The 72,089-nt window shown below is 38.6% G+C and overlaps 2 protein-coding genes across 2 annotated transcripts in view; both read right to left on the reverse strand.

The window, feature by feature from the left end:
* Positions 1-646: 646 nt before the first annotated feature.
* On the reverse strand, positions 647-53,694 carry VAPB (VAMP associated protein B and C). The gene is made up of 6 exons (XM_026664926.2): positions 53,186-53,694; positions 19,331-19,483; positions 9,823-9,926; positions 7,722-7,802; positions 5,090-5,263; positions 647-3,107 (listed from the first exon to the last, which is right to left on the reverse strand). The coding sequence occupies exons 1-6, from the start codon at positions 53,241-53,243 to the stop codon at positions 2,949-2,951; spliced, it is 729 nt and encodes a 242-aa protein (XP_026520711.1). The 5' UTR covers positions 53,244-53,694; the 3' UTR covers positions 647-2,948.
* Positions 53,695-68,157: 14,463 nt separating this feature from the next.
* RAB22A (RAB22A, member RAS oncogene family) overlaps positions 68,158-72,089 on the reverse strand; it is a 26,749-nt gene continuing 22,817 nt past the window's right edge. Inside the window, exon 7 of the mRNA XM_026664931.2 lies at positions 68,158-72,089. This exon is cut by the window's right edge and continues 2,152 nt beyond it. The gene's annotated coding sequence lies outside the window, so the exon portion shown is untranslated.

Below are 72,089 nucleotides of genomic sequence, written 5' to 3' on the forward strand. Positions count from 1 at the left end.
CAGAGTATATTTTAAAAAAGAATTGGCTGCCAACTTCATTATGTTAGAAATTAAAAAAGGACGAAAGACATATCATTTGGCTTAATATCTGTAAATTTAAAGACCAATACAGGCATCAATATATTTTCAAGATATGTAAACATTTTTGGATTATATACCAAATATATGGAATTAACAAACAGCTGTTTATTAAATCTTTATGTGATAGGCTGATCAATATTATTCTATGTGGTTAAGGTTTAATGGCATGTTTAAAAATAAGCCAAATCACTTCATTTTTTTTTCTTTTCTCTTTATGCTTTTTTTTTCCCTATGCCCCTTTAAAAAAAAAATTAAAGAAATAAAAGAAGCTGACTAAAAGTCTTCTTTGATCCTGCAGCACAAGTATTTTAACAATTTAGTGGCAGAATTCCAATTCAGAAACTGAATGCTATTCAGTGAGCCAAATAGCTTCTTGTATTGCCTGGGAGAATTCCAGAAAGCTCCCTGAATTTCATATTCCATTAAAGTACACTAACTATTCATGATAAATATTAGAAAACAAAATAAAATGAAGGAAATTGGGATCAAAACCAGATAGTTAATTTCAGCCTCTCTTTTTTTTGCAAACTACAAACTGGAAGTAATCAGACAGGACCAAAATGTATTAATTTGGGGTAGATTTATTTGATTTTTTAAAGATACTACATAGTCAAACAGGATTGGTCTTTTTTTTTAACAGCATAGAACTAATTCCTACTATTTTTTCCCCCTACATAGACTTATTTTATATACAAAAACAGTTTTTTGACCGCTGTCTTCCCCAATGTTTAGATGATCAAAACTGAGAATTATGTGGCGCCCTAAGTGTTGGGAGGCAGAAGAATTCTTCACCACTACAGCAATAAAAAGGAAAAATTAGTCCCATTTATCAACTCTGAACAGGTGCCTTTTTTTTTCTTTCTTTTTGTAACCATTTATAGCAGTAGTCAAATTTCCATGACAATGAAGAAAAACATGAGATGAAATACATTAAATAAGTTAAATATGCATACACATCTGGATATAAGGGTTTTTAACTTGGCGGCATGAACCAACAGCAATGGTAGCTTGGTCCCCATTTTAGAAGAACAAGGCATTGTTCCTTATTCTGTGTATAACCTGACACGCAGTCAACTGCCCAGCGTTTCCAACCTCGCAGTGGTGGGATTGCATCGCTTCTTCTAAGCCTTTTCATTCCTTAAATTATCTTGGTAAATTCACCAGACAAGACTTACCAATGCTGTGTGTCCAAACATGTCCTTCTACAGACAGGACATTAGGAATCAGGAAGTCTACTGATACGTTTCCCCCAGGCAGTTGTCCCCAGATCCTTGGCTAATTCAGCACCTTCGCACCACTGCCTCCTTCTATGCCACACTAATAAAAATTCATCTACTGAATCAGCTGACAGGCACAAAAAGGATGCGCTATGGTTTCACTTTCTATCTGGGCTGTTGAGAAGAAAGCAGCAAAAGCTAAGTTTATGTTAGTGAAGGGCACACATTAAAACAAGCCTTGTTATCTCCAGAGGATCACCCATTGTTTTGGGGGTTCAGGATGGAGACAGATTTGAAACAGCTTCAAAACAGGGATCAATGAAAACGAATGCCAAATTACATAAAGGGACAGAAGGCTTTGAGTACACCTAACGTCGTGTATGGTTAAGGCCCATGAAAACTGGCTATGGCTGCAAACACTGAAGAGGCAAGGATCTCTGGAGGATGGGACAAACAGGATGAAAAAAAGCGGGAGAGAGAGAGGGAGAGGGAGGAGAGAGAGAGAGAGAGAGAGAGAGAGAGAGGAGGGAGAGAGGGAGGGAGAGAAAGGCAGAAGTATATGGTCCCCATTAACACTCACACCTGGATCAGAAAACAGAAGGTCAAAAGGAATTTTATCTGATCAGATTAACTGCAAAGGGGGGGGGGGGGGATTTCTAACTGCAATAGCAGCATATAATGCTCCCTCTTACTGCAAAGCCAGTCTGAATAAGTGCCACACCCTCAATTCAGCTTGGAGCACTTTAGTGCAATGTATTCTCTGAAGGCGACCAGGTTTTGGGCACCCCACATTTTCAAGCCCACAGTAAGCCATTTTATTTCCTTCACTATGACTCCAAAAGAACTGTAAGCGTGCAATTGAGCCTCTCTATTTCTATTTCTCTATTTCTCCCCATAGTTAAAACATTCCAGAAGCTTTGGTGATGCCCAAGCCATACACAGACTGGCAGGGACCAAGTGCAGCAGTGTTGTCAATTCAGAAGGTCCCGATTCCCCTTCCTGGCCCGTGAATCTGTCCCGAGTCCTCCTCTCTTCCTTTTCTTTGTTCTATTCCTCCACAACTGCACAAGATGACATGGGAGCTGGAGAAAGACGGCCATGCTTGTATAATTCATAATGGAATCAACACCGGATTAATGAGATACACTGCTGTGATTTGGAGACCAGATACACCCATTGGGCAGAACCGTTAGGTTTATGGAGGAGACAGGGTGGCTTAGGTATATTTTACAGAAAACCATCCACCTTGGCAACTTAAACCAACTTCTAAAGAACAAAACAAACTCCTCCAAAGGACGGACATTTATTTCTCCAAAGGGGAGAACTCTAGGAATAGATTTCAAAGTCCCAAGAAATGCTTAAGGTACTTTTTTTTTAAACAATGCACTTTTCATAGTGTTAAATACATGATTCCTTCCTCTCTCCTCACAATCAAGATAATTCCTTCTCTCTTCTGCTTACTCTGTATACAGTTTAAACGTTTTAGTAGATTATGTTATGCTAATGTTATATTTGTGCAGGGGTAAAAATTTTAAAAGGCAAGACCTGTGAGATGTCATACACTTTTTTTAAAACATTTGTTACGAATAAATTTAATCCAATGATATGGCAAATCCATCAATTTGATTTACAATTCTCTGCATGCTGCCTCTACAAGGCGATTTTCCCTATAATTACGCCAACAATAAAGAACAAAACCACCAGCGCGAGTAATCTTGTGCTGAGACCCTCCTCCTTCACAGCGGTGGCAGAAACATAGCTTGGATGGTTTGACTGGGGTGTCTTCCTCATCCTCAGTCCGTCTTCTTCCTGTTGCAAAGTTAATTTGAAAGGTTTTTTTAAAAAAATAATAATTATGCTTTGAAGTTCATTCTTATTTAGGTTAAGATACCAATCAATGCCTGCCCAACATCCTATGCAGCTCTCCCACGATCAAATCTTTTGTGCTTCAGTCTTTTAATACATTTTTAAAAAACCTTATAAAAAGAGTAAGAAAGCAACTTCCAGTTTGGGGTGTCTGAAATGTGGCCTCACTCATTTGGTCCTTGGATCTGTCCAATGATCTGTCCCACCCTCTGCTGGCTGGCCAACTGCCTCACTCACTCCAAAGGAGACTGAATCCCTGATGCACTGAAATATGTGCAAACCAGATTGAGAACAAGGGTTTCTTTTTCAAATAGAAAAAACTGGTGACTTATTTGAAAAAAAAAAAAAAGGAAATCTTGTGACTGGAATCATGAGGAAAGGAACTGAAACTGTCAATATAACAACCTTATGAAGATATATGGCTAGTATGATTGGGAGTGCTGTTTACGGTTCCAGTTGCTTTGTTGTAAGAATAATATCATACAAGTAGAAAAGATGCATAAAAAGGCTGGCCAAATGATTCAAGGGCTATAGTTGCATTCACACAAGGGTAACACTTTAGCTTTTGACATGGGGAGTTAAAGGGGAGACCCACAAACAGCATTTGCAGTCATGCAGTGAAGAGAAAACGTAGACAAGGTAAGGATCTTCTCCCTTTCTCGTAGAACTTGACACTAAAGCCAAGGAAGATTTAAGACCAATGGATGGAAAGGACATCAAGAGTGGAAACTGCTACCAGCAGTCCTAAGAATGCCATCCAATATGAATAATTTTATTCAATTTTATTTATGAGCTAGCTGTCAATACTTGATGTCCTTTCCATCAATTCAACGTGATGGCAGTTTCCTACCTTTTGAATTATTGGCAGTACCGGCTGCTAGGAAATTCCAATGGAAAGGAGCTCTTGCCCTATGGCTAGGTTTGTTAGTTTTCCCAATCATCTCCTTGGCCATCGGGCAATACAGAATGCTGGGCTATTTGGGCTTAGGGCTCGATCTCAGCAGGGTTGTTTTATGCCCATAATTTTGAGTGGTCATCAGGGGTTTAATAGGTATGGATTCTGAGCTTATACAGTACCTTTATTCAGTATGTTGTAGAGTACAACCATTTGGAAAGGATGGAGCCCTACACTCCCTGTGCACTGTCTGTTCCTTCATGAGGCTTCATCTGAGGCCTTTATTATTTAAGCCTGATACAGCAAACTCTTGAATTAGGGGATGACCTGCATGAATTTACAAATGGTTGGTCCCTCAAGTTTCTTGTTTTCTAAGCAAAACTTCAACCATACCAGACAATATCAAAGTTGCTAAATCTGCAAGAGAATATTAATAGGGAATAGTTTAATCCCTAGGGTTTGTTTTTTTTTGAAACATCGTCACAAATGTTTAAACTAAAAGATTATGTTGCTTTTATCTGCATAGCCATAAAAAGTGGAGGGAATACAGTTAAGTATCACTGATTTCATTTACTCAATTTCTCTTCTCTCAAGCAAACTCAAAATCCTACTCATTTGGTTGGCTCAGCACACTTATCCTTAATTAACTCAAGAAAAACAGTAGGTCATTTTCACACAGCATGCTGAACCATAAGCTAACCACGTGGCATCGTTCATTCACCAAAAAGATGACTGGGCAAGGTGTGGCTCAGCATCATGTGAACAAAACCAGTGTAGCTTCTTAATTTCTGAGTTAATATGAAGGTTGTGGTTTATATATATAAAAAGTGGGTGGGGGTTGTTTTTGGAGTTCTGTACAAATCAGGTCACTATGGATTGTTCTACAAACTCTGAGTAAAAACAGTGAATGAATTGTGAAGAATCAATAATGCCATGTATAGTCCAGCTGTGATTTGAAAAAAACCCCTCACATTGGGGTGTTCCTAAAGCTCTTGACTAGATAGTAAGTTTACCTTATAAGTAAGTTTACCTTAAATTGTTTATTCTCCTCTCGTAACCTCTGAACTTCTAACTGCAGTCTCTTACATTCTTCCATTACTTTCTTCAATTCACTTTCATCTGAAGAAGAACTTAATGATTTTGACATTACAGATTCTGTCTTTGATGCAACTGGGGATATAATTTTATTTATTTCTATATCATGCTGTTGAGAGAATGGGAGAAAAGAGTAGGAATAGTTATTTAATGACCATTAATAATTTATCTATTGCAGTTTTAGCATGCAGAGGGGGCCCACCATAAAATAATTAAAGAACGGGCCGTACAAAATTAATGCTACAACATTTAGTATTACAGTTCCAATTAAAGTTATAAAAACTCTTAGCAAAGCCCAAGATAGAAAGCAAGGTAAGGTGAATGGCCCTCTTGAATCAGCCAATGCCACAATTTTGGCATGCCTAATTAGAAAGTAGTTCTTTGCATCCTGGAAACTATCTAAATGCCAGTGGTCCGGTGTGAAGAGTTTCCCCCAATACTACATGCACACAGAGTGCTACAAGAATAGATGTTTTCTTATTTGCCTTTGGCCTAGCCCATTTAGGATTCTGAAAAAGTAGCCAGGAACATATCAGAAGCCAGTGAAACTATACATTATGTGGCCTGGTAGGCATGTTTGGAGTTATAGTTAAACAACATCAGAGAAAGCTTGAAGTTTTCCCAACCATACTTAGAAGTTACTGTGAATTTTAAGAATCAGATTTTGAAAACAGTGAAATGAATATAAATATAGTTTCAACTGTAGCTATGGATAACTCAGGATCCTTTGATCATTGAATGCATTTGTTCAGACCTAGACATCCATTAAAAATAAAGAATTGCACATGCTGTGATTGAATAAAGATATAATACAAAAAAGGAATTACACAAGCTATGGTAGCAACTGGAGGACACCCCTATCCCCCAAACTACCATAAATACTGGGATTATAATCCTTAATGCTAGGAGCAGTAGGCCAAATTCTAGAGTACCATTGTCTAGCAATGTTTTAGAGGACTAGCAGTTCTGAAAACATTTGCCTTAAAATGTTTGGTAAATTAAAATACCTTTTGCCATTTCTCATTGGTGCCTCAAACTAATAGCTGGGCTTAAGTTATTATCCTATAAACACAAGTCATTCCTTTCATCTTAGAGCTATGGAGAGTTGTTTTTGAATGGGTCATCACTCACAAAGTGCTGGGAATCACCTGATGGACCTCTAGAGGACCTCTACCTGATGGACCTCTAGGAGTGCTGTTTTTTGGAATAGCAATAGCACTTCTGTACCACTTTATTGTGTTTACAGCCCTCTCTACGTGGTTTACAGTGTCAGCCTATTGCCTCCAACAATCTGGTTCCTCATTTTACTGACCTCGGAAGGATGGAAGGCTGAGTCAACCTTGAGCCAGTGAGACTTGAAATGCCAAACTGCTGGCAACCGGCAGCCAGCACAAGTAACCCGCAGTACTGCATTCTAACCACTGTGCCACCAAATTCTAATGACAGAAGCCAATACAAATCACCGCTCTGGTGTTTCCCAAGGGCAGGGTAAGCACCAAAGGAAGGGCCACTATTCAGACCAATTAAAACAGCTCTGAGCTGATGTTCTTTAGCCACCCATTCACTCCTCCCTAAAATCTCTAATGTGACTTACAGTACTATTCCTCCTCACTGAAACTAAGTTACATTTTGACATACTGAAACCGATGATGGACAATGAAATATTGCTGTTGCTTGCTGTAAGCCATTAAGCTTATAAAAGTTTAAATTTATGTAAGTCATTGTTTTGTTGTTCAATGTTTAAGAGAGATCAGAAAAAAGAAAGCAATCAATGTCTCTCTCTTCTCAACTGTCATTCTGCAAATGTGCTGGAATTGTAGTTCCAAGCATTTTGAGCCATCTTGGGAATTTTCAGGCCTACTGGCTAGGAGTTTCTGGAGAATTATTCAGAAATCCAATTAGGAAAAGGCTACACAGTATATCTTAGCTTCCATTTCTGCATGATTTTGTACTTTTTATATTCCGGATAAAGGAAGCCTTCAACATGGTTTTCCAGGTATGCACTATTCTAAAAGTATAAGGCAGAGATTGAAATATATTAAAGCCCTCCCATTCAGTTTGGAAAGCTGTGAGTGCATAAATGCTGTGATTTCATCCAAATGGAGAGATTAGAACAGGGGTGTCAACCTCACGTCATCGTCCGAGTTTGGTGGTTTGCTTGCAGACGTTTCATTACCTGACTAGGTAACATCTGATGTTGTTACCTAGTCGGGTAATAAAACGTCTGCCAGCAAACCACCAAGTTCAGGAAGCGGGAGGAAACCGAAGCTGCTGAGCCAGAGAGTATGACAGGCTTCGGTTGCTTCCGCCCTCCCCTTCTTTCATTTGTGTCCTTGATCCCCGATCCCAGCAGCATTCACCAAAGGTGAAGAAAGCCGCCATTTTTTTTAATTTTTTTTTCTTTGCGGCCCGGTACAGAGTGCTCCACGGACTGGTACCGGTCCGCAGCCCGGTGGTTGAGGACCCCTGATGTAAATTGCAGCTAAATCCTAAATCAAGAACTTTTAGTTGCCTTACCGTCCCTTTCTTGCCTTTTTAAAAAAATCACACAAAAATTAGAGACTCACGGGTTTATCGTTTTCTGCTGGCAGCTCAAACACACATTTAAGTTTAGAATCCATGAGTTCTTCTGGTTTTGCTTCTTTCCACTACAGCACAAACAGAAGTAACAAAGTTATTATATAAAACAATGTTAGGATTTATATTAAACTATTTATACTGTGGACACTATTGTTGAGACTATAACCTACTGAATGGCTCTTTGACGGAATTGAGTAAATAAATAAATTTGGAAGATTGATTTTTTTTCCATACAGATGAATGTTTTTGTTAAAAGTGAGCTTCACCAATGTCCCTCAGTATTCTCCAAATTGAATACAATATTCTTTTTCAGAGATAGCTTGAATGTGTGTCATGGTCTACGTTTAATATCTTATTTTCCTTCAACCTCAGAAACGATACTTATTTGCCTGACTCTCTGAGAGAGGGGAAAGGGCCAAATTATACACAGGTAGTCCTCATTTATTCAACTACTCCTTCAGTGACTGTCTGAACTTATGATGGTGCTGAATGAGTGCCACTTGTGACCAATAAGTTCTACTTACTTTGGTCACAGTGTCCTGCAGTAGCCATTTGCATCTTTCTTTACGGGGCTCCTACTAATGTCAATGGGGAAGCTGGCAGAGGAACAAAATTACAACCCTGTAGCATCCCTAGTTAATGACCCATGCTGATTTGCTAAGCAGCAGAAAATGTAAATGGATTAAATTTCTACTGCTAAGCAGCACAGTCATGGGATGTCACATTTTAGAATTGCGACGCTTAACCAACAGAAATTCCAGACAAAATTATTAGTGAGGACTGCTTATATTGGAATCGCTGTCATCTCCTTTTTACGACCTCATAATCCCTTGCAGGGTGGAGTCTGGGCAACTGAATGGAGCTGAGAGTTCACTGGCCAGATGCCCTTCCTGTCACCAATGCGGAGTTATATTCAGCAGATATATTCTCAACGTGCTGAGAGAGAGAAATAGCTCCTCTACCTAGGATCGAACTCACAGCCTGCTGATTGTGAGGTGAGAGCTCCACGCCTAGGCCACCGCACCACTCTATTGCCTATCTTGGAATAAACAGGCATAAAGTCAGGCACCCTCTGAGAATGTGTAAGGTCAGCCAACAAACCTTCTGTCTGGGGCAGCAGATAGAAAACCATTCTGGCTCCCAACTTTAACGCTGTATAGATGGGAAGGGAGCATGTAAGCAACATCAGGGAATCCAACCATTTCATCAGCATTCAATTTGGAAGGAGACTGAAAATGGTTTGGCAGCTGAATGGCTATTGAAACTCGGCTGTCTAATTCAACTGGATCATTTGCTTGCTTGTAAACATGCGATGCACATGTTGCTTGACCCCTTGAGCAGACCCCTATGCATGTTTCCATGAAAGCCCTTTACATGGGAAAGCCCTGAAGAAGCAGAGGGAAGTTTTTCTGAAGAAGAAATGCAACTAAAAATAATAGTAATTGGCTAGAATTTGCAGAACTCAAAATGGGAATAGTCAAACAAGGGTATTCCAGCATATTAATGCAGGGGAGTCAGTCTTATCACCAGATGGATAAAGGCAAATTACAACAATCAGTTGTCTTTAATACTACTTTATTCCCTGTATGGTGAAGCATTAAAGAGCAGAAATGCAGAAGAATGATTAACAACTTGTTCCACCAATTACACTTAGCTGCGGGTTGATGCTCTGATAACAATTCAAAATGTAGAAAAAGTATGGCTGGTTAATTTAGACTTAGATATTAAATGTACAGTTAAAACATAGTTCAAATTTTCCACTCTGATCAGTATACTACATCAGGGGTAACCATGCTCTGAAATCAGGTGATCTCCTTTCCCAAATACTATTGATTTCCAAAGATATAAAATCTCTGTAGATATTAATTTATCATAAACAGTTCATTGAAGAGACATAATCACATCATTCTTATAATAAACCACACATGTGTTTTAGTGGGGAGGTACCATCATATCATCCATGAGGCCAAAGTCAGATCTCTTATCTCCCTCTAGACTCGCTTGCTTAACATGCTTCAGAAAACGGCCAATCACAAACCTATTAAGATAAAAGATGCTCATGAACATTGAAAAGCTTCTAATACTCACTACTGCCTCCATGTCTGAAGTATCAGGTGGTGCAAACATCGACTGGACCATGAACTTATGTTTACTTTTCTCATTAGGGTCATAATCAAAAGGTTGTAGCATCACTGAAAGAGAAATCATTGCTGCGTCAGGACACCTACAGGGTTGTCATATAGTTATTGTTGCTGGCCCAGCATTCTTATCGTCTTTCCTGGAAAGCTGAGAAAAACCTGGCCTTATGTATCGAAGAGATTTCCCAAATGGATTGCTATATCAATGCTTTGTTTTTCTCCCACTCTGTTAGCTTTGCTAGCATTGTAAGCCAGCCAGGGAATGACGGCAGTGTAACATGGTATACCTACTACTTGCCCACTAAAATAGATGATTCAGCAGAGGTGGCACCACTGAGTTATGCAAAACAATAATGCAGCACAGAACTAGATGTAATGCAATCGGATCTAAGATACTGCATGCCATACCAAACTCGTAGGCATTTCCAAAAAGTACACCCAAAAAGCATCTCAAACTGCTATGGACTTGATCTATTGTCTTATACACGATACTGTGGTAGATTCTTCAACACAAATACATCTAGTAAGTGAACAGCATGAAACTTCAGAAGATTTTATACTACATATGTCTAATGGTTTTCTAAATTTAATAAATTTCTAAATTTAATATTTGTTACATTTTCTAAAAAGATCTCAAGATAACCATTTCTTTGTCCAATCTCTCTGCACACCATCCCTGTGAGGTAGGCTGGGCTGAGAGAAGGAAAAAGAAGCTGACTGAGAGGCTGGCAAGATAGCCTGAGAGAAGTTAAGTGGCCCAAATTCACCTTATGCGTTTCTATAACTGATGGTGCACATAAGCCTGTGGCTCCCTAGTTTCCTAATCTTAACTAGTTTTAATAGTAAAGAACATTTATGACTAAGGGCTGATATGGTAGGTCCTCGATGTTCTCTGAACCTGGTTGTTTTTCTCCAGACATTTCATTACCAGGGTAAGTAACATCATCAATGTGATGAAATATCAGTAGGGAAACAACCAAACCCAGAGAACATCAAGAATTCAATACCCAAATTAGTAAGTATTGTTTTAGTGAGCTAATTTAGAGAACAATTAGTGGATAAACTTCCTTGAAAAATTCTACTCCAAAATATTTCATTCTTATAGAATAGATTGTGTACAACAGGGGTGTCAAACTTGCGCCGTCACTGCATTCATCACTTGACGTATCGTGACTTCCCCCCTTCACTAAAACGGGTGTGAGTGTGGCCAGCACGTGACACATCCAGTCCCGTGAGTTTGACAGCCCAGATATAGAACAAGAGTTTCTACCCATTGTAGACATGAGAAGAACTCCTTAGGTAAGGAGCTATATAAAACACAGGCAGATTTAGGTTGGCTTGTTCATTTATGCTAATCCAATTGTGCAGTATTTTGAGCAGTCAACATTTTCCAATTCATAACACAATTGAAACATAAAAAAAGACAATTATATCAAAGCACCTAGAAACAATCTCCAGTAACAAACATACACGGGCACATTCCTGAAGCAGGAGAAAATAAACTTGAATCAAAGATGACCAATACATGAGTGACGATGAAAAAGTTTCCCTCCTGATCAGGAATGGTTGTGACTGTGTAGATATAATTGTGCAAATGCACCCCCTCTAAACCCCCACCCCCAATCTGCTCTTCAAGCAGGAGCTATGAGTCTAGGAGCACCTAAAATTATGAACCAGTTCAGCATAGGGTAATCTGCTACTATCCACAATGCAGTTTGGCTTCTTAACCCATGGGTGCTCTGTCTTATTGAACTGAAATTTAGTTTGTTCTTCCTACCTTAACAGTATGCACGAAGCAGCATCTAATATTTGGATGAACATAGAAAGTGTTGAAATTAATCTAAATGGAAGATGCTGGTTATCATCTATAAAGACCAATGTGACGCAGGATATTTTCAGGGCCACCTCTTCCCATATGAGCCGGTCCCACAAGCACTAACAAAATACAGAGACTTTCACGTCCTTTCCTGAAGCAATGCCATTTGATGGGACTTAAAGACACATCTTTCCTGTTTTGGCACTTGCCCTTAAGATATGTCCCCACATTTTTGGACATTTAGAAAGGCATGAAAAAAATCTGGTGGGTTTTTGGGGTATTGGGTCACTGGATGGCTGGAATTTTTTCAGGAAGAGGACATCCCAATCGTGTACTGTTATTATTTCTTTTCAATATTTCTTTTTCAATATGCCTGACAGCTTGCTTTTCTCTTTTTAATATCTAACCTTAAAATATTTAAAGAGAATTCCAACTGTCCATACATTGATTTTTTAAAAATACCTGCATCATCCTGTACTGTAATCTCAGATTTTAAAATGACTAAACCTGAGAAAATCATGCACTGAATTGGAAAAAGAAAAAACTTCGAAGCTCAGAAAATTTATCAACAGAACCAGTTTTTACTAGAAGCTTATAATTTTGTTACAACAAAGGAACATGCAGTAACGCTGCCGCTATAAACAGCAAAGAGAATTCATCATAAAAGTTGTAAACAGCATCTGCTTGTTCTCCTTATTGAAAGTACAAATACAGACTCTGTGGTCACGAACTTTCGCACACATGAAAAATCAGCTGATTTTTCAGCTATGAGGCAGTTAAAATGTTTAAAAACACAGTGTGTCCACTCTTTACTTGATCACAGATATAAACATTCAAGTAACTTTTCTCTCTATCGAGGTTCTGTGAAAACTTGCCAATGGTTCCGTAATTGACCCCAAAATTTTAATTGCTGTGATCACTAAATGAATGGTTGTAAGTCGAAGACTACCTATAATTAAAACAAAAAACAAAAACTTTGTATACCTTGCAATGCTAGTTGTCTCAGGGAATTTTTACTTACCCTCAGAATTGGGACCAAAATTTCTATTTCTAAGAAAGGCTAAGTGAGTTCTACCTGATTTTATGACCTTTTTGCCATGGTTATTAAATGAATCACTGCACTTGTTAAGCGAATCTCATGGTCATTAAGCAAATCTGGCTTTCCCCATTTGTCTGTCAGAAGCCAGGTGGGAAGTTTGCAAACGGTGATCACATGATCCCGGGATGCTGCAGCCACTGGAAATACATGCCAGCTGCCACATTCTCGAATTTTGAACATGTGGCCATGGGAATGCGATGGTCAGAAATGCGAGAACTCGTCTTATAAGTTATTTTTTCAGTACTGTTGGCACTCCAAATGGTCACTAAATGAATAGATGTCGTTGAGGATTACATATGGATTGTGTATATGAGAAGTGAACTGTTTTGTGTTATTTTTATGACTTTTATGCAGGTGTTTGTATTGGGTTCCAACCCCTCATAATTACTTGTTAGCAGGAACAAAGGATTATAGAAGTTGAAGCACATATAACTGGACAGCAAAAATGCTGTCATTTTTAAAATCTTTCATGTTTCAAGATGGGTACATGCAGCAATTTTCTCCCGATGATATTTGCCAGCTCAAGTCTAGAAGAATATTAGATTACCACCTTAATTAGATATTTATTAATTAGAGCCTCTTCAGAGGTCACAGAAAAATATTTCACACTTGCCATCTGGAATACTATTTTGCTCGGATATTTGAACAGCCCTTTCTTTCCTAAGTTTCAGAAAGTTGGTGAAAGATTGGGCAGGGTTGTTGGGACTACTCCTCTGAGTTATGAATTGGTGTCCTGAAAATTGATTTATTGTTTTTATATGATTAAAATTTAAATGTAATGTTTTAGTTTTAAAATGGGATTATTCATCCAACTATTTAATTTTAAGTTATGGATTTGGGAAGTTGAATGCAATTCAGAGTCAAACTGACTGACGCAGTAAAAAAAACCTCTTTAAGAAAGCAAACAGCAGGCTTAAAACAAAAGTATAACAAAACAGTATAACAAAAACTTGAAATAGATACATTCATCGAATCTGGAGCCCTTCCTCAGGGTCTCTCTCTCCAAAATGTGTTCTGGAGAGAGAGAAATTCCTTGAGGGTGGTCAAGCATGAGCCCTAAAGCTTGGAAGAATAAACCAACTCTGATTGGATCCTGCAAAATTATCCGGGGACATATATATTTGTCTTCATTTGTTAACAGTTAACAGATAATCAGAGTTGGAAAGGACCTTGTAGGTCATCTAGTCCAACCCCCCACCCAGCGGGAGACCCTACCCCATTTCTGACAAATGGCAGTCCAATCTCTTCTTGAAAGTCTCAAGTGATGGCGCTTCCACAACTTCCAAGGGCAAGCTGTTCCATTGGTTGATTGTTCTTACTGTCAGAAAGTTTCTCCTTATTTCCAGGTTAAATCTCTCCTTCCTCAGTTTCCATCCATTATTCCTTGTCTGGCCTTCGGGTGCTTTAGAAAATAGCTTGACCCCTTCCTCTCTGTGGCAGCCTCTCAAATATTGGAAGACTGCTATCATGTCTCCCCTGGTCCTTCTCTTTACTAGACTAGCCAAGCCCAGTTCCTGCAACCTTTCGTTGTATGTTTTAGCCTCCAGTCCCCTAATCATCCTGGTTGCTCTTCTCTGTACTTTTTCTAGAGTCTCAACATCTTTTTTATAATGTGGTGACCAAAACTGGATGCAGTACTCTAGGTGTGGTCTTACTAAGGCTTTATAGAGTGGTATTAGAACTTCCCTTGATCTTGATTGTGTCCCTCTGTTAATACAACTTAGGATTGCATTAGCTTTTTTGGCTGCTGCTGCGCACTGCTGGCTCATATTTAGCTGGTTGTCCACTAAGACTCCAGGATCCCTCTCACAGTTACTGCTATTGAGCCTGGTTTCACCCAGTCTGTATGTGCACTTTGGGTTACATAAATTCAATTCACCATCAGCACCCATCAAGTGTAACCAGAATTCATACACAATCAGCCATAATAATAACTGATAACTTATAAGACATGTATGCCATCTGACTCTCAATGTCTTTAGGTAGCTCACAAAGATCAAAAACATATAAAAATAAAGATAAAAGATGGCAGGTGTGATGAATGAGAGGTCTCTATGCTCATCCTTGCTGAATGTCTGTGAAACACTCTTCTTTTTTTTACAATTCAGTGAATTTGGGGTGGGGGGCATCTGTCTGAGCTACTTCCAAATGTTATAGAAAATGTTTGTCCGTTTTGCCAAGATAATGTTTTTTGCATATTTCTGTCAAGATAATCTTAGACTGTGTTTAAGTGTTTATGCCTTCCGAAATACAGATAAGGTCATCCTTGGAGTATTTGACGGTGAAATTCCTCCCCACCCCACGCAATGAGGGGACAGAGACATAACAGTTTCTGCTCCTACCTTAGATTGCAAAATTAAATTACTGCTAAGAATGAAATAAAAGATTGCAAAGGTCTGACTGAGTGTGGGCAGAAAGGGGAGAAGAGAAGAGAGAGAAGAGAGAAGAACTAAACAAGAAATTTGCAAGGCAGAGAAAGTTTTGAAGAGTGCAGACATTTCTATAAACTCATAATCAACTTAATATGGAACTCAGCTTTTTCCCATTACAATCTGAGCCCGGATTTCTATTCTGAATGAACCTGAGACCTAACTATCCACTTTACAGGCTTGGAAAACACCAGTGGTGGCTCACATCTTCTGTGATTTAATAGCAATCCCTAGGGATGCCTTGAAGGCTGCAAGGCTCACTTACACAAATGCTCTGTAAGTTGCACTGTTGTAACTTTGTTGCAACGTTATTGCAGTCAAACCTGGAGGCCTAGACTGTAGCTTGAAAGCTAAGGCAGGAGGTGCTTCTGTCATAATGCTTGTGAATACTGTAATTTCCCTTGGCTAAAATTTCCTACCTTAAGAATAGAGGATGAATACTAGATTAAAGAACAGATTTTGAAAATATTTTTAGTGAGAGATCCGGCTATGGGGAGGCAGCAAGCCGCTGCAGAGCCTCCGCCGCTTCCTGGGCGCAATGGCGCTCCCTGGTTAATTCAAACTCTAAACTTGCACAGAGGCTAAAGAGAAGAAGGTCAAACCTGCTGAACACTCAATTTGAGTCTTTTGGATCGAAGTTCTGTTTCAGCCAAGGAGCAAAGGGAAAACACAGCCTGTCCCCAAGGCTGAGCAAAACTAAGTGAAGCTTGGGGAAATCCCACGGGGGAGGGGGGGCTTCCCCATTTCAAAGGTAAGTAAAGTCCATAGCCTCCACTACTATTGCTAATGAAGAATGTGTTCTCTGCCAAAGCACAAAACATTTTTTCTTATGTTCAATCATGTCTGATTCTCAAAGACTGTCCGGACAAATCCTTGCAATTTTCTTAGCAAGGTTGTTTTAAAAGTGCCATTGCCATTGCTTTCTTCCTAGGGCTGGCACAAAGTTACTGGCTCAAGGTCTAACACAAGGCTATTGAGTAGACACTGAAAGTTGAACAAAAATCAACGTCTACTCTCTAAGTGAGTCTGGCTGGTTGACACTGCGAACAAAACTCTTCCAAACCATAACATTTTCTTTCAATACCAGTTGTGCTCTGTTTCCTTTGGCACCTCAAACTTCTTATCAAACCCTCTCTTTTAAGTATTTGCGAATTGATCACACACTTCCTCTCAGGCTTGACTTCCGTTAACCTCTCTTCCTGTAATGGAAATCCTATTAAATACATCATAGCTCAAGCCAAACTGACCTTCCACTTAGTCTCTGTCATTCTTTGACAATGCTTCAGACTGCAGGACCCCACCCTTTTCCCTGCCAGTTCATTAAGGGAAAATGAGAAGAGACAGTTATAGAAACAACAGCAGAGTAAAATACTATGAAAAGAGAAAATGGCTGAGTTAAGCAGTTTTGTAATGAATCACATGAACAGGCAAGGAAATGCTGATGAGGTCTTACAGGACTACACTAGCCATTTCTTAAATAGTGAGGTCTGCTCTACACAAGGAAGCTCAGAAGACTGAAGACAAAATTCCTTCTTTAGCAAATTGCATTTTATTAAGGAAAACTTCACTACTTCATTGCACATTGAATAGACGTCCTTAACTATCATGTCCAAATATAAAGCTATGGTAGTTCCTGTCTGTGGTGACTGGGAATACTTGGAATGTTATCCCTATTACAGATAAACCTCAAGCTCTTTGTTGACAGAGAAGGTTATATAATCCTTAAAACCAGGGAACAGCAATAGCAATAGCACTTAGACTTATATATTGCTTCAGAGTGCTTTACAGCCTTCTCTAAGCAGTTTAGAGTCAGCATATTGCCCCAACAATCTGGGTCCTCGTTTTACTGACCTTGGAAGGATGGAAGCCTTAGTCAAGCTGGTGAGAATCGAACTGCTGGCAGAATTAGCTTGCAATACTGCATTCTAACCACTGAGCTACCATGGCTCTTTATAGGTTATCATAATCATACGCTCTTTTGTCCTAAATGCTCACCATGGTTTTTAGGACTATTATTTTCTCACTAAGCTTAAACCATATGTATTTATGTTTGTAATGATGCAAACTGTGGTTAGAAAACCAATGGAAGAGAATATTTATAGCTCAGGATCGAACTGTGGGATTCTTGGTGCTCACTGAGCTTGGTTGTTTTCTGGGCAGAGGTTTTATCACCAAACTAGGTTAACATCATCAGTGCAGGTTAGAAAAATTGATCAGAATTTCCACTTTAATCCTAATTCTGAAGTCATTGTCCCACATCATTCCCTCCCATTAAGCAACTAACAGAAGAACAGCTACAAAAAAGTTCATTTAAACTAAAACAATTTGCTGCGCAAGTGCTCTGGATATCTCTTTAAAAATGGCCTCTTTACAGAAAAAGCTGTTTAGCAGTTGGCCTTTTTAAATATCTATGAAATGGATACCATGCTCTGCATTATTGTGACAAACCCTTGAGACATTGATAACATAGTTTTCTGGGACATTTCTGTCCTAAATCTAGGGAAGATGGATTTAGTACCAAAGAGCAATAACAAAACATTCCCTGTAATTCTCAGCAGTTCTGAAATCTCATCCTCCTTGAATTCTGTCAAGGCCAAACATTAGCCACCCTTTCCTATCAGGCTGTTAAAACAAAGAAAGAAATGATCTTCTAGCCTGGCTTGTAATGAGTGTGATTCAGCAGAGACAACAGTTGGTGCTCTTAAATATTTGATATTCATTACTTTCAGTTAAATGCTTTGTCATTCCAAGTTTTAAGGTCTCATCTAATGAGCTCAAGGTAGATAGGCATACAAGATAAAAGGAAACATGCTAATGAAGACATGTTTTATAGAAAGTTGTCGAAGAAATTAAGATCACACACTGATGAAATAAGCAAAATTAAACTGGCAATACTGATGAAAATATCTGCCCAACTGTTCTTCCAGGTGCCATTTTCAGAATCTCTCTCAATAAAAAAGGACAGATCAAAAAAAAAAATTTTTTTTTTTTAAATAAAACTAGCACCCTGGCCAGTTTGATTTGGCAACACATGTGTTTCCTGGGCAAGAGGGACTTGTAATGACTGAAGTTACAATAGCACAGAAAAATGACTTATGACCAGTCCTTTCACTTATCACTGTTGCAGTCTCCCCATGGTCATGTGATCAAAATTTGGGCACTTGAAAAACGGCATGCATCACATAATCAGCATTTGCAACTTTCTCAGATGTATAGTACTTCAAAAATCTGGATACAAATATCCAACCTTTATAATCAGTTAAGAGTTTGAAGGCTCTACAAACTGTTCCATTTCATATTTTGTATAACTGTATTACTAATCATTAAGCATATCCATTTCCCTTCTATAAGTGTTCTTTTTCTCAACAAATCCCAGCAAAGATAATTGAACACTTGGAAAATTAATCACCAAATAACCAATGAATCAATGCAAATATCTGACCAAGACATTAAAAAAACTTATACTAATTTAGTGTATACACAATGGATAGAGTAGAAGTATACCATATGCCTTTTTCTTCTGTTACTTGAAAAATATGCTGAAAGTAACAGATTACTTCTCAGAAATATGAGACTGAAATTTTACTATAGAAGGCTGTGTAGTTATTAAATATCTGTCACCATATGAACCCAGTTTTGCAACATTTGGAAACCTTCCTAATCAATCCTTTTCAGCAAATTCTATCCTCCCCTAGCCTGATGCTTTCCAAGTTGCTGGGGAAAAAAAATATCTCCAGAATTCTAAGATAGTGGAGTACAAATCCAAAGATTCTGGAAACTGTACTTGTAACATAATTTAAAAGTACAAAGTTACAGAAAGTTGTCTTACATAAGATTAGAATGACAATTTTTCATCAGACTACGCTTTCCAAGTGAAACTGGCGAAGAAAGTACCAAAACCAGAGGTTGTGTTATGCCGTTTACTCCGTCATCTCCAATTATAATTCCATCTGAAAACAGGAGAGTTCTGTAATTTTTAAAGAAACTTTGCAGAATATATAGGGTTGTTCAAAATGTCAGCTTTACACAAGCCATTAACATCTGTTTATTCTCTTCCAGATATATTCAGAACCAAAATGATTATGAGTGGAGGAAACCAATTGGAAAAACTTACCAGAGACATTAATTGACGTTCCAGCATCTATAATTCCACTGTTGGGTCGTACACAATACCTGCGTGGAGCCGTAGTCTTCACCTTGAAACAGACATTTTTATCTGTTGAATTGCCAAGTTTCAGATTTGTGGTGACAACATCTGTGAAGGGACCTATGAGACATAATAAACACAATTTTGAAGGTTTTCCAAACTTCACATAAATGTATGTACAACATACAAAAATACTCAAACCAGATTAGAACAACCCACTTAAGCTACACGTTATCCAACCTGTGATACTCTAAGGGGTTGGAACTCTCAATTCCCAGAAAACTTACCCTACAAGGAATTGAAAAGACCATCTTGAGAGGCCTAGATTAAGGAAAGGTTCGTCTTGGCTTGGCCTTATTATCCATCTACTTTTCTACTAATGGCTTAAGATAGCGTTTGTGGTTTTATTCACATCTTCCATTTTATCTTTCCTGGAAGCTACATTTGGATTGTTGAGTAATCTGCCTACACTGTTTTTTATTATAGTAATATATTAAAGATTATAATAATTTCATTAAGATTACAATTGCAAAGATAAAAATTAATATAAACTGAAGAATTAAAAATAAAGACACAGAAAAGGGGAAAAACAGAAAAAGTAAGAACACAGTAATGAAAAAACTTCATCATAAGTAAAAACAATTTTCGTAACTTATCCCCTTCTCATAAAATATAACAAATGCCTTCCCATATTTCATCTCTTATCCATCAGCAAATTCTTAAAGTTTCCTCATTTCAGTTCTGATCAGCAAAAGATAATTAAGAATTATCAGGGATAATAACACATCCATTTTAACTCAGATGAAATAAACCAATTTTATATTCCTTCCTTTTACTTCTAACAACCTTAATTTTAGTCCCTTCAAATAATGTCTTAGAAGTTGATTTTTTTTCTTTATCCCTTCTCACAATGATCTTCAAAGCTTAAACAAGTTTCTGTTGTAAATCCAATATAGGAAAATTATCTTAGTCATTCTCTTGATTTGTTATTTGCCTATCTTTTTTCATTTAGATCAGCTGGTTTCTCTTGTATATCCAGTATAGCATCTTCCTCCCTATCGTTCTTGAAGTTTGACATTTTTAAAGCCACATTCAGATCAGCCTCAATCTTTTCAGGTAAAACTTGTTCCTTTTTCATAACATCTGTGAAACACAGTCTACCAATCTACAAAGGCAAATGCTCTTAAAATTAATTTCTGGGAGTCATTATTCAAAAATATCCTTCAATATGCCCAATATTAAAATATTTGGTTTCATTCTGTATTAGTAAGTCAAATTTAAGTGCTCTTCTCCTTTAACTATAATCTTTAGTTCTTTCTAGTTCCCTGTAGGGTCAAATCTTCAAAATCTCATCCTACCATTTTTTATAAAGAATTTAAAACATAAGCAGTTTTTCAGGGGAATGATTCTTATAATTCCAAAATTTTATTTCAAATCCATCTGGATTCTTAGTCCATTTGTAACTGTCTAAAATCAAAGTTCTAATGACCTTTTTGTAAACACATACTTAAAATTTCTTAAGGATTGAAGAAAAGTCACCCAGTGTTTTCTGATTTGTCAATCCAAAGGTTCCTAATAGCTTAAAAGCAGCTAAGTAGTAATTTCTGAAAACCATGAGGAGGTAGTATTATTTTCCAGTAGCAGAAAAGCAAATCTAGGTGACAACTGTGATTTGAGCAAGATGGCTGTTCCTTCACTTTCTAGAGCTCTAAACTTGCTAGAGGCCACTATCTTATGGTTTCCTTAAGAGGAACAACTGTCTAGAGCTGTGATGGAGAACCTATGGCACATGTGCCGGAAGTGGCTTGCTGAACCATCACCCCAGAGCAGGTTCATTGTGCAGGTACGTGCGCCGCCCACCAGCTGATCATCAGGTAGCTGCTGCGTATGTGCAGGGCACGGGCAGGAAACAAGTGTGGCGCACGTTTGGATGGTCATATGCACATGAACATGTGGCATCATGGGGGTTGCATGTGCATGTGCAGTGGGGGGCCCTGCGTGCATTGCCTTATGGGTGCTAGCATATGCGCGCACACACACTCTTGCCATGCGAGGATGGAAAGGTTAGCTAGCCATCACTGGTCTAGAGCACAGGAGATGATCTCAAGTCATCTTCTTGTCCAGAGAGGAATGATGAAAAGCTAGACTACTTATTGCGTCTTCATTCTGCTATAATCATACTCTTACAAAATCAGTTTACAGTTCAAGATGGTGTTTTAATTGCTATTGCATCTTACTTGCTGGTGCTGGTACTGCAAAATCTATGAACAGGCAAAAAAGATAATGCAGAGACTCAAGAATAAGATTGTGGCATGTTTAATGCCACATTTTAGCCCCATCTCTCAAACAGGAAGCTGCAATAAAGCAAATTTGCTACAGAACCTACAAACAAGAGATTTGTTAATTTATGTACTGATGCAAAGGTACACATACAATATTTAACACATACAAATCTTATTTTATCACCATGGCAAATTGGTATCTAAGGTGTCAGACAAATAAATAAAAGGTTACTGGCCAACATAGACTTCTATTATTCCTGAAAGTAAGGCAGGAATTCACATTGGTACACACTTCAATCGCAAATCCCTTTATATTAGCAATATTTTACAGAAATGATTACTATTTTGCAGCTGGTGGAAACATATGACCTTTTAACTGGATGATATCAAGTTGCATTTTACCTGTACAATTTTATTATATCAACTCTTACTACCTCCACCAGCCAGAAAGAGAAAAAAGTGTTCTCATTGCTAAGTTGTTTCCATCATTTAGGATTCTTCTTTACTTGTAATTCACTTCATAGAGTATTGTAGAATATTCTACAGTATTTGTTTTTGGTACGGTAACCAGAACTGCATGCAGTATCTTGAACCCAATGACAGCACTGATTTGTATGAATGGATTATAAAACTACCAGTTCTATTTTCAATTCCTTCTCCGAGGGGTTCCACCATGAGGCATCTGCACACTTGAAACATGTTTCTGTCAATCAGTCTGTTAAGCAACCTTTCCTTCTCCAGCAACGAATTTAGACTCCATTACCACACATGAAATTAACATATTTGTACCAGCTGTACACACTTTTTTACACTTCCTTTGAAGTGCACTTGACATTTCATTCCCCATTCCCCAACTTGAGTTTTTTTTTTTAACATTCTTTATGATCTCTTTTGTTTGAAGCACCATAAACAGTCTGAAGTTAATACTAAACTTGGTCATTTCATTGCCCATATCACTTTCTAAACTCTTTACAAACAAGTTAAAAGCACCAATTCTCAATTGTTTAAAAAAAAAACCTTGGAGAATCCTCTATTTACATCTCCCAAGTACTGCCCTTTCTTGCTAGACTAACACTATTATATTTGTCCAGTGCTCTAGTAAATGTTTTCTCGTACAGTGTTAGGCATATAAAGTTCCAGCTTTAAATAGGAGGTTATGAAAAGCCTTGTTAACACCACTTATAAATAGCCCCTTAGCAAACTGTATTATATACCAGCTTGCAAATTCTTAAGTTTCTGATGCTATTATGGGCAGAAATGAAAGGTCAAAGATTAATAGCTTCTCTGGTCAATAGCAGAAAAAAGTTATACGTGTAAGCTACGAGTTAAGATGTTTACCCATTATTTCTTCACATTTATACTGTACATTATTTATTTAAAAGTTGTTTGAACAAGAGAATACATATACAATATAAAAAGGCCAATTTTAAATAAGTGGGATATTAAATATTACATGAGATACCTAGAAGGCAGAAATGAAACTCAAAAACTTCCGGTTTGTCGGCTTCGCCAGCGGCAGGGATTCGCGATCCTGCGCGATCCCTGCGGCGCTAGCCGTCTTGGTGCCTCCGATCCTGACGGATCTGGAGGCTAAGGCTGCCCCGCAGAGGCAGCCGAAGATAAGGGGGATCCGGAGAAGGGTTTGGGGGTGTTGCAGACCCCCTCCCCAGCCGGCTAAACCCCCTTTTCTCAAGGCGGTCGAGCGGCGGTCTGTAATGGCCGCCACAAAGAAGCCGGCAGCTGGGTAAGACTGAGCAGGAGGAAGAGGGGAGAAAGATTCTAAGAGAAAGTTTTTTGGCTGACCCAGGACTTTAAGAGACGCCTAATCCTGAAAACTATGACTTCTTGAACGATACTTTGTTTCCAGAGGAGAATTTCAAGCGGCAAAACTGAGGTGCTGAAAGGGAAAGTTTACTCTCCTTCCCTATGGAATCAACAAATGGCCATTGAGAAACCTGTCTTTTTTTTATAAAAGGTAAAAACTTGGCTTCTTGTTATAAGTGGGAAGGGAGAGGACAAAAAAATATTAAGATCTTGCTGGAGGAGATGCCTTGAAGATTTTGAGACTGGAAATTAATTGCAACAAGGCTCTAAAATACAGATTGGGCTTTTTTTCTTTTCCTTTTTATTGATACCATCCCAGGAAGAGAAAGTGAGAACTTTGTGCTTTGTTTGGACTGATGTCTCTGGGACTTTGGGGAATTGTTCTAACTTTTGAAACATTTTGGTTGCTTTAAGAAAAAGAACAAAGAAAAGATTTACAATGGCTTTACCTGCTGATGAACTTAAGGAATATGGAAAAATAAAGAAAGAAAGCAAGGACGCTGTGAAGGAAGCCTTTCTTTTTTGGTCTATTTATCAGCAAACACAGAAATGAAGAAGAAGAAGAAGCTATTTATCAGCAAAGAAGAGAAGAAGAAGGAAGAAGAAGAAGAAGAAGAAGGAAGAGAAGAAAAGAAGAAAGAAAGAAAGAAGAGAAGAAGAAGAAGAAGAAGAAGAAGAAGAAGAAGAAGAAGAAGAAGACGCCATCTTCAATGAATCTAAAAATTTAATTAAGAGAGAAAGGAGAAAGAGAGGAAGGAAAATGAAGGACTTAAGACTTAAAAAAACACTCAAGAAAGAGAAAAATAAGATGCAAAATCAACACAATGTTACTAAGCAAAAGAAAAAAGGAATACAACAGAGAGGGGAAGCTAAAAAGGCGGAGGTTATTAGAGGGGGAGGTAAAAAGGCCAGGTGGGATAAGAAAGGAAGGGAAAAGGGGGGGGAAAGCCACAAAGGTATGAAACAAGATGGGAAAAAAGGAATTTTTTTCAGGGATAAAGGGTGATGTATAATTTCTTTAAAAAAGAAGATTCTGCAAGGTACATAAGATGGTATTGTAGTATTTGTATTAGAAATAGAAAATTAGAATGTTATAAGAATTAATAAAAGATTAAAATATTGAAATGTTTAGTAATGATAGACTTTAAAATTTAACAAAATATTAAAAGGAATGTTTAAAATATTAAGTCTAATTAAAGAGTTTAATTGACCATTGTGTTGATTTTACTATAAACTTATTATTCTAGCATTTGGTTTTTGAAATAGATAATTGGAATGTTATAAGATTTAACATTTAGATTTATTATCTAATTATATTAATTATTTTGGACTTATTATTTTTTTCTCTTTTTAAAAGTTAGCAGGTAGAATGTACTAAGCAGAATCAGATTGGGTACTAGGCGTTATTTTAAATATTAATTTAGGGGGAGGATAGAAAGGCATCATACTCTGATCAGTGATTTCAGGAGAAATCCTTTTTTTTTTATTGTAGGGAATGAGATAAATGGATAATTTGGAAAGAATGGACAAAAAATACAAATACAATGATTTAAATTAAAATGAATTAAATAAAATAGAATTAAGAAGAATGAAAAGCGGGGAGAAGTTATATAGAAGATATAGAATGGTAAATAAGATAGGTAATGGTATATAAGATGAGCACGAATTTAATTGAGTCCATACAAAGAGAGGTAATCTGGGGCCAAACTACTTTCTTAAAAGAAGTTTTATATTTTTGTGTTTTGTGTGTTCATGTTTGTTTGAGAATTAATAAAACCTCGGAGGAATGTTCGATGAGAATAATGGTAATCAAGTCAGAGAGAAATGTAGATGATTATAAATTGGATAAATATAGAAAATAACAATAATAATAATGAAATTGAATACAAAAAGAGAAATAATGAGAAATTTGCTAAGAGATATTTATATGTCCATATGGAAATGGTGTAAAACAGAATTATGTTGTATAAAATAATATTTTACTTGATTTGTAAAATTAATAATGGAAAGAGGTTTTATGTATTCAATGGCTAATGATGGTTTGTTTGTCTTTAAAATTAATAAAATTTGTTCCAAAAAAAAAAAAGAAAAAAAGAAATGAAACTCAAAATCACCCCAAGTGATTGGAAGAATGATAAAACAAACGAACAAAATATAATAGAGACAAAGAAAGTTCTTTACTTATAAAACAAAGATTAAATGCATACAGGGTGGATTTGATTTAAATCATGATTTTTAAAGAGCAACAGTCATCTCTGTCCTGCAGCAGCTCCTCCTCTGACCTGCTGTTGACTTGCCAACAGTCCCAATATTGCAGAATATACAGCCTCATGCTACATACCTAAGCTCCATTTCATGTCAAATAAACTAAATTAATATATCTTAAATAGAAAACTATCTTTAGATAGATTTTTACTCCAAAAGCATTTTATTAAAATAAATTTGATTAAAAAAAATCCAACTTAAATTTAAAAAAAAATCAATTAATTTTTTTTTAAATCTATTTTTATCCACCCTGAATGCATATATAGGAAATGGCTATCTTGTTTGGTAACAATGCTTGAGAAAAAGATTTTGGAATGACAGTTGGCTGCAAACTGAATATGAGCCAGCATGCAATACAGCTATGAATGCAATGTAACAAAAATGTATTTCTGTTGTGACCCTGCCTTGCTTGAGTACTATATCTCATTTTGAACAGTTTATGAATTCAGAGAAACTGGAACAAGTTCAAAGATGATCAGAGGATTAAAAAGTTCCTTTGAATGGAATCGAAATGATATTTTCCTTGAGAAAGGAACACTGATGTAATTCTCTTGAAATAACTGGAAGGATGTCTCACTAAAGAACAGGACCTGCTTGTTACCTAGAATTCAGGATACAGAACATTGTTCTTAATTTGCAGGAGACCAGAATTCAACTTGATAGCAGGAGAAAACCTAGCAATATCAGAGCACTATGAAGTGAGATGCTGGGCTAATCTCCTCTGTGTGAATTCCAGTAGAAGCTGGTGAGTTATGGTCCTTTTATTTGAATACCAACATACAGCAGGAAGTCAGATTTGATTATCTAAGCCCACCTGTGATTTCACTTGGCTTTCTCCTAATATTCTATGTTTTTATGCAAAGATGGCCACTGAGAAGCATAAAAGATCCACATGTACTTAGTGCCGGATCATGCCTTTTCCTCTTAAAAAGCCCCAGGGGGGGTATACTGATTGGATTCATAGTATTATGAATGATGTGGAGAGTTCCTGCATTATTCTCACATATATGTAAACTATGAAGGAGAAATTATATAGAACTTGAGAAATTACAAAAACACATATACAAACACAAGATATAAAATGTCTACACACCCATTAAAATGCCAGGTTTTTGAGATGTAAAAAAAAAATATCAGACCAAGATAAATCACTTCAGCATTTTTTCTACCTTTAATGTAGAATATAAGTTGTACAATTCAATTGAAAACACAAATTTAAAACTTTTAGGGGGGAAAATAATAAAAATGTAAAATGATGTGGTTGCATAAGTCTACATATCCTTAAACTAATGCTTTGTTGAAGTACTTTTTGATTTTATGACAGCATTCAGTCTTTTGGGGTAGGAGCCTATCAGCATAGAACATCCTGCCTCGGGAATCTTTGCCAATTCTGAGGTGATTTATCTTGATCGGATATTTTTTTAACCTCTCAAAAATCTGTCATTTTGGGTGTGTAGACTTTTTATATCCCCCCCCTCCTTGGTGTGTGTGTGTGTGTGTGTAAAAAAGAGAGACAGTAGAGAGAGAGGAATCAACTTCAATCAGCTGCAGCAATTAACATTAAAGAATAGTTCTGGCACAAGCTTTTATGGACTGCAATCCATTTTCCTTTGTTGTGTAAGCAGCTTTCAACTAAGAAAGAACTTAAAATCAGCATACTGGTCCACAAATGACGAGTCACTATTAGATGCTATCTCAATATTAAGAGAAAATTTCTTGGACTTGGATATGGAATTCTTTTCAAGTTGTGGAATGCTTTCAGTCATGCCTAAAATGTGACAACTATGGAATCCTCTCTCTTTATATGAATTTGGAAACTTGTCCAAATAGCAATCCCAGCTAGATGGTTGTATTTAGACAATTTAGCACAAATTCAAAATTTTATCCAGATTTGGACATGGTCAAAATCTGAGTGAGTCACCCCAATGGGCAAGACTGGGAAATTGAAAAAAAGAACAAAAAAATGACAGTGGCAAACCACTTTTGTGTGAATGTACAAAAAACTGCATGGATATGTCTATGAAATCACGAATAATAGATTGTGGCTCAAACAGTGGTGGGATTCAAATTTTTTTACTACCGGTTCTGTGGGCGTGGCTTGGTGGGCGTGCCAGCGGAAGGATACTGTAAAATCTACAGTCAGAGAGGGTATTTGCCGGTTCTCCAAACTACTCAAAATTTCCACTACCGGTTCTCCAGAACTGGTCAGAACCTGCTGAATACCACCTCTGGGCTCAAAGAAAACTCTTCATACTTATTAAGCTCATGTGCAAAATACTGGGCCCAGTGGGCTCTTATGAAAATAACATATGTAATATAGTGGCTAGGAATCCTTGGAGTTGTAATGTGACATATCCAGGGAGCATTACACAGGAGACAACATATCTAGTTATTTGAAGATTATCAGTGGTAGCTTTGGTATGTTTACAACACAAGAATCAGACCATAATCTGCTTTAAAGAAATTTGGACTATGATACCATGGTGGGATTGCACTGGCAAATGCTCCTTCTGCCTCCAGATTGGTGGACATATTTAAGGTTTCTTAAAGTATTGTGTTTCCTCGAAAATAAGACCGGGTCTTATATTAATTTTTGCTCCAAAAGATGCACCAGGGCATTTTCTGATTAGGTCTTATTTTGGGGGGAAATGGGGTACTAAATGTGTCTGCCTGGCTGATGATCTTATCTGGGGCTTATTTTGGGGATAGGGCTTATATTATGAGCATCCTGGGGAAAAATCACGCTAGGGCTTATTTTCTAGTTGGGTCTTATTTTCAGGGTAACATGGTGAAAATCCCTGAAATTTTCTTGGCAACATTTTTATTTTTAAAAGTAGTTTACCATTGGCTTCCTATGGCTAAGAGAGAGGGACTGGCCTAAAGTTATCCTAGTAACATGCCTGTTTCCTGATTTCTAGCCTGGTACTTTTAACCACTACACCAATGCTTTAAAAGCTCATTGTTTCCTTCAGTCAACACTAAATACTAAAACAGGCTAAATGTTATGCCAATGCCAAGACTTTTAAAAAAATAAATCTTAATCTCTAGAAACTAATGAAATATTCTGTCAAGTATAAGCTCACTTATGGTATTAAGATTTATAGTAGATGCGTTAAATCTAAGGGAACATAAATAAATGATTAAAACTTGTTTTACAACATAATTTTATTAAAAAAAACTATGAAGAGTGTTCATTAGTACAGTATTCCATTGTCCTTGAAAAGCAAGTACATTCAGAAGTATAGCTATAATTGTAGGTGATGATATTATCCAAAAACCTATTGTTTTGGTCCACCAGTGAAATTTATGTAATTTTGGCAATGTAGTGTAGCACATATGTGCGAGGGGAACCTTTACCTTTTAATGTATTCTCAATGGCTAAAGAATGGGGGGGGGGGAATCCAAGAATAAAGTCAGTTTATATCTATATATTGTAATACCCTTTCACTGGCTTAAAACATGCTTCATAACGATTTGCTCCAGGTAGTTCAAGTAAGTAAATGAAATTCCATATTGTAGGTGGAACTATAACAGGCATCTTCCAAACAAAAAGTTCAAAGCTATTATTGGTGGAAAGCAAATATTAGGCCAAATGGAAGTCATACATGTATTATCCATCCATTAAATCTGACTTTAAGCGTGTACATCTTTAGCCATGTTAAGGTGTTACAAATTCTTAACATTTTATTAGGTAACTTTCAGCTAAAGTAGCCTTTAAAATAGATACACAAAAACTCTCACTGCATAGACAGTATTGAGAAATTACCTTTTTATTCTTTTATTGACCACTCTGCATTTGGATTCCTTAACCCTCAAATTCTTCAATCTTACAGTAAAAACATTGCAGTCAAGCATAAGATTCTTCCTAGGTTTACTTGTTCAGAAAGTTCCAATGTTGACGTTGTGGGGAAATGATTATAAACTGGAATAGAATTCTAGATTAGGTTCTCCTCGCTCATGCTGAATCTTTTCTGAGAGGTTCTAACTTTAAATAACTTTTACTAACAACAGATCTATTTTGATTTAAAAAAAATACATCAATAAAATAGTAGTAACTGGAAGTGTTTAGTTTAGTTTATTGTCATTGCACCTCGTACAACGAAATCAAACACCATCTTCAGTGCACATAATGACCATGACCATGAAAATAAACACAAATACACATCCTTCACCCTTCACACATTGAACTGGAAACCCCCGACACCACACCAACAATGCACTATATAGCAGAATTCAAAGGAGCTACTGCCCTGGGATAGAAGCTGTTTTTCAGGCTATTTGTCCTTGTTTTAATTATTCTGTACCATTTGCCAGATGGTAATAGTTCAAAAAAAGTGTTTCCAGGATGAGATGGATCTTTGAGAATGTTTTGAACTTTCTTAAGGCAGCGGGAGCTATAAAGCTCTTCTGAAGAGGGGAGAGGGCAACCAATGAATCTCTGGGCAATGACGTTAACCTTCTGGAGTGCTTTCCTATCTGCCACTGTGCAATTGGCAAACTATACAGAGGTGCAGTATGTTAAAATGCTCTCTATGGTGCAGTGGTAGAAGATCACCAGCAGTTTTTCATTCAGCTGTTGTTTTCTGAGAAGTCTCAGGTAGTATAATCTCTGCTGGGCCCCTTTGACCAGGGCTGCAATGTGGGCACCCCAGGTCATGTCCTCTTTTAGGATAACACTCTGAAACTTAAAACTGGCCACTTGGTCCACTTGGTCTCCATTGATAAGCAAGGGCTGATCTGTTCCTTCTCTAATCCACTATAAGCTCCTTGGTCTTATTGGTGTTGAGGACCAAGTTATTGTCTCCACACCATGAAAGCAACCGGTCCACCTCATCTCGGTAGACAGACTCATCCCCCCCGGAGATAAGTCCCACCACTGTTGTATCATCTGCAAATTTAGCAATAGTATTATTAGCGTGAGTGGAAATGCAGTCATGCACATAAAGAGTATAGAGTAAGGGACTCAACACACAACCCTGGGCTGAAGAGGTATGATTACCTAATTTGACCCTCTGTGAGTGGCCAGACAGGAAATCCATAATCCAAAGGCAGATTGGATTAGAAAGCCCAAGGTCCGGAAGTTTAGACACTAATATATGTGGAAGAATTGTGTTAAACACAGAACTAAAATCCACAAAAAGCATCCTCACATAGGCCCCCCACAGTTTTAGATGAGTCAGAGCAGTGTGAAGAGTGATGGCTATAGCATCCTCTATAAGGATGAAAGTTAGTTTTTGCGGCCTTGTGTAGCCAAATGTCTTGAGTCTGTCTGGAAGAGTGTCTATGACTTTTGGAAGAAAGATAAATCTGAGTTTTTGGTCTGGGCAACCCTAATAGTTGAGTGACCCCATTATTTTAATTGTTTCACTTTTTAATTCTATTTTATATTGTTCCATGCCACATTAGACATTGTATGGATTGTGATGGCTTATATTGTTAAATAAATAAAGGGGAGGGGGGAGAGAATCTATATTCCTTTGAGACTTCTGTTCATACTTCTAGAGAATTTGTTTTACTCAAATTTGTCTACCAATAGATTTTATGAAGCTATACCTGGAACATATAACAGGCTTTTTTAGTGGAAAAAAAGGAATGACATATAGTATTATTTAATAAAATTATCTGAGTCTTAATCATCCATCTAACCATGTTAAGGCTTTTATGATCCTGATATTCAGGCAGAAAAAAAGGGGAAAAAACCCTACCAAGCGCTTTCGGCCTTTGGGGGGAAAATAAAATACATAATAACAAGAAAACTTCGATAATACTGCTATGAGGACGATACCAAGCCCTGGGAGAAAGTAATTAAGCAACCAATAATATCTAACCTTCATAGAAATACCATGATAGAATTTATGTGTTGAAAAGAAAAAAATAATAATTTGCAAGGGGATGACAGAAACATTGCTCTTTTTTTAAAAAAAAAAACCATGGAGTAAATGATATAGCTATTTAATACTTAGTTAAGAAATCACACTTCCAGAACATCTGGAGGGGACCAGGTTGGGGAAGCTGATTAGAAAAGAATTGTGTGGCCAAGGCAGTACTTTAAACAAAGGATGAATCATAGTGGAGGAAGGGGAAGGGAGGTGAACATTTTCCAGTTAACAAGGATGTATGCTGCACTGATGGAGCTGTAATTAAAAACTTAAGCAACAATTTTTGCATTAAAACCAGAAAGGGAAGCCAAAAGCCCTTAATGTGATTAAAAGGTACAGATGCCAAAAACTCAAAATGCTGTGCTTTGTTCTACAGTTTATTTATTCTGGATAAATTAATCCTATTCACTGAAATGTGTTTGCTGCAAGGCCTCTGCTTATTAGGAAACACCCTCTACCCCTCACTTTTTGTCTTCTTCCCTACTGAGGCGTGGAAGTACTAAGAAATCTCAGGCTAGAAACTGGGAGAGTGTGAGTTCTAGACTGGTCCAGTCTTAGGCACAAACCCATGGGCCACTCACTTTCTCTCAACCCTGTGAAAGAGGCAATGACAAGCCATTTCTGAGAAACTCTGCCAAGAAAACTGCCAAGGACTTGTCCAGGCAATCTCCAAGAATCAGACACAATTGATCAAAATAAAAACAAAAAAGACTGAAACACATGAATTTGTAATAGGGCTTTGAGTTTTAAAAGGAAGAAAAAAAAAGATTGAAAGACTGAAAGAAAGCTTCTTGGTTATATGTAACGCGAAACAAAAACCCTACGAAGAACATTACAGGTAGTCCTCGACTTATAACTAAAATTGAGCCCAAACTTTGTTGCTAAGTGGGACTTGCAACCTTTCTTGCCGCAGTTGTTAAGTGAATCACTGTAGTTGTTAAGTTAGTAACATGGTTAAGCGAATCTGGATTCCCCACTGACTTTGCTTGTCAGAAGGTTACAAATGATGATCACATGATCTAGGGACCCTGCAATTGTCCCAAATATGAGCCAGCTGCCAAGGAACAATGAAACAGCACTGGTTAGGAGAGGTGAACTTATAATTTTGACACATACTAGCCCAAATTTGAACAGCCAACACTTTAAAAATGACAGGTTGGCCTTACCAAGAAAACATAAAAGTCCGGTGTCAAGCCCTGTGGTCATAGAAAGATAGAGGTTGTAAGGAAAAGGTTAAAGCAGTTAAAATAAAAGGCAGCCCAGTGCTGTACAGTAAAATAAAAATTAATATTTATTATTAAATTCTACTATGCTGCAGTTTGATAAACTTAAAGAGGGTTCCAGGTTAGGAAAGGCTGGGCTGGGCTGTGACAGGGGTACAGAGGTTCAAGATTAATTACCAAAGTTTAGACTGACTGCAACATAAATTACAGGATCTCTTTTATTTCCTTTTCTATGGACAAGGTGTTGGTACAATCTACACAGCAATGCACAGCACTACTCAAGCATCATAAACAAGATTAACAAGCTGCCAAGGAGTTGTATAACCATAAATATCTTTCTGGCAATCACCTGCTCTTTCGTTTGTGGACAGAGAGATGCCTCCTGCATACATCAGATGATATTGATGGTAATGGAAAACTTCATGTCCGAGAAGATCAGCAAATGGACTAGCTACGAAAACTCCTTTTGGTTACAGGGGAGTGAGCCTGAAGAAGAAAGGATTCCTCTTCTCTTCAGTAAGAAGGCTTTGTTGTTGTTAGTTGCGAAATTGTGTCCGACCCATCGCAACCTCATGGACAACATTCCTCCAGGCCTTCCTGTCCTCTACCATCTTCTGGAGTCCATTTAAGCTCACGCCTACTGCTTCAGTGACTCCATCCATCCACCTCATTTCTCTGTCCTCCGGTTCTCCTTTTGCCTTCAAATGTTCCCAGCATTAGGCCTTCTCCAGGGAGTACTTCCTTCTTATTAGATGGGCCAAGTATTTGAGTTTCATCTTCAGGATTTTGTTAACATAACAAAAAAAATTCTTGTCTCTTATCAGGAGACCCTCTTCAGCCTAGAAACTTCCTGTTGTTTCCAATTTCTGTAGTGAACCAAGGAAAAAAAAAGATGTGGGGGAGCCTTGTTTTCTTTGCACATCAAAACAGTCATCCAGGTCATGGTTTTCCCAAAAGTGCTTTTTCAGGAGGCAACTGGACTTTCTTGTTTTTCTTTTAAAGATGTTTTGCTTCTCATCCAAGAAGCATCTTCAGCTCGGACAAGATAGCGGGAAAGGAAGGATGCAAACGACCAGCTGTCTGCAAGGAATATAAGTCCTTCCATTCCCCACTATCTTGTCAGAGCTGAAAAAGCTTTTTAGATGAGAAGCAAAACCCCTTCAGAATCAAAACACAGATCAAAGAGGGCAAATTCCCAAACAGCAACATACTGTATCAGTGAAGAAAGCTGCTTCCTCCCAGATTGTCATGCCCCAACCAACTATGGAGTAAGGTGTGGGAGTAACTAATGATGGAAAACCCATCAGTAAAGGTAGAAGGCCAGTATGATCCTTTTTACTAAGCAGCAAACTGCAATGTTCCTCTGGCAATTGTAACACAGCAACAACCACATAGTAATGAGGAAGATCCAATTGCATTTAGCAACACCCACCTTTTTCTCAAAGACACGAAGGTAGAGAGTAAAAATGATGCCACAGACCAGGAACTGTTGCAGCAAAAAAAAACCATTATCTGCTAACCCAGGGGTGGGCAAACTTTTTGGCTCGGGGCCGCATTGACTTTTAAAATTTGACAGACGGGCCAGGTCAGCACAAGATTTTTTGGGAATCGCCCCCACCCTTCCCCCTCTTCTCCTCCTTCCCTCCCTCGGAGGCCCCTGAGTCAGGAGTTGCTACCGCCGGCGCGGTCCGCGCTCCAGTCCCGCGTTGCCTCGGGAAGGGAAAGGCAAAAAGGAAGAGCCGTGGCGGTGCTTTGCAACAGGAGCAGCGAGACCAGAGGCTCAGGCTCAGCGGCTCCTGGTTTTGCCTTTTCCTTCCCAAGGCAACGCGGACTGGAGCCGCGCGGAGCTGCGCCGACGGTAGCAACTCCTGACAGCCCCAGCCGGACACCTGAGCGGAGCCCGGGCAGAACTGCCTGTTGCTGCTGCCGGAGCACCGCCGGTCGCCTCCTCCAAGCAGCCCGCCCGCCCGCCGGCTTCCCTCTGCCGCGTGGCTCGGGGCCAGGCGCGAGCACCCGTGAGTTAAAAGAAAGCCGAAAGTTGCTGGGAAGTTGCTCGGGTGCTGGGAGCAGGCTTTTAAAGTGCCGCCCGAGCAAAGTTTAAGAGCCTGCCCGCCCGCTGGCGGAACCCTTCCCGCTCCTCGGCGGAAGACGCTCCAGCCTGCAAACTTTGCCTTTGCAAAGTTTAAGCCTGAAGCCCCGGAAAAAAAAGGGGATCGGGCGGGGACTCACCTTCGGAGAGGTCGCACTCAAGGTGATTTCGAACTCCCAGCCGAGGCCTTTGCAAAGTTCTTTTCTTTCCTACCCCGAGCGCTCCGCACTGTTTTGCAGCTTTGGGGCCACGCGGCACAGGGCAATACGCCACGCCTAGTGATTTTTTTTCAGGGGCGGGCCGGATTGGACAGACCAATGGGCCGGATGTGGCCCTCGGGCCGTAGTTTGCCCACCCCTGTGCTAACCTGTAAGGCTTGATCCTCTTTAATTGGAAGTTCTACCCATGCTGCAATGGTGTGAAAAATGTGAAAAACTGTCATAAGTCACTATTTTCAGTGCCACTGTAACTTTGAATGGTCACTAAACAAATGGCTGTTAGTCGAGAACTACCTGTACTAATTATTATAGAATTATATCTCCACTAAGACTCCACAAGTAGCTATGAATCAGGTGACTACATAGGTGAGGTATATTTTATGGACCCATGTCTATGAAAACTGTTCTTCAAACAGTTGACCAAACAAAATATTCCATGTAATATACAAGAAATGCACGTGTGTTTAGAATTATACTATCAAGAGAGTTGGAAAGGAACCATTCAAGCAAAATGTCCAACTTCCTATTTAGCTCAGAAATCCAAATTAAAACATTCCAAACAGATGAATCTTAGCCTGTTTGAATTCATTCACTGAAGTATAATTAGTCTGGTTCTCTAAATTATCTTTGTTAGGAAAAGCATCCTAACATTTAATCAGAATCTGCCTTTTTATAACTTCAGACCACTGTTTCAAGCCCTACTTTCTGAAATAATGGAGAACTGATCTCTACTTTCTTATCTGTAACATTTCTCGAGATTCCTGAAGAATGCTATTGTATCTCCCAAAGTCAACGTTACCCTATGATTCAATCAAGTCTGAACTGGAAATCCTGCTTCCTTCAACCAGATCTTCACAATTACCTGGTGCAGAACATATTCTGGGAGCAAACCAAATGGGAGATATAGAGGAGTATAAAAGTAACTTTGAAGAAGGAATGTAAGAACCATTCAGCAACCATTATACAAAGGCAATGTTAACTCAGCCCTGGGAAGGAAGTGGGGGTGAGACAGAAGCTTAAGATAACTCCGGCTTGATTCTGTTTGGCATGAAAGAGGCAAAACGTTAAATTCTTGTTAAATTCTCAGTATTCTGTAATTATATTATTCAACAATAAAATAACATTTCAATGATCACTCTGGAGTCCATTTTCTCATTTGGATTACATCAAAGGGCTGACAAGATGGCATTATCCTTTGAAAACATTTGCAAAGGTTCTCTGGGACCTATTGGTGCCCTTGGCATTGGGAATCACTGAATGAATCAAAATATAAGGGCTCTACATTATACAATTAAGGGCCCTACATTTGAATGTGCATACATTTTGTTCAGATGTTCGTTTTTCTTCAGAACTTTGCGGGGTAGATAGTAGAAAATAAGAATTTGATTCCTACCACAGAATGATAATCAGAAATAGTTTCTCCTTCTCCTGTAGTCTTCCTAGGAGGAGTAGGGAGAACTTCATCAAGATCCAGAGGTTGGTTCTGAACATGATCCTAACTACACTCAGCAGATTGTTACAAATTAAAGATTTGTGTTCGCATTCAGATCAGTGGCCAGTGGGAGTTTTCCCAGCAACACTATAATTTCTGATTATAGCACATTTACATTTTCTATCACACCTTTTACCAGATTGCAAGATGGTTTTCAGTCCAGTTTATGACGGACTTTAAGCCCAGCACAGCTATATAATTCAACTGTGCATTCAGGAACTAAATAACAATAGATACTTTAAGTTGATTGTACTGTACTGTTAGGTAAGATACTTTGTTGCAGATAAAATTTCCTGGTTCCTAATTATTAAACCAAGCTTAGAAACCAAAGCTTGTAAAGCTATTTGATCAAAGAAAAGAACAGGTTCTGGTCTGATGGCTGAACTTTTATTCCAGCTTGAAAATCAAGCAACCAAATACAAGGTCAAATATCAAAATCCCTGTTCTGTCTCCCAAAAGCCATCCAAGCCTTGTGAAAGGGAATCTGACAGGTACTGTTTGCTAGCAAGAACTTTTTTTAACTTTAAATGTCTAATTAGGAAACAAATGAAACTATATGGAGGGACTGACTTGCTTTCTTTTGTAAGAATAAAAGCCTACATTGAGAAAAAACATTTGCTTCCATTACAAATGCCTCTTTGCTACTACTGTAAAAATTTCCTAATTACAGAAAAGCTGGTATTCATTTTTGAACCTTGATACAAGCAGAAATTGTGAAGAATGCTTATAACCTCAAGCCCCCTCTCTGCCTTTCATAATAAAACTAATCAGCAAGGGGGAATTTGCAGTAAAAAGATTAATGACTGAGTCTACTGTAATCCTTAAATCTTAGTGAGGATAGCACAATTACAATCATTCAGCAAATTCTTTTCATCCAGCCAAGATACTAGAGGACACATGCAAGATCTCAAGGGAACTCATAAATTGGTACTGGAATCAAGAAGTCTCTTCCATTGTAGAATCTGAGCCAATGAGGATGTTAAATGTGCCTATTAAGCAGATGCCTCTTGAAAAATTGAAAATAGCAAAGAAAGAGAACTTAATATGAAATTTTCATGTACTAAACATTGTACAGATAATCCTTGACTTACCACAGTTCATTTAGTGGCCAAAGTTACAACAGCAGTGAAAAAATGTCTTATGACTGTTTTTCACAGTAAATAGATAATCAGAGTTGGAAGGGACCTTATAGGTCATCTAGTCCAACCCCCCGCCCAAGCGGGAGACTCTACACCATTTCTGACAAATGGGAGTCCAATCTCTTCTTGAAGGTTTCAAGTGATGGAGCTCCCACAACTTCCGAGGGCAAGCTGTTCCATTGGTTGATTGTTCTCACTGTCAGAAAGTTTCTCCTTATTTCCAGGTATGTTTTGATCTTTCCAGTATCCTCATGTTCATTTAATCAAAATTCAGATGCTTGGCAACTGGTTCATATTTATGATTGTTGCTTTGTCCCAAGAGATCACATTTTGGGATCTTCTGACGAGCAAAATCAATGGGGAAGCCAGATTCACTTAACAATTGGTTTACTAACTTATCAATTGCAATGATCCACTTAGCAACTGAGGCAAGTAAGGTTGTAAAATGGGGCAAAATTCACTTAACAAATCTCACTTGACAACAGAAATGTTCGGCTCAATTGTGGTTGTAAGTCAAGGACAACCTGTAGTTGCCACACACCTCAGCTAAGATGATGTTACTCCCTTCTTTCATTAAAGGCAGGATGTATGAGTCAAACACGCAATATTCAAATTCAATTGCCTAACCTGAAACAAACATAGAGTCCTTGCTGGTGTTTTTCAGCCAAATTGCTGCGCTACTGGAAATGCTAGTTGGAGCTGATGAAACCTGAAGTCCAAAATATCTGAGATAGTATCAGGTTGCCTATGGTGTATTTTGGTAAAAGAATTCAATTCTATACAAGAAAAGCAGCAGAGAGATGCATATATGTTCCACTTTGGCTTTGTATGGTCAAGACACTTCATTATGCCTACAGTTCTTTTCATGTTTGATAATCCCCACGCACCCACTCCATTAGTAAGATTGGTAAAGAGATTGGATGCTCATACAGTTTACAAGAACAAATCATAATCCAGCATATTTAGATTCCAAATATTTGTGGTTTCCAATATCACTTGTGTCATCAAATCCTAGTGGAAAAAAATGGGGAAAGTTGGTGGGATAACAAACTGCAGTTCCTCCTAGAATCATGACCTCCCCAATCATGACCAGACCACCACAGGGTGGGGCTGGACTCTCTCGCAGCATGTATAGAAAGGGCATCTCAGGTAAGTCTACCAACGCGAATTCTCCTCCATGCTGCTACAAGAGTCCAGGATAGGGACATACCTGCATGTCCAAGGGAGGGTTTATGTCTGGTCCCTTCAGTCCGACACTTGAAGAACTTTCTGAAGCACCCTCCTGCCAAATGCTGCTTCTGCAGAGGTGAAGGAGTCCAGTTGATAGCTCCAGATAAATGGAGAAGGCAACACCCAGGTCGCTGCCCTGCAGATCTCCTCAATGGACGCCTGAGGCTGCTGACGTGGCTGCATTCCTGGTAGAGTGGGCTGTAAGCTTCTTGGGAACTGGGAGAGATAAAGTCTTGTATGCTGTGGAAATACAAGCCCTGATCCATCTGCCTATCATGGATGGGGAAACCTTGCTCTCTAAGGAAGCTCCAAATCCTTGATGCAGGAGACCGAACATCTGGGGCTGTGAGTGGAGAGGCACCTTCTGTCCCTTAGAGCAGACCACATCTCGGGGGTCGACAACATCCAGGCCGACTGGCTGAGTCGAGCCAGGGTCGACCACTCAGAGTGATGCCTTCATCCAACCCTGTTCCAGGAACTGTCCAACAGGTTCAGTCCCCCAGTAGTCAACCTATTCACTACTCCCCAGAATGCTTAGGTAGAAAGATTTTTCACCAGGTTCCCTACCCAGGGAGTGGAGGGGACCAATGCACTTCGGAGCAGATGGGCTCCAAATCTCCTCTACGCCTTCCCCCCCTCTTCCTATCATTCCGGCTGTTGTTCGGAAGATGTTGGAGGAGAAGGTGGAACTGGTACTCCTAGCACCTCATTGGCCCAGGCAGCTCTGGTATGCTGACCTGGTGAACTTGTCTGTCGCTCGACCGTGGAGAATCCCACCCAGCAGGATTTCCCTCAGCCAAGGGACTTTACTCCATCTCAGTGGTTCCAGTTGGCTGCATGGCGATTGAATGGCTGGTTCCCACCCGTTGAAATGGCAGCTGGAACCATTGCAGATTCCAGGCATGGAGGTGGGCCCACGGCACAATGCCTATACAGGAAATCATCTTTCCTAGGAGCTGGGATAGTAGAGACAGAGGAACTGTGTGCTGCTGTTGTATCCAGTTTATCAAGTCGTTCAGGCTCTCTTGACGATCCAGGGAAAGGAAAACCTCGCAGAAGGTTGTGTCAATAACCACCCCTAGGTGTAGGAGATGGATGGTTGGTAGAAGATGTCTTGCTGAGGTTTATGGAAAAACCGTGCTCCTGCAGGATCCGCATCGTGGCCTGAAGGTCGCTGTTGGCGGAGTGGGTTGAAGTGACTGAATCAGTATATTGTCCAAGTAGCATTGGACCCTCACAGGGAGGGTGCGTAGGAACACTGCCAATGCCGCAACATCAGCTGAGAGGCAATGAACATGTAGGGTATCCCCAAGAGGAGACGACATTGACATTGTAACAACGGGGATTCCCTGTTCAGCGATTGGCAGCACCAGGCACTTTGGGGATGATTCGGCTCATGAAGGAGAGCATTCCTTTATGTTCTGTCTTGCATTAAACCAGGAGTAGTCAACCTTTTTATACCTACCACCCACTTTTGTATTTCTGTTAGTAGTAAAGTTTTCTCTAACTGCCCACTGGTTCCACAGTAATGGTGATTTATAAAGTAGGGGACAAAACCCCTACCGCTCACCATGAAAGCAGGAACGCCCACTAGTGGGCGGTAGGGACCAGGTTGACTACTGCTGCATTAAACAAAATCAATACATTTGCTCTTTGTGAATACATGAGTTTAGGATTGTTCTGCTAAAAATAAAAGCAATATCTCTACCAAATTAAGCTTAACTGTGGGCAATTTAATGGACACTTCCAAACTGTTTTCTGCCTTTTTTTTTTTTTTCAAAATATTTTTTTCAATTTCCCAGTCTAGGCAACAAACTTGGGATTTTTCCTGATGCTTTTCTTCTGTACATTAAAAAGTTTGACCTTGCTTAATTTTCTGAAATAAAGCAAGATCAGTTAGGTATACCTATCCAGTGTTATTAATAACTTTGGATAATGATAATATTAATTTTGGTTCCCACAAGCCTTATTATGTACACAGTACAAAAATACTAATGTGAATCATTCCCAGAAAAAAAACAAATGAGTAAAAATATATGTGCCAGAATGAACGAGGTTTATTCTTCACGGATCTTCAATATCCACCAAAAGGGCATGGCAATCTTCAAATGGTAATCATAGAAATGTTCCAAAAGTGGTTTTTCAAACGGCAACTGGACTTTTGTGTTTTTTTTCCTTGAAGACATTTCACTTCTCATCCAATAAGCTTTTTCAGTTCAGCAATTCACTTCTAATCAGAGAAATATTTCAAGGCAGTCCCATTGCATTACACTTGTACATTATTTGGTTTACTTGCATCAAAGGCAACCGAGAAAATGTAGTGTAAGCATTTTAATGATTTCCAATTCTGAAATTTCAAGTATTAATTAGTATGTCACAAAATCACTAAGTTGGAATTGGCCATTTAGGGTATCAAATCTAACGCTCCTCCCTGCTTGTTAGGCTTTGTTGCAATAGTATGAGGTTTAGATCAAATATGTTCACGTTGAAGGATGTTTAATCATGGTTTGATGCATTAACTAATGCTGAGAACACAGTGACAATATTACTCTGTCTCGAGAGATTGCTGAATCTTGAATGTTCTTATTACAATATGAAAAACAAAAACATTCCAGAAGATCTACAACCTTGGTTGCCATTGTTATGTAAAAACTAAAGCCATGGTTTCAAATGATTCTGGTCTTGAAATACTGGCATCGCTACAATTTCTGGCCTTAGGAGAAACTGCATTTGGAGTGATTAAATAATATGTACTTCATCAGCAATCACCTTACTAATTAAAAGGAAATGTATGCTGATGAGTTATTCAGTAATTAATAAGCTACTCATGCAGTATTTATATGGATATATAAAAAAACTAGTTTTCGGTTCAGAAACAACCCCCCCTTTTCAGTTTCTCAGCTGTTGGTTACTAAACAATTTAACCTCTGGTTAGATTCACAGAGTAAACTGATCTAGGTTTCACAACTATTATTGGCCTGAGGATCAGTGGATTTTGTACTTTTATTTTGATAGCTATATCTGAAATGTAGATAAGGTCAATTTATTTATATTGCATCATTTTTCTTTATTACATGCTATTTTATTATTAACCTCTTCTATTGACTGAACAAAAAGCAGCTGGTTGTTATAGGCTATGATAAAACATGCTTCTATCTAAATCTATCCCATGCTGAGGCCACTGGGAAAACACCATTTTACTTTCTAGTAATACAGGAGGTTAGGAAGATCTTAGTGTCACTGATCTCTTTTTTTACTAACCTTTTTTAAGAATTATTTTTAGAATAAAATATCTTGGCATTTTTTTTCTTTTCAAAGGGGTAGAAAAGCAAATAGGCTAGCAAACCTCAGATAGGAATGGAAAAGGGCATATTTTGGATGGGGGGGGGGACCCAGAAAAACCAGACAGAAAGATGGAGAAATATGCAGGATGCCGAGGGAACACAGTAAGAAGCAACAGAAACCAGATAGGGGAACCAAAGGGAAAAGCAGCAATGGGATATGGTCGTGAATGGCAATATAATCAGGTATGGTCAGAGTTGAAGAGAAGTCTGATGGATGTGAGAGAAAGAGAAAAACAGTAATCACAGGCTGCATTCAGCATTCTCATAGGCCAATGCTACTCAGCAAGTACATTTTCTTTTAGTGCTAGGAAGATGGGGAAGGGACAGACAGGTGGAAGCAGCAGTACAAAAGGAAAAGGCTCAGGTAAAATAACCCAAAAGGCCCACTCAAAATTTATCATGCCCAAAGCCAAAAATAGCCCAAAGGTTCCAGATTTCATTTAATTCAGACCAAACTGGCATGGCTGAATGCTGAGCTACAATGTGGTTGCTTCATGTACAGAGCAAGTTTTCCTCTTTGTTCGACCATAGCTGTATTGGTATAACATGGTTGCATTACTGAGAAGGTATAAAAAAAACTAAAGAGACAAAAATTTTATACTTGCTTTTCTGTGGCATAATCCAATTGTGTCTCCTTCTGGAGCCAAATCCAGGCATGAATATCTAATTTAAGAGATCTAATCATGCAGCCTAACATTTTACACTTCTCTTTCATTTTTCCCGATTACTCTATGAATAACTTCATGTTAGTTTTCAATCTTTAAGGAGTGGACCATCCATTCTTTGCAAATTGTCAAGTTGAAAGGATGGTGTTATACAAAAAGCACCAAATTGATAAATAAGTGGCATAATTAAGCCCCACAGACATTATTCACGCTTCTAAATAGTCTTGATAATTGTAATCTTTAAATAAACACTATGTCACTGAACTTTAGTTTCAGAGAAATTGCTTTAAGTTTTCAAAATAATATGACAAAAATTAGCAAAGTTCATTTTTTATTGCAGCAGACTAGAGGTTAAATGACTATTATTTATGAGGTGATAATTTTCTAGAGTCAGGAGGACTCTGCATTCCCATTCCTCAACCTGCAGTGGTAATCCACTTTTAATACTATTTTTCCTGAAGGAAAAGAATGGCAAAGACTTTGAGTTATATAATCTATTCTCATCAGTTCAAAGCTGATGATAGCATTTTTGGAAATCATCCTCAAGATAAGGATGGATTTTAACTGTATTATGATTCACAATATTGATAAAAATATTAACTCTTCAGGACTTTGAATTATCTTCATGAAACCAAGAAAATCACACTTCTCAGTATAGCTTAATTTCTTTTTAAAAAGAGTATAGGGAATTCTCTGCAGTTTAAATCCGCTTTTAATCTTGTCAGCAGTCTCTATTCCCTATCCCCATCCCAGAACTCAAGAAGATGATTTAGATACGGCTTCAGGTTTAACAGTTCTAATTTCGAGATATCACTTGTCACTGAAGCAACAAATTAAGTTTAAAAGGGCCTGCTGCTTATGGGAGAACTAAGTTTATCTCCTTCTATCCAGTTAGATCTGTCAATTTCATAGAGGTTGGCAACTTTCCTACACATAAGGTGACACAGATCACATGGTAAACAACTATCATCTCTCCAAGTAAGAATCTACATTCTACAAGTATAGCTGTTGCCAAGCAGGTAACAACAGAACAGACATTATTGAATACTCTAAGTTTGTTCATGATTAAAAAAAAATACAATTTATTTATGACAGGCAATTTTCACCAGAATGCCTGTGGAGAGCACCCTTTGAGAATTCCACCAGAATGTCTGTAATGTAAGCCAAGTATTTGAACAGGCTTTACTATGGGGGTAAAATCCTATAGATTCATACCATTAAAAGTAAATCACCTCCATGTGTACCAAATTACAGTATTTATGATCCTATTTCATTGACAATTAACAGCAGGTATTTCTTGGTGCAGCTGCTTGAATCTATTTGTGCTGAAAGAAAATGGGTTAATACTTTTAACACAAGATCTACGCTTATTGCCTCTCTGATTCCTTTTTGGAAGGTTCTGGCTTTAAGCGTAGGAAGAAAGCTGATAAGGGCTGCAATTAATTGCTGCATGTCAGAAATCAACAGTTAAATAAGATTGAGCTTCTTCCAGAAGGAACTCAGTTTTTCCTTCTATCTCCAAAGCATACATAAGACTACTGAGTGGATTATTCTCTAACGTTTTGTTTGAGGTAACATTGTACACTAAAGCTAGAATTTTATGATGGACTTATATATGTCCTAATATTTCCAACATAAACTATTTCTATTTCTGTCTAATGTTACTGCCACAACAAAGCAGGATGGATGCTAATTAATCTTTTTTACAAGCATTTTTCAAAATGGACTATTATGCCCATGGACCGTTTTATATGCTGCCAACTTATGTTAAATGTTTGCATGTGGCAATTAACAGGAAGGAAGCCAGTGTACCAACATTTCATATATCTGCTATCTGAAGTCATTTATTCCCTGCTACAGATAAGTGTTATAACTGGCTGTTAAGGACCCTGTAACAGATTCAAATAAAGCTTCTATATTCTTTATTGATACAACTGTTGCTTTACAGACTACCTGGCATACTGCAATTGAAAACTCAGTTTACCTATCATCTTTTTCAATAAAATCAAGACCTCCCTCTGTCAAGTTTGATTCCTGTTGCTACCTGGACATGGACCTATTACTTTCTTGGCAACTTTGCATAAGTGATTTGCTATTCACTTTTTGTAAGTTATTTTTTGACTTGCCATTCTAGTCTCTGCAGTTCTCAGATTTCCTGGTGGTCTCATAACCAGATCAGATTCTGCTTAGCTTCTCAAGATCAGTCTAGGCTGGTTAGGTACAGCCATCTAGTTCACCAACTACTTTTTTTGCTTTTAAGGAACTCAGATCAGTTAAAAAGAGGAAGAGAAAATGCAAAACAAGCTAACCTTATTCCTAGTTCATTATGCTTCCCTATGCTTCTCTTAGGAAAGTTGCCAGTGTCTCTATTTTCTAAAAAATATCCATGGGACTCTGAAATATTATTGCAAATTAAGGTAGCCAAATTTAAATGGGAATTAATTAAAATAATTTAAAATACACAACGGAGAAATGTCCAAGGGCAATCTCCAAGGTGCTACCTACCTTTTCTTTAAAAAAGATTCCCAAAATAAAACCCTGCCTCTGGAGTCATGGGGCGTTCATTACTGGAGATTTTCAAGCAATAGTTGGATGGTTACTTTTATGGCACTGTATGAATATTCCTGTCCTAGGCAGGAGACTGAAGTAGATTATGTCCAAAAGGGCTTTTAATTCCAAGAGTCTGTGGAAAAAAAGTCTATAAGAAATCATCAGAATTAGAGATAGCTGGAGAATGATAGCCGAAGATAATATGACTTTTCAATTTTAGAGCGTCAAGAAAAATAGTATAGGGAAAGAAAAAAGGCATAGGAATAAACGTAACTCAGTTCATAACTATCTGGAAAATTCATCAATGTAACAGATTAAGAGTTGGAAGGGACCTTAGAAGTCTTCTAGTCCAACCCACTGTTCAAGCAAAAAAAACCATACCATTTCAGACAAATGGTTCTCCAATCTCTTCTTAAAAACCTCCAGTGCTGGGGCACCTACAACTACTGAATGCAAGTTGTTCCACTGATTAATTGTTCTGTCAGAAAATTTCTCTAGTCCTAGGTTGCTTCTCTTCTTGATTAGTTTCCATCCATTGCTTCTTGTTTGACCTTCAGGTGCTTTGGAGAACAAGCTGACCCACTCTTTGTGGTAGCCCTTTAGTTACTGGAATACTGTCACCCACTGTCACCTCCAGTCCCCTAATCATCTGTTGTTCTTCTCTGCACTCTTTCTGGAGTTTCAACATCTTTTTTATATTGTGGCAACCAAGACTGGATACAATATTCCCAGCGTGGTCTTACTAAGGCATTATGAAGTGCTATTAACATTTCACTTGATCTTGAATTATGTGGGCTTTTTTAGCAGCTGTAACACACTGCTGGCTCATATTTAAGTGATTGCCTACTAGGACCAGGCGTGGGATTCAAATTTTTAACAACCGGTTCTTTGGGCATGGCTTAGGTGGTAGGCGTGGCTTGGTGGTCATGTGACTGGGTGGACATGGCTTGGTGGTCATGTTATTAGCTGGGTGTGGCCAACTCAATATCACTCACATCGAGGCACGCATCTCCTCGCCTGTCCTCTCATGACTGTGGGGATGCTGCAACAGTCGTAAGTGTGAAAAATGGTCATAAGTCACTTTTTTCAGTGCCATTGTAACTTTGAATGGTCACTCCACACAAGCAAAGTACCAGTAAAGGAGGGGGAAAAAACTCCAGAGAAGTTCCTGAGACAGTCCTGCCAAGAATGTAATAAGGGTTAATGGAGAGGCAGTTTCTGTAAGCAACACTAGAATGTTTCCTTCCTGCCTTCCTTACAGGATTAGGCCAGTAATTTCTTCTAACAACCAGTTCTCCAAACTGCTTAGAATGTTAACAACCGGTTCTAGCGAATAGATGCAAACTGGTAGAATCCCACCCCTGACTAGGACTCCAGGATCCATTTCACAATTACTATTGAGTCTGGGACCACCTATTCCATACCTATGCATTTGGGTTGGGTTTTTTTGCCTAAACTTAGAACCTTACTTTTTTCACCACTGAATTTCATTTTCTTAGATAGGGCCCAGTGTTCAAGTCTGTCAAGATCCTTCTGTGTCTTGATCCTGTCTTCTGGAGTATTGGCTATTCCTGCCAAGCTTGTGTCATCTGCAAATTTGTCAAGTTCCCCTCATCTAAATCACTGATGAAGATAGTGAAGAGTATTGGCCTATGACAGAGACTGGGGTACCCCACTGCATACTTCCCTCCATATAGATGCAGTTCCATTAAGAACTACACACTGAGTGTGGTTGGTTCAGCCAGTTACAAATCCATCTGGTGGTGTTGATGTTTACCCCACATTTTACTATGTTATCAAGTGGTAGGTTGTGGTTTTATCTAATGCCTTACTGAAATCCAAATAAATTATATCCAGTGTTTTGTTGGTCCACTAATTTTGTCACTTTGTCAACAATGGATTAAGATTTGTCTGGCATGATCTGTTTTGAAAAATTCATGTTGGCTTCTGGTTATGACGTTGTTTTCCTCAAGGTGTTCACAAATTAATTGTTTGAATTATCTTTTCTAGAATCTTTCCAGGTATTGATGTCAGGTTGATAGGTCTATAGTTTCCTGGATCCATTTTTTTCCTTTTTTAGAAGATGAGAAGTACATCACCCCCTTTCCAGTCATCTGGTAGTTCCCCAGTGCTCCAGGATTTTTGAAAAATATGGTTTATACATGTGCCACAGGTGGCACGCAGAGCCATTTGTGCCAGCACGCGAGCCGCAGGCAAACTTACCTCACTGAGCATGCGTGCACCTCCCAGCCATTTTCGGCCTCCCAGAGGCTTGAGGATAGCCTTTGCAGACTGAAAAATAGGCCCGTTTCATCACTTCCTGTATTTCTGGCCTGCAAAGCCTGGGAGGCCGAAAAAGGCCTCAAACAGGCCAAAAATCAGCTGGGAGGCGCAGTGCAGGTAAGGGGATGGTGTGTGTGTGTGTGGGGGGGGGGGGATTGCGCACACATACGCAGGAGGCATGCGCACGTTGCCTTCTGGGTGCTGGCATGCGAGCGAGCACATGATTTTTGGCACAGGAGTCCAAAAAGGTTAGCTACCACTGGTATAACCAATCTGGTCCCGATGATTTTAACTTGTTTAGAGTGGATAAGTGTTGTTCTCTTACCATTCTCTTGCTTATTTTGACTTGGCACTCTTAATCTGAATTTTACATCATTTAAAAAATACTGTAGTTTGGACTGTTTTTTTTTCTTTTGTGTAAAGACAGATGCAAAAAACAAGTTAAGCAATTCTGCTTTCTCATTGCTTCTCATCACCTTCTTGCCTTTTTCATCCATTAATGGACTAATTGTTCCCTTGACCTTTTTTTTTTTACATAATGAAAGCAGCTTTGTTATTTGTGACTTCTGTTGCAAGTTCATTCTGAGCCTTAGCTTTCTTGACTTCATATTTGCAGGTTTGGGTATTTGCTGATATTCTGCTTTAGATATGCACCCATCTTTCCATTTTTAAATTCTTGTCCTTTTTGTCTTTCAGTTTATCAGAGTTCTTTGTGCAGCCATGCTGGTTTCTTTTGAGATACCTTATTTTCTTCTTTATTGGAATTGTGCTAGACTGGGTTTTTATAATCTCACTTTTTAAAGTTCCCAAGCTCCTTGGATTCTTTTCCCTCTTAGGATTCTCATCCCTGAAATCCTTCTCAAGCTCTTTTCAAGTTTCCAATCAGTTTTCTGGAAGTGCAAGATTCTAGTTTGACTTGGTTCTATTGCTTGAGCTTACAATAATGTTGAATTCCAATACTGCATGGTCCTCCCAAGGTTTCTGTTACTTCAACCACTTCTATCATTTAATCTGTTAGTGAGAATTAAGTCCAGTATGGCTGAACCTCTAGTTCCCTTCTCTACCTTTTGGGAGACAAAGCTGTCTGCTAGATTTGTGAGGAATCTGTTTGATTTTCCAGTAGGTACAGTGTTTGTCTCCCCAGTTGATCTAAGGTTAGTTAAGGTCCCCCATTAATATTGTGGTGTGCTTCCTATGTATCTTAATTAACTGACCAGCAAAAAGTTCAAATATTTCCTGTGATTGGGTTCAAACCCATTTGTTGTGTTCAATATGTTTTTCATCATTGTTCTGGATTTCTGTGGAGATCGATTTATTATACCACCTCTTTTATTAAGTCTGTTTCTTTTAAACAATTTAAATCTGCAAGAACATCTTCAAAAATATGTGTTTCTATATTGTAAGTTGAAAAGGAAGAAACGGATATTATAAAGGGGGAGTGATATGCAAAATTTGTCTGCATGTTCTTGTTCTGAGGACAGAGACTTTATTTTAACTGCAATTAGTGCTCTAATCTGAAAATGAAAAAGAACACATACAATATAGGAATGGAAAGAGTCCCAGGTCACCAAGGAAAACTATACACAAATAGCCTAGAACTGTGTCAGAAAAGACAAAGTTCAGAATGAGGTGAATCTAGGAAACATAAAAAATAACAAAATCTGTTTCTTTAGATAAGTTCAAAATAAAAACGAAGCTCTAGGTAGCATAGTGACCATTCAATTATGACAAAATTCTAATATCAATTGTGGAAAAACAGAACTTTTACTATTAGTTTTTCAATGATTTGAATAAAGAAATTGATAATTTATAAAATCTGCAGGTAACAGCATTGAGCAGAATAATTTCCTAACAGAAATAAAGTTCAAAATTGCCAACTGCATTCTAATCTAACTTGTGGTATAAACTCAGCGTAGCTACGTCTCGTCCTACTTCAATGTGTTATGAGAACCCATAAAATTGGGTAAATTATGGTTCAGTTGCCCATAAGTAGGGATGTTATACAATCCCCCACCCCTTCCAGGATTTCCCAAACTCTTAATTCTACCAACAGTACTTTGTATGAAATATGGGCCATTGACCGCCTGATCTGCCATTTGTTGTGTCCTTATGTGAGAACATCTCTAGAAGAGACAGATGAGGAGGAGGACCACTACATGATCAAAATAAGCTTTCTGTGCCACTTGAACAGGACAAGCCCAGAGTTAGACTCAATATTTTCTATAACTGATTAAGTGCAACTATCATGGTCATTCTGCCACTGGATCAAATATCAGAAGCCAGAAACAAGCAATGGACTGTTTGTTTGCAAGATGATACTTTGGGAATAAAGGTCTACTCAGCAGTAATTCTGAGTCTCTGTATAAACCTGCCTGGTTAGGATTACCAAGCACCAGCTGAGTTAAGGTTGTTAACATAATATAGCTGGATGGCCTTCAGCCAGATTAGGCTTAACAAGCACCAGATGAATCAGGGCAGAGTAATTGCAGCCTGGAGTTTAAAGCTTTCTGCTGGAGGATAACTCATGATTGTAAAGTTATGTGATCAGTTGTCCCTCCATCCTGATAGAGCTCCTTACTGTACAAATGCTTTACAATCTAGAGCCTGACCTTTGATCTGTCTTTGTGTTGCAACTCATTTGAAAATAGGCGTTATCATATTGTAACTATGGTTCTGAGATTTCCTGACACACAGCAGAGAATCACTTTAAATTATATACAATGGGGGAAGGGAGCAGACAATAGCTTAATTTAGACCTTAAATTAGCAGTATTAGCTACAGTAATAGTGGTAGTTATATATACAAGTTAAAAATGCTCAAATGATTGATACTGTATTACACAGGGCTGAAACTCATCAGATGCTACTCAATCACATCATGTCCTAATAGTAGTTCATAGTAATGGCTGTTATGGATGTTGTCATGCAAGTTAACATTTTAGGGTGTGCTTGGGGAGAGTTGATTGCATGTTGATTTCTTCAGATGAAAGACTCCTCTATTATGTATGCAAGTTATTCTAAAATTTCAGTATTGGTTTTGAATATCACCTATTTATTCTAAAGCACAAGGATATGTATTTTTATCAATCCGATAAAACACAATTTGAATGAAGAAACACCATCCACTCCACTGTATCAACTTTTTAACTACCATTATGTCTACCAGCAGTATTTCTCAGGTATGCTAATGTACATAAAAGTGAAATGGGCGGTTTTATAAATCAAATGATTAAACAAATGTATAACTGAAACTACAAGAGCTAAACTAGTATTGTAAGCAAACATGTGAAGGAGTTAGCCAAAACAAAGTACTATTTATAAGTACATGTTTAAAGAATCAGCATAAAGTATTTGACATTTATTTGTTCTAAAAAGTATGCAGCTTAAAACAGAAATAAAGTTTGTTATTGAAATACCTGCAACAGTATGCCAAGTAAAAATATTTTAGGTGCACTGATTATAAATGAAGACTGGTTTAAATTTTACAAGCAGCTCTTTCCACTGTAGGATCAGAGGTTAATGTTTCATTTCTGAAGGGCATAACTAATAACAATGCTCAATATAAAATTAAGAGTTTGTCTCTGAAAGACTCTTTCAATTCTAAGGGTGTTTGTTTTTTTGCATGCAAGCTAACAAAAGACAAGAAAATGACCAGCATACCTAAGGAAAGAAATTACATTATTAAGAATGTTTGAATGCAAGGGAGGCATTACAGAACTATTTAAAATTGTGCAAAAGATGGTAAATATAAACAGGGGGGGAAAGATCCAGAAGGACCAAATTACACAGGGAGGAGTTTATAACAGAAACACTATGTTGCACAAGCCCTAATTGAGCTATGGAATTCAAAGCAGATGCAGCAACACCTCCAATCCAGATAGTTTTGTAGGAACATTATCAAGTCCATGGAGGATAAGGCTAGCAATGACTAATAGTTATCTTCAATATCTGAGACAGTAAGGTTCAAACTGTACTAATAATTGCTTGGGGATACAAGACACTTGGTAATGAGTATATGTTGCTTGTAGGCTAACCACAGACACATGCTTTGTGCTGTTGGAATAGAAAACTGGATTAGGTCACACCTTTATTTCATCCAGCACAAATGAAATGAAATAAAAGTTGCAGTATGTTATATATTAGAGAATTACTGAAATGTAAATAAATCCAGCTCTGCATGTCCAGGTCTACCATATGACCTTATAGGTATATCTTAAGATTTTAGACAGCTGCATAACTAAAATCCAGCATAACAGAACAAAATTGTCTATCTTTTAGCCAAGCCTCCTTTCTCACTCCCAAATCCACAATTACTGGCACAGCTCTCACCCACCCCATTTAACTTTAATGTGGTGGAACTTGTGAGTAAAATGCACATGACTGCACCAAGTATCCATAAGTAACAACAGTGTACACAATTTAGGGAAGATAGATTTCCATCCCCTCTCTTCTTTTTGAGAAACCTAAAATACTGCGATCCTAATCACACTGATCTGAAAGGGTTCTTACTCAAACTAATGCTCTCTTCCTTAAGGAAACCTAATCAGAATCAAGCCAATCGATTCCGAAGGAGTAACAGAACCACCGTGACAAAAGACAAGCGTTAATATATTTTTTTAAATTGAAAAAAAAAACCCCTTTAATACGTTTAGAAGGAAACTAAGGACCAGCCTGGGAGTAAATCTCCCTGGCTGTAGCTCGCCAACACATGATTATGTGCACAATTGTTGCACAACCCGCTTTGGCTGTTGTTCTTTTTCCTCCTCCTTAAAAAAAAAGGCGACATCGGCAGAGTCTCTCTCCCTCGTTCCGCAAAGAGGGACCAACCTTTCTTTCAGGTCACGTTAAGCGAGGTCTGGAAGCTCCCCTTAGAAAGGGGGAGGTGGGTCCCAAGCCCTGCGCAGACTGCCACCAAGTCGGCACCCCCACCCCTCCGCCCACCATCTCTAGGGCAGCTTATCCCCCTTCCACTCCCATCCGTCCCAAGCAGCACCTAGGCCCGAGGAGGCGAAGACGCCGACCAGTCCCCGGGTTCCCTTTCTCGTCGCACCCCGCCAGCGCTCCGGCCAAAAGAAGAGGCTTGCTGGGGAAGGACCCAAGACGCCACTCCGTCGCCGGCCCGCTTTCTTCAAGCGAAGGGCGTTTTGCCCCAGAGAACCCGCGGCGGCGGCCCCCGGAAAATGGCTGCCGCTGGAGCCGAGCCTTTCCAGGCAGAGCAGCTGCGGCAGAGCGCACCTCCGGACCTTCCAGCCGCGCAAAGCGGCTCCAAGCCGGCGGTTGGAAGCATGGGAGGGTCGAGAGAGGCGCTTCCGAGGCGGAGGGCCGCCCTCCCCACCTTACCTTTGAATTTGAGCTCATGCTGCGGCTCCAGGATCAAGACCTGCTCAGTTTTCGCCATGTTGGCTCCCGCTCCTCCTCCTCCTCGGCGGCGGTTGAAGCACCAAGCGGGGCCGGAGGGAAAGCGGAGCAAACGCCAGTGACGGCCCTCAAGGGGAAAAAAAAACAAAACGGGGGTGCGGAGGAAAGGAGCCGAGGTGGCGAGACGGAGGCGGCCGACGGTCCTTCCCGACAAGGCAAAGCGGGTCGAAAAAGAGGCGCGGAGAAAAAGGGGACTAAAGCGAGGACCCGCTCGGCGGCTTTGGGGCACGGCCAGAGAAATGAGCCGGCGCGCGCCCAGCACGCAAGCTGACGCTTCCCACCCTCGCCAGGAGGAGGAGGAGGAGGAGGCGGCGGCGGGGAAGGACGTTGCAGCACGGGCGGGCCTGGGCTGGCGGTGGGAGAAGGAGGAGGAGGAGGGCGAAGGGGACTGCAAGCTGACGTTTCCCGCCGGCTCGGGCGGGGCTTTAAGGCCGCCCTTCTCTTTCGTCAGGGGAGGTTTGCGCGTAACGTGGGAAGAGGTTTTAAAGGCAAAAAAAAAAAGGGGGGGGGGAGGCGCGCAGGCGCTGCGCCGGTTTGAAACGCGCCGCGCTATCGTGGCGCGCAATTGGGGGTTGCGTCCTGAGGGAGGGGAAAAAAAGGAAGATGCTTGTAAAAACGCCGCAGTCCCGGCGTGGGAGCTTTAGAAACAAGTCAAAGGGACGGCAGTGGGGCTTTCTCTCCCGAAACGGGGTGATGCCTCGCTTAGTAGAAAGTCGGGTTTTGCATAACGTGACCGTGGATGTGCAAAGATGGGCGCCCGTCTCCTGGGGAAGAAAGGAAAACCCTCAGAGAAAAATGGAGGAGGAAGGATTACAGGTAGTCCTCGACATATGGCCGTAATTGAGTCCAAAATGCCTGTTGTTCAGTGAAATATTTGTTAAGTGACTTTTGACTCGTTTTATGACCTTTCTTGCCCACAGTTAAGTGAATCACTGCAGTTGATAAAGTTAGTGTTGTTAAGTGAATACAGCTTCCCCCTTGACTTTGCTAGTCAGAAGGTCACCAAAGGGGATCACGTGACCCTGGGACACTGCAACCGTCATAAGTGTCAACCAGTTGCCAAGCATCTGAATTTTGATCACGGGGATGCTGCCAAGGTCGTAACTGAAAAATGGTCATAAGTCACATTTTTCCGTGCCGTTGTAACTTTGAACAGTCATTTAATGAACTGTTGTAAGTCGAGGACTACCTGTATTGTGGAGAGGAGGAAGGCCAGTGTGATGACCCATAGTGTCTCAAAAATAACACAAAAACTAAAACATGAATCAAGGTCTTGTAATACCTTCAGCTTAGCTTCGCTGTTTTATTAGTCACAGTTTAAATTCAAAAAGTAGATAATGAAGCAAAAGGAAACCAAAAACAAACCGCGTTGACACCAAGATAATTAATCACACATTCAAGGGAGATTAACGGTGGAGTCCAGAACACCAACAAAGATAAACCTCATCCAAGGAGAATACTACTTTGACTCCAGCGTTTGTGAACACGCATTTCCAAACTCTTACACAGAGCTCACAGCTGCAAGCCATGAAGAGGATCATGGTAATCTCCTGAGTAGGCCTCGCTTTTCCCTGATCCTCTCCTCCCTGCGTGCCCTAGGATGGATAGGGGATGGGCCTGGGTCCTCTGACTGCTCAGCCAGCCTCTGCCCTTCCCCAGCCTCCTCCACCACCTCTGGAGCCACACTTCCACTCCTTGTTGGCTGTTCCTCCTCTTCCTCAGAGTCAGTCTCCACCAGGGGTATGACAGCCAGCCTCACTGAAGAAGGAGATGGATTGAGGCATTGCTGCAGAGAATGTTTTCTGAGCCCATTAAGTAGTTGGGTTATAATTCCAGTTTTTCTCAAACCTCAAAATGTGTCCCATAGAAGTATCTGAATTTACTGTTGGGACAGTGATATAAGAATAAATGTACCTTGTTCCTCATCAGATATTCTTTGCACTAGAAAGAAAGGATAAAGGGGATTTTCCAACCAAGGTTCAATTCATTGTCAAAATTGAGTTGCTTCATTTATGGGTTGATCACCACTTGGTTGGCCTTATTGGAAGCTAAGGAGGGATGCACTTGATAATGTGGATGGGATTCCTTCAGTAAGTTGAAAATTAAAAATTAATGGAAGAATATAATGGCAAACCACTTTGTTTTTATAAGAAAATTCTGTAGATGTATTAAGGTACCAGTAGTTAAATTAACTTTGGAGACTTTTACTTTATGTTTAACATGTATTTAAATAAAGACTAATACTAATTTTATAATATTACCATTATATCATTATATATTATTATTATAACAAAAATAATACCACAGTATGGAATCTCCTGAGGGGGCGTGCATAAGCGCACCAACGTGCCTACTGTCCCTGTCCTATTGTTTCTCTTATTCTTTTATTTTTCTTATATGTACCCATTTCATGTATTCACAACTATGTATACATTTATACTTATTATCTTGTAAACAATTGGCAAATCAAATAAATAAATAAATAAACATGCCTTCCCTTTTGCAAGTCTGTTTAAACCATGTTATTCCACTGTACCTACCATTGGTTGAAATTGACTATAGCCATTTATCTTTGAGATGTATGAAAACAAAATTTCTATTTGCTTGATTTTTTTCTGTTTTATTCTTGTTCACTGTCCAGAACTTTGATGATTATGGCAATCTAAAAATATTACCAATTGTGGTTTTTTATATTTATGGTCAGGTTGGTGATGGAGTTTTCTAGGCTGATGGTCCTTTAGAACTTCAACTTCCTTGGATGTGGAGTAAAAGGTGCCTCAGGACTTCATGGTCATCATGACACCCATGGGTCTGACCCAAGTCATCAACATCCCAACACACTCAATACTCATATGCTAGAACAGGTTTTCTTGTTGGAGCAGTGACAGTGTAGATGGAAGGTGAGGAAGATTGATATCACTCCTCTCTTGTGGAGATGAGAAGAGTTGGAAGGGACCTTGGAGGTCTTCTAGTCCAAATCCCTGCCTAGGCAGGAAACCTTATACCAGAGACCCTACACCACAGAGATATAAGTCTCTGTTGGCCCTGATGTTTTCTGATGTTTCTACTTCCATGCTGTAGGGAGGTGGACTTACTTGATTGGTCTACCTGAGGCGACTGATTAACCAGAAAGCTTACAGAGGGAACTTGGGGTTTCCTGAAGGTCTGTTGTATTTTCCAGCTGAAGATTTAGTTGCTCCCTGGAATGTGAGGGAGGGACTTTGGACTAGATTATTTCTATATGGGCTCTCTTTTCCTGTGGATCCTAAATTCCCCTTAGCTTACTGAGGAAAAAGAGGGAAGGAGAGAGATGTTGAAAAGAAACCAAGAGTGCCTCAGGAAGACTATGAGGAATAAGCAGGACTGAGCATCAGCTGGAGATGTTATTGGGGTCTAAGTTGTGATGGATAGGGAGGCAAAGTGCCAGTATCTTTATTGCATCCACACTCACTCAGAAGCACTGTTCAAGGTAATCCTAAGAAAGGATTGAGATTTACAGGGCCACTGTGAAGAATGTGCATGGAATCTATTGGATAAAAATCACTCCAATTCACATGCAGAACCATCCCTGCACAGACAAAACTGAAAACGTGAGGGGAGGGGGAAAACAGAGGAATGGATTGTAGATGTGAGCAGGAGAGAATCCTTGCACAACTTTGTGTTGTATATTACTTGTGCCTTTGTTGAACTGCGAGAATCTGCTTTCAGTTAGTCATGCCTTAGCGTCCTTTCAGTTGGGCTATTGCAATGTTTTCTACAGAAGGTTGCCCTTGAAGAACATCTGGAATCTGCAGTTGGTATAGTATACAGCAGTGAGAGCATTGATGGGCACATCTCAATTGGTGCATATTACCCCTCTGCTCTACAAGCTGCATTGATTGTGGTGAGATGGGTGTCAAATACTTTAATAAATAAATAAATATACTTCTGAGCTTTTGTTATTTTTTTAAATTGTTGTTAGCCACTCAGAGTTATTTGATTGAGATGGGCTGCCATATAAATTGAATAAATACATAAATTTAGCTGCTTGTGGTCTTTATCCCTCAGGTGTATCACTGCATCTGTCCAAATGGTTTGTTTCTATTTTATTTTGGACACAAAGCCCCCTTCAAAGTGTTTTACAACATTAAAACATAAAAATGCAACACTACCATATGCTTTTTATTTTTATAAAAACCTGTTATTCAGTACTGCAGTCAAAATTCATACTTGGCTTTTGTCTTGCAATGAAGTGAAAAAGGTATATGAAGGAATGGGGGAGATCTGTAGTGCTACATATGTTGTTCCCATCATCCTTTATTATTAGCCAGGTTGCCTGGAGCTGAATTGACTTGCAGTTTGAGGAAAAGCATGGAAGCCTTTTGGTACACAGAAATAATATTGAGCTTGATACATTATTGAATGTGCAGATGACATAAAATTGGATGGGATAGCTAATACTCTGGATGACACAATGTAATATGATCTTGGTCGGTTAGAAGGAAAATAATAAAATGCAACTCAGCGTTCTTCAGTTTGGCTTGTCGATGAATATGCTTGGAAATGATTTTGAAATTGTATTTTATGATAGGGTGTAAATGAGTAAGCAGTGTGATAATGGCTGCAAAAAAGAAGACAGATAATTGCTTTCAAATCATGGGCAATACTATCTTCACTCCTACATTGCATTGGTCAGATGCTGCCTTAAAAGGCTGGGGGATATTTAACCTTGAACATAAAATGACCATGGAAAGTGCAGGTTGCACATTTTTAGCTCCACAAAGAAGGGCTGCACACACAGGAAAATCAAGTCCTATTCATGAACACGTCATCGTTCCAGTTGGGGTTGGTACCTGTAGAAGGGCAGATTGTTTTCTAATTTAAAAGTAATTTTAAAATGCTACAAATTATCTCAGAGATGGTGGCTCCTCTGTGTTGCATTTGTTCAAACATCAATTTATTTATTTTTACTTATTAGATTTTTAAAAATCTCACTTATATTACTTTTATAAATAACTCTGGGAAGTAAACATGCATAATACTCTCTATTTTCCCCATAACAACTCTGTGAGGTGGGAATAAGTGACCAGCCCAGTCATTCAGCCCCTTTCATGCCTAAGCTGGGAATAGAACTCAAGAGTGTTCTGATTTCTAAATCAGCACCTTAACCACTACACCAAACTGGCTCTCAGTTGGGCGGCCATATGTATGTATATAGATTTGTTTGCTGGTCAGTGCCTGAAATGGAGGCTTGGCTTTTTAATTTTGGATTCTTGCATTAAGCATGGGGATTGAATTTGATGTTTTAAATCAGCGGTCTCCAGCCTTTCTGGCTCCACAGACTTGTGGGGGATAGTTTCACGTATGCAACCTAATCCTGTGCAAATAAAGCTTTGCATGCTTACCTGCCTCTTACATGACCAGGTTTCCAAAAGGCATGATCAGCTACTGGTTCATGGCCTAGGGATTGGGGACCCATGATCTAAATGGCCTCTTCAAATTCTATAACTCTCTGAAAATCTCTGTTTTGATATATACAGTTTCATTCACCCCCTCAAATCTATTCATTCTCTTAGAATTGTTAAAACAGATGTTATAAGGCTCCTTCATTTTAAACTCTGTAGCATTGTTCTACAGAAAGTCTACTATATGAGGATCACAAAAAAGCAGCTGGAAATGCCTCAAGCCATTGCATAATGTAGGCTGCAAATATTTAAATATTTTGTTTCTTAAACACTCTTTTAGAAAGACGTTTTGCTGCAGAAGAAATGTATCTTCCCTGCTCTTCTGCTTGAGGTTGCTCCAGAGGGTAAAATGAAATGACCAGGTCATATTTAATTGTAGACAGAACAAAATTAGCCCGACCTTCAGCGTGGGTGACTTTTTCCCTGTAGTTTGGATGACTTCAGCCTAGAGAATTATCTGTCATCACAATTAACTATTAAAACATGTTGACAGTTACCATTCCTTTCCTGAGAGGGTGGGGAAAATGTGGATTGGTTTTATAACACCTTTACAAGTGTTTTTTGCAAATACAGTGAAATGTATCAGCTTTATCCTCCAAAGAACCCTGTAACAAGTATTGTAATAACAAGTATTGCCTGATAAGATCTTTGAAACTGAGGACTTAAAGCATACTATAATCAATAAAATAGAAAATTCAGTTTAAAGCCAGGCAGCATGCTTGTATTTTACTCAGAATAAAACGATTTCTGCCTTTCAGCTTAACAGCAATTTTATTGCACCCATTTATTTTCCTTTGCAGAGGAATTGTTGCAAAACTAGATTCTTGGATTTGTCTTGAAGAATGCTGGGTGTGGGAATTCTGGGAGTTGAAGTTCAACACATCTTTATTGAGGCTGCCCCCCCCCCCCCCCCCCCCCCCCTTGAGAAACACTGCTCTATAGTAATAGCAGGGGAACCAGTGGGCTCTGGGAGTTGAAGTTCAACACATCTTTATTGAGGTTGATGCTCTATAGTAATAGCAGGGGAACTCAGTGGCTCAATAGATAAGACACTGAGCTTGTTGATCAGAAAGGTTGGCAGTTCGGAGGTTTGAATCCCTGCACCGCATAATGGAGTGCGCTCCCATTACTTGTCCCGGCTTCTGCCAACCTAGCAATTCGAAAGCATGTAAAAATGCAAGTAGAAAAATGGGGACCACCTTGGTGGGAAGGTAACAGCGTTCCATGTGCCTTTGGCTTTTAGTCATGCCAGCCACATGACCACGGAGTAGTCTTCGGACAGCGCTGGTTGTTCAGCTTTGTAACGGAGATGAGCACTGCCCCCTAGAGCTGGAAACAACTAGCAAGTATGTGCAAGGGGAACCTTTACCTTTAGTAATAGCAGATTTATGTATACATCAGTTTGGAAGTGAAAACAGATACTCCCTCCCCTTGGTAGTAGTTATAGAAGACAGCAGATTGCAACAGAGGAGCTTCTAAAACTCTTTGGAGTAATATTGAGCTATAATTCATTTCATTTCCAACCAATCTTGGAGCAAATAGGAATCTATCCAGGGATACTACAAATTATAGAAGAACAGAATTTGGCCATCAAGATTAGAAAAGGCTGGAAACATAGGAAAGTGTAGCAGCTTAAAATATAAATTTGTGCATGGTAATAAGTTGCAATATAAAAATTAGGACGATAGTTATCTTTTGCTTAAATACATGTTTGTTTATTGTATCTTTCCTCAATCAGATGGGGGGGGGAGGCATGGTGGAGTATACTATCCATTATCTCCAATGTGCCCTCTGGAAATAAAAGTAGTTGGCTCTGAATATTCCTAGAGTGCATTAGTTTCTTGTTAAAAAAAGGGGGTGGGGTGGGGGTACATAATGGACTCTGAAGATTTCAGAGTTTTTGTCCCAGCTGGGCACTTAGTACAGCATAGTACAGAGCGCTAGAAGGAGGCAGGAGTTACAAAATCTGATGGTCAATAAATTGCCCATTCCTATACATCTCAACATCATGTGTAGTGCTATAAATTATACAATAGGTAACTAATTGTCTAAATCTTTTGAGTTAGTAAAAAAAATGTCAAGTGCATTGTCAGAACTCGTGATAACATAGTATTTCTATCACATGAAAATAAAGGACTGTCATTGTAAGTGTAAAATAATCATGCATGTAACTATTTTATCCAGTTTACTTTGGGATGCCTAGATTCATATAGATTCAGCTCAGTGTAGTGGTTAAAGCATCAGGCTAGAAACCAGATATCATGAGTTCTAGTCCTGCCTTTGGCATGAAGCTGGCTAAGTGACTTTGGGCCAATTGTTTTCTCTCAGCCCTAAGTAGGAGGCAATGGCAAACCACTCAGAAAAGCTTACCAGGAAAATGGTAGGGACTTATACAGGCAGTAGTCAGGAGTCTTCCTGACCTGAAGGCACTAAACAAACAAGCATACCATACATGCAAAGCTCAAGAATGAGGATGGGATTAATTTCAGAATTCATGAAGAACTACAGATCACATTGAAAGTATGTGTTACAAACATTTTTATTAAATAATTTACAACTTTTATTTTGCACAATACATCCAGCTTGTGAGTTAGAGTACTATTATACTATAAGAGTACATTTTTGAAGCTGACACAAGGCTTTTTAATATGTTAAAATCAATGTTCCCTCACAAAACTATAACTATGAGAAGGAATGACCAAAACAAACCCCCACCCTTCCAACGCCAAGATATTAGAAAGTAGGAATTCTCTACCCTACTTCATCACCCTTTTCACATTCTTAGGACCAGCCTAAGAACACATGCACACGTACACACACACATATACACACACACACACTCCCCTCTTTAGTCTTCCATATGCTTGGGAAATCATGGTCAATGTTCTACCAGTTCAATCAAGCTTCTTTTCATGCAAATACAAGCTCCCTGACACCCCTCCACCCAGTGCAATCCACTGCAATGTTACCTCTTGCAAGCCTCACTGAAATTAATCCAGAGTTAAGCAGGCCAGGATTCAGTTTCTCACAGCCCCTTTACTGATGTTTACATTTAGAGGAAAGTTTGTACCCTTGGACTAATAACATGTTAATTTCAGTAAGACAGTTCAGTAATTTGTGACATTTCAATTTCAGGGTGAAGGGGAAAAAAAGACTTCTATAGTGATGTTTTTTTCCCCTTTTAATGATACAAAAAAACCCACCATGCACTTAATTTCTGCACAGCAAAAGATTAAGCCAGGAATTGGAGTCATTATACTCAAATCCGTGCTAGAAGAAAGTTTCTAAAACAGACTTGGGTCACACGGGAAAGCCCTTGGCTTGCTTCGGGGCTCAACCCTCTCTATAAGAAATAACAGGAAGAGGTCATCCCTTGGTATGCAATAAGGCAGCATTATTAGGGCAGATGGTATCCAGTATACATCTCTACCCCAGACCAAATGGAAGAAGCCATGGAAGCCCTCGCCTAATTCCTGGAAACTTATTTTACTGGTTGAATAGGGAGAAGCAAATTCAGGTTCAACTGAAGTAAAACTGAAGGGCTGTTCATTCAGAAGGCCACTGGTTCTGTGATTATTACATCTTTTACTCTTCTCCCGAGAAGAGGGGTCTGCAATCTGGAGGGGTGTGTGTGTTCCTCTAGTACTTCTGGCTCATACTCTGCCTAATGGGGGTTCTCCTTACAATATGGGGTACTGAAGATGGTTGCTTCATGCCCTTGGTAACTCTTAAAATGGAATACAGATAGTCCTTGCTCAGGGACTACTCATTCAGAGACTATTCAAAGTGGTAACAGTGCTGAATGAGGTGATAAGTTGTGGCTATTGCCACATCTCCGTGGTCATGTGACCACAATGTGGTGCTTGTCACCTGGTGTGCAATTATGATAGGTGATCTCCATGACCGCTGCTTCTGACAAGCAAAGTCGATGGAAAGCCGGCAGCGAGTTGCCATCACGTGATACCACGCCCAACAACCACAGCGATTTTCTTAACAACCACAACTGGAACAGTCCTCACAATCTGTCGTCACATGATTTTTCGCTTTAGGTCTGTGATCCTTAGCGATGGAATTTCCAGTTTCAGCTATAGTTGCTAACAAAGGACCTTGATTGTACTTTGCTTTTCATGGAGCTCCCCTTGAGTCTATCTGGAAAATTCAGTTGGTGCAAAATGCAGCACCCTGTATGCTTCGCTGGACAGTTGTTGATGTCAAACAATGATAATGTAGCAGGAGTTGCACTGGCTATCAGTACATTTCAGAGTGCAGTTCAACTGCTGATTATCCCCTATTTGGACCTGGACCTGGATATCTTCAAGACTACCTGTCCTATGATGGACTTTAAAGAAGATGGTGATCTGAAGACAGCTCCATGAATAGCAGAGATGACGTTTGTGGCCATGAACAGGTAGATCAGCTCCTTTGACCCTCTCTGGACAAAGTGAGGACATGAGATCGTCCAAGCTCTTCTCCTTAAAATTGCTCCTTGTTCCCTCTTTCTGCAGGATGGGAAAATTGGGAGATGAGGGAATTGGCCACTGTTCTCCAGCCACAAAGCCTTTTTAAATTACACCGAGTTTGCACTTGCCTTGCTAACCATTTTTGGATATTGTCTATTAAGTGCTTTAAAATGACAAGACTATAGATAAACATCGAATGTCTTCCATCTTTAATGTAAGAAAATGAAGATCTATCTTTATAATCTTCAAGAATTTAAAATAAACAGCAAAAAGCAAAGCAAGATTTTGGCTATAGAAAGTTTTAAACAGAATAAGAGCTTAGAAAACATTGAAAAATTGGGTTTTGAATATTAAGGTTTTGAAATTAATCTTAAAAGAATAAATGAATTTTTGTGGGAAAGAAAAACTGGTTTTGTTTATTGGAGACATAACAAGACAAGTAATTTATCATGGTGTTTAGAGATCTTTGAGAACTTGGACTAGGACTTGCACAAGAACTTTCAGTCATGTCACCTACAATATATTGTGTGGTTTTGGGAACAGCCTGTTTCTCGATAACAGAAAAAGATAATGCAACAAAATCTACCCAAGAACACATGAATGAGAATTTGAGTAAGAATTTGCCATCATATTAAAAAGAAAAAAAAAAGGGATGATGCTTTAAAAATTAAGGACATAAAAATGATAACCCCAAAGAGTAACTAGAACATTTTTTTGTGGGATTTACAAATGAGGCTGTTTCAAACAATGAAGAAATATGTATCAAGGATTATAACATAGAATATCAGAATTAGAAGGGACTTTGGAGGTCTTCTAGTCCAATCCCCTCTCAAGAAGTATCTGAATGGATTAAAGAGCAAGATTGTTTTGTATAAGAAGATACATTGAGTTGGCTTATTTGACAAGATTTAAAATGTGGTGTTACTATTTTGAATGATTCTTTTTGGATTTGCTGATATCTGGACTGGAAAAATATTGTATATTAATTTGTTTACATTTAATATGGTGTTTAAGCTTTCCCCCCTACAGTTACTTTATGTACCATGATTTGGCAGCGTTTAAACTGGCTCTTATTTAGCTGTCTTTTAAAAGAGTTTTATGTACTTGTTCTTTTTAAAGAAGAAAGTATCCCTGTTTGTAATGTTTAATTTTTATCTTTTGTTTACATTTGGATGCTTTATATAGTGAATATGGATTTTTTATAGTTAAGAGTTGAGGTATGAAATGTTTATCTGAATGGGATATGTTGTTATTTGGATAATACTCTTTGGAATTGCCATTTGGAGTGGAAACATGTTGTGTATTTGGTGTTTACACTTAATATGGTATTTAAGCGTTTCGCCCTAGGGTCACTCTAGAAGGGGCTTGCTTTTTAAAAAGGAGAAATGTCATGTTAGACTGCAGTTTTTTGTTTCTATTAGGATATTGGAAACACTTTATGCCTTTTAAATGTGGTTTTGCTTCTGGCTAGGAGCAGAGATGTGGGATGTTAGTTTTATATGTATTAATTAATGTTATTATTTTAGGACTTTACATATTTTTCTGACATCTGGATTGGAGAAGATATTTCTTATTGGATCTGCCTATATTTATGGAATGAAGAGTTTTATATTTATTAAGAGGAGATAAAGTAATTATGAAATAGTTTGTACTTGTGATGAGAATAAAGGGAAAGTTGCTTTCTTAGGGGTTTTTAAAAAACCTTTTTCTCCTTTTTGCACTTTAGTTTATATTATTTTTTTACTGTTGTAACTAAAACTTTTAATAAACATTAGGTTAAAAAATACTGCCTAAACAGGTGGAGGCCTGAAAGCGTACTCCTTATTCTAGATCACTTTGCCTCCCAAGGTATGGGAAGAAACCCATAAAAATAGGGTTGTTCTGGAATCTGGAAGACCTTTGGGGCTTTAAGAGTGCAGAAGTGTCAACTCCAGGAATGTGAAGGATTTATTGTACTTTTTGAAGCATAATTATATATTGTATTCCTTTTATTGTATTTAATTGCTGTTACTGAAGCAGTTTATAAAATTCTAAATAATTTAGGATGATTTATTATTTTATAAAATAAATGGTGTATTTGAGATTCGCCGTACTAGCTTATGGTTTGGAATCACTGCAATCACTGCAATATCTGAAAAGGCACAATCTGTTCTAACTTGATCTAAACAATTCCTTAACTATAAACTCTATTTCACAATCCATTTTACTGATATATCATTTAGAAGTATTATATATCTTAGAGTAGGATGACTAATTATTTTGTAGCAGAAAATAGGGAGTGTCAAATAATATCAATTTCAAATGACATTGCCTCTCTCTTTGCACTTCCAGGGGTTTAGCAAAACTTCCCTCCTTTTTCAGTTTAACAATTGTCAACATACCTTTCTCCTTAGTCATTTATTACCTAAGCAGACATAACTAGTTTCCCTCCATAAATTTTATCTCCAAGATTTTATCTTTTGAGCCAACCTTTCCAGTTAGTCAGTCTGCTTCTCTAATTGCACTACTCAAATCTGAGAATGCAATTCGAATAAAATCTAACAAAATATCAAGTCCTTCTCAAGTTGTGGAGCCTGTCTTCAACAGTGTACTTTAATAAGGCAAAAGTCTTTTTACCTCATTTCATCCATAACTGATATTTTCTAAACTCTCACTCTAAAACAAACTTCTGTATAATCCTATCCACCATTTTGTACTTGTTTGACCCATCTACCTTTGCAGAATTTCATTTTCATATTGTCTACCCATGTCCCCATGGGAGATCATTTTGAAGATTGGCCTCTTTGTAGTAAGTGGATATGTATTAACTACCCCTTATTCTATTATAGTAAGAAGCATATATCCCCATAAGGTGACGTTCAAAAGGCAATTGAATTTTGCTTCCCCATCCCCTTGAAAACATTTCGCTTCTCATCTGAGAACTTTCTTCAGTTCTGAATGAGAAGCAAAACATTTTCAAGGGGAAAAAAACAAAGCCCAGTTGCCTTTTGAACAGCATCTTTGGGACAACCATGACCTGGATGATTGAGAATCTCCACAGACACATCCCCACAATCACATTCCCCCCCCCCCCAATCTTTGCTGGCTGTTTTCCCACAAACTGCGCAATAAATATAGTCCTCATGAAGAATGGTGATGATTCTAAGTATTGGACTTAGAGACCTGTTTATAAATTGAAAATAGAGAAGTGCTCTACGATATATTTAATATTTTTTTCCTTCACTATAAGCCATAGGTATTTCTGAATTACAGTGCTGCTCAGTCTCTGGATGTCTAAAATGAATTCTGTATGACCTAAATCAATTGAGTGTACATTTGCAACCATAACTACAGTGATTCCAAGTAACAATAATTTAGTAGGCTAAAGGTACATAGAATTGGTGCGGCAAAAAGATTCACTGATTACTTTTATCTTCCATATAGATTACTTCTAGAACCAACACAAAGAAATTCCCAGGATTGGCAAGATGCAATTGTGAATCTTGATTAAATCAGATCTGTATGATATGACCTAAAGGCCAAACTAGATGTGTCATTAAATGTGTTCATGAATTTATACAGTGGGCTTTTTCTATTGTAAATAGCTGCAACCATGCCTGACAGTAATATTGGCTTAGAGAGTAATCCTTATTAAATTTATTGAACCATTTATTTTCAACGCAAACCATAGCCTCTTGGAAAAGAGAGAATGGAGTCCTTACCCTACAGTACTGCTTACTGTAATCTTGCAAAAGAAGTCCAATGCTGGATTGAGAATCTTCTTCTGAGTTGTGACCATGGAGTGTAGAAAAGTAACATTTTGAGTTCAGCTACTGCTATTATGATTAAACTATTATTTCTAAATACTTTATTTATAAAACATTTCTGCCATATAAAAAGCTTCAGTTCAAATCCCACCAGGCTCAAGGTTGACTCAGCCTTCCATCCTTCTGAGGTGGGTAAAATGAGGACCCAAATTGTTGGGGGCAATATGCTAATTCTGTAAACCGCTTAGAGAGGGCTGTAAAGCACCATAAAGCAGAATATAATCTAAGTGCTATTGCTATTGCTATTATTTCTAAATAGTTTATTTATAAAATATTTCTGCCATATAAAAAGTTTCTAAAGGCTAGCTTTTTAACCAGTTCCATTAAATGTAAGACAATACATTTAATTCTGCACTAAAGTAACAATTTGCCACATAGCTGTCGGCAGGGGATAGAGTGGATTTGGGACAATGGGGATATAAGAAAATATATGACATCATGCAAACGATGCAACTGGTATTGTTTCAGACAGCTTGGCACTATTATATATATAATTGTTATTTTGATGTCATCATGGTCTGTTACTGACACCTATGGCTCCCCATAGAGATGTCAAGGCAAGCAAAGGCTAAACTGAAATTACAAGAAATATCTGAAAACAGAACCAGAACAAATCCATGACCAGATGAAAATAGTTCCTTTAATGTAGTTCTGCTATTTACAAAAATCATGCCAGACTAACTGCATTGTCTAGGGAAAAGGGGAATAAAGGGTTCAGGAATCTGGCCCCTGTTTGCTTCCTCCAACTGAGAAACTTTAAGCTAGCCAGCCTCTTTATTCCACCCTCTACTCTAGCTAGAGATCTCAGCACAATAGTTTAGCTATAGAAAAGCAAAAAGTAACAAAAATCACCCACCTTCTGTATTAACACAATTCGTCTACTGATATAAGTACATTTTATCTGATTGGTGTGGCTCTCCAGAATGACATGCAATTTTGGCTGCAAAGTGTTACTGTTTTGCATGAATGAGGGGCTCAGTTATAGAATCTGGTATGCAAAAATGTATCAGGTTTAACATCCAAGACCCTAATAAAAGATAGGCAATGTAAACTTTTATGTAGGCTTCTTAGGATTTTAAAGACAAGTTTTTAAAATGAAAGGTTTGTTTCTTCTGACAAGTCTATAATAGTGTTCCTGCTATATAGGAAGGAAGAGATGAGAGTATCATTACGTTTTGTTCTGATTTTTTTTTAATATGCTGAAGTGATTTAATTCTTGGATGCAAGCTTCTCAGGGTACAAGAAATTGAATGCAATTATATATGATATATATAAGAGACAGAATTAAAATACTCTGTTGGTAAGTTCAAAGGAGGAGAAAAATCAATTGAAGGCAATTATTTAATATTTGCCAGTGTGTCTCTCATGAAAGAATGAGTTATTAGAAAATCCCAAACCTTAATCGTAAGATCTTGACATTCCTCAAAAAATATATGCTCAGGGAAAAAAAACATTTTTACCCAAAGTGACTATTGAAAGCTGGGTACTTTTGAAATATAATTTCACTGGGAAATGTCCTAAACCTGTGTATTCCTGCTTGCAGCTATTTATAAAGTGAAACCATAGATGAGGAGTCGTGGGTTAGGCAGTTCAAATGGCTGCATGCCTGCTGTAAATTAGAATTCCCCCAAGATCATCCAGAGGAAGATTTGCTGATCCAAGCTACTAAAAATAAAACCTCTCCTGTTCAGCAAACATAGTACAGAAAAAGGACATTCCAAAAACATCCATTGAAATGCAGTGTAATCAATATGATACACTAGATTCCAGTTGAGGCGAGGCACTCCCCATTGTGACCTAAACTAAATGCTATTCATAGCAAGAGTTCTTTCCTCCAATCACTGCAAGAAATACTCTTACAGTAGCAAAGGCATAGTAAACCAGCTTTGTAATTCCTTTAAGAAGCAGAAATTAGCGTTAACAATGAAGATCAACAGGGTAAAGATATGCTAAGACACATTTCATCTTCTTTGCTTTAAAGGCCTAAGCAAGAACTACAGTAGATGTTGATCACAAAGTAAGACGAAACAATTTAAAAGTGCTTTTCCACATTTGGCTCACCTATCTTCAGTGGCTGACCAAATAGTTATTTCCCTTAATTTAAGTTCTATCATTTCCTGCAGGGTTGTATATTTCCCGTTGCTTTCAGTTTGGAACAGTAAGGGGATTCACTACAGCAAAGTCAGCTGAGGCCTAAAGACTATCAGCAGGTTCTATGTATTTAAGAAGAAAGCGAAAAATAATTTGCCAGAAATGTTTCCTTCTGAGTGGCTAGTAATATGATTTGCAGGGCTTAAACCATGTAATCCTCTACACTGCAGTGCTACTTGCCTTGAAAGAACTCTTTGAACTCATACTTCTGAATATAGAATAACATGTACTGTAGGTTCAATCAAATGCCAATGGGCAGCCTGAAAGTTATGTGTACATTTATTAATCTGAAAGCTAAATCTTGACAAATGGATCTTGGAATATCTGTGACAGACTCAGGCTCCCATTGGAACTCTGATGAGTGCGTTTTGAGATAATTTTGGTTATGCTTTCAAAAGTAACTCTGTCATATATATTTAAATGACTAGATAATGCTATGTTTAACTAGAATTATGAAAGAGATTCCTTTGAGCCTTTGCTCTTTTGAATCCAACTACCTGTGAGAGTAGATCAATGATCAAAAGGCCAGCAGCTGTTGTGTAAACAATGCCCAGGTGCAGGATGTCCAAAGCAGTCCCTCCTTCCCCTTCAGTAAGGGTGCAGGGTCAGAATTCTTAGGCTGCTACCTTTATCATTTTCTCTAATTAATATCTCCATCAGAGACAAATATTTACCTCTTTTAGTCTTGACTGTAGTAACAGAGATCTGACGCTACCAAAAGGTTATTTTCAGTAAAGTTATCTGCTTAACTTTTCAATCACTATTTAAATCAAGATAAATACGGTTTCTCTTTATCTATTGGTTTTTACATATTAAAGCCATGTTTTTAAAATTTTATGCATGGTGACAAATATATTTTAGATATGCCACCAAATAGTGAGTTTCCTACATAAATGACCAACTATTTTACTGCAGTGTCCAAACCATAATTTATAGAACTGGTGTATATAATCTTTATGTAGCCATAGTACCCACAAAAAAAGTCGGAAGTATGTCCTCTTTTGTTTTTTTGTATGTTTCAACATATTAAGTTTCATGCAACAGCACAAATCTTGTAAGAATTAATAGAAAGCCATCTGGTAAAAAGAAACTGCTCTTTTCATTCTGCATTGAGCTTATTCCAGTATAAATTAAAGCTGAAGATAAGATTTCAATTACTTGGGAGATAATGAACACATAAATCCATGTGAAATCGCATACAAGTGAATAACCTGCAATATACAACCTGCTCTCAAAGAAACAATTTATTGGGACTTACTCCCTGTAAGCATACATAGGATTATGGCTTTGATATGCATATACTTTAAATAGCAAGGCTAAAGACCTCTCCCAATATCAGGTATCATTCCACCTATCTCTCCTCCTGCCTCCCCACCCCCAGAAAAGCCCTATGAATGAGATCTAGGATCAATGCAAGATTGGTGGATAGAATTTTTTTTCTTTACAAACAACTCACTTGAAATAGTTTAACTTCAGTAAATGGGAAACTAAACATTCCCAAATAGAAGGGATGCTGAAGCTCAAAATTCATATTAATTTGCATAGCAATAAGCAAATAGCACTGAGGTACTGTAAATAGCGCCCTTTCTCCAGTAATGAGTAGGGATTTAGATTTAAATTATCTCAATACAAATATTTGACTAAGTACATCCAGAGAACTTTGAGGCAGGCTAACACACTGGCAGTGAACTCGATGACTTGGGACAGATAGGGAAGTTTCTGAAATACAGCCAAGGCCACAGCTTATGCTTGAAATGCCATTCTGCAGAGCCACATGTGTTAACACAAGGTAACACTAAAAGTAGCCCTTGACCTACAACCATTTGTTTAGCCATGTTCAAAGTGAAAATGGCACTGGAAAAAGGTGACTTGTGACTAGTCTTCAATTTGCAGACATTGCAGCATCCCATTGGTTACATGATCAAAATGCGGGCACTTGTCAACTGGCATATAATTAGGACAGTTACAGTGTCTTGGGGTCACTTGATCACCATTTGCCACCTTCCTAGCCAGCTTCCAACAAGCATAGTTAATGGGGAGAACTGGATTCAATAATGACCATCTGATTTACTTAACAAGCATGGCAACCACCTTGCTTAGCAACAGAAATTCTGGTCCCAATTGTGGTCATAAGTCGAGGACTACCTATAACAGTAGCTTCAAAGGATGCAACTGTGATATGTTAAAATATTCTGCTTACAGAGAAGGTGAAATAAAAAGAAACTGTCTAATTATAGGTAATTGTAAGAAAGTAGTCAATTAATATCACAATGGCATAAGTGAATGATGAAAGCCTTAAATAGCGGAAAGGTGCTACTATCACGCAGGGGTAAAGTTGGCTGCTCTAGACATGAGTAATATTCTCCAAAATAAGCTTTGTGCTTGACCTCTCTTTATGTGTGGCATTAACTATTTTTAAGACTTATTTAGACTAACCAGTAAAGTATCACCAAGAAATAGAACAGTGATTATAAAATAGCCATGTGAAAAAGTTTTACCGTTTGGATAAGCATATAATCATCGGCATTCCAATATTATATCTATACAAGGTTTCCCTGGAGGACAATGATTTATCTGATAGAGGAGATTATTTGTAGCTCAGGGTTGAAATGAAGGGTCCTTGGTGCTCTCTGAGCTTGGTTGTTTTCTTGCAGATATTGCTTACCTGAATTAGATAACATCATCAGTGCAGTGTGTTTCTATTTATATGTAGGTACAGAAGCAGTCTAATTATCTCCAATTCATTAGAGGGGTTTTTAACTAACATGAGGTTAAATCTAAAAAGTCCTTTTAAGCATTCACGGTCCCAGACATTTTTGCTTTCCTCAACCCCATGGCAGTTCCTTGCCAAATTTCAAAGGTCTCTGAAACAGCACAGAGTTTTGATGGGAGTTTCTCGGACATGGTACAATGTTAACATAGAAGGGAGGAACTGTAAGGTTCTTGCTGAAGCCTCATAAAAGTC

Source organism: Notechis scutatus, chromosome 3, assembly GCF_049901735.1.
Source record: "Notechis scutatus isolate UNSWTSFEM ecotype Mainland chromosome 3, rNotScu1.2, whole genome shotgun sequence".
Classification (NCBI taxonomy): Eukaryota; Metazoa; Chordata; class Lepidosauria; order Squamata; family Elapidae; genus Notechis; species Notechis scutatus.

Excerpts from the sequence above, each read along its gene's own strand:
- VAPB (XM_026664926.2), bottom strand. The coding sequence starts at position 53,243 with ATGGCGAAAACTGAGCAGGTCTTGATCCTGGAGCCGCAGCATGAGCTC. Across the intron at positions 9,927-19,330 it reads AACGTCAATTAATGTCTCTG|TGATGCTACAACCTTTTGAT; the intron begins GTAAGTTTTTCC and ends TTTCTCTTTCAG. Across the intron at positions 5,264-7,721 it reads CAGCAGAAAACGATAAACCC|CATGATATAGAAATAAATAA; the intron begins GTGAGTCTCTAA and ends TTCTCTCAACAG.